The sequence below is a fragment of the Homo sapiens genome, chromosome 18 (genome assembly GCF_000001405.40).
Source record: "Homo sapiens chromosome 18, GRCh38.p14 Primary Assembly".
Classification (NCBI taxonomy): domain Eukaryota; kingdom Metazoa; phylum Chordata; class Mammalia; order Primates; family Hominidae; genus Homo; species Homo sapiens.
In genome coordinates this window covers 72,134,780-72,206,868 of record NC_000018.10, presented here as the reverse complement: position 1 = coordinate 72,206,868, position 72,089 = coordinate 72,134,780, and the positions used below count along the sequence as shown (strand labels likewise).

The 72,089-nt window shown below is 35.3% G+C and overlaps 1 long non-coding RNA gene across 1 annotated transcript; it reads left to right on the top strand.

Annotated features, from left to right (window-relative positions):
• Nucleotides 1-34,003: 34,003 nt before the first annotated feature.
• On the top strand, nucleotides 34,004-59,200 carry LOC105372189 (uncharacterized). Its single transcript, XR_001753545.1, has 3 exons — nucleotides 34,004-34,159; nucleotides 58,085-58,232; nucleotides 58,990-59,200. It is a non-coding gene; the product is annotated as an uncharacterized LOC105372189 (long non-coding RNA).
• The last annotated feature ends 12,889 nt before the right edge of the window (nucleotides 59,201-72,089 follow it).

Below are 72,089 nucleotides of genomic sequence, written 5' to 3'. Positions count from 1 at the left end.
TAAAATTGTGATCAATATGACAGTGAGCCCACTGAAGCCTATTAGTTTCTAAGGTAAAGCATCTGGGTAAACATTTTAGTTGTGTCGTTGAAGGAAGAAAATAATTTTGTATTACTTCCTTCCCCTTGTCCACTCCCCAGTAAATTCAGAGGCATAAAATTTTGTGCAATTTTACTCTTTTAGTTGACTCACAGGTGGCTGCGTCTGAGAAACAGACCGAAATAAATACATCCATAAAGATCAGAAAAACACTTTGATCAGTCTTAAAGCACCAGTTCATATGATTATCTCACCAATTAGCAATTGCACTGAGCGTTAAGCAAAAGAGAGCACGATGAGTTCCCTATGAGAATGGTGTTTTCCCAGGAGAAGGACCAGGATACTGTGACAAAAGCTGCGGAACCTTAAGGTGCTTGAGCTCCTGAAAACAACTCCAGAACCAAACTTATTGGCAGTAACGGAGGATTTTATTGTTGTGGTGCAAAGAAATGTACACAGATGTGATGGGGTTAAAATATAGTACTCTGGCATGTTGGCTATTTAAGTTAAAGGCACCTGGAAAGCAGCAGGTGCAAAATGATCACTTTTATCTTGTGCTGTTTTTAAGAGAAAGAGGATGAAATTCCCACACAAAAGATGCCCTCCAGTACTACATAAATCCAACATCATTATTTTCAAAGATGAGAAATTGAAACTGAGAGAATACTATATAGACTTTGTTTGAATAACTCTTATTTGTAAAGCCTCCCTGCATAATTTAGTTGCTTCTTTGCAACTTGCTACTCCTTGTCCAATTCACTATATGAGTAACTGACTCTAACTACTTCTGTGGGTCGTTTCTTTATGAGGGCTCCCATGCCACATAAAACTTATGCTTTTCTCCTATTAGTCTATTTTTTGTCGTTTAATCCTCAGACCCAGCTGGGACCCTAAGAGGGTAAAAGTGGAGTTTTTCTGTGCCTACCCATGCCAGGAAATGCATTGTCCCAATGTTTTGGAGTTTGACCATATTTGACCCATTTTTGACCATGACTATTATTGACCACAAAATACCAAAACGTATACCACACAGTTACATAATCTATTTCTAAATGCCACCCCTAACGCCACACTAGTTCTGCCTACATCTGGGCATTTTACGTATGTGTATGTTTCTGTATTTGTGTGTGTGTGTGTTGAGCCATGTCTTTGGAGCAAAATAAGTCCACTTGCGCCTTTAAACTTTATATTTTGTCTGGGGTTAGAAAGTTTGTGTCAGTTAATCTTCCTGACTGCTAACTTTTGATATTAAAGACTCTGCTGAGTAATCTAGCTTTTTTTTTTTTTAACCTGTATTTCAGACAGTAGATGGTTGGAAAGAATCCATAGTGAAATAGGTGATAAAATAGAAATAATGTTTTTGAATTAGTCTGTATAAATTTTAGAAGGATTGCCATGGGCCTCTTTGAAGCATAATGAAGTACAGGCTGGAGTGTTGTGATCTTTTTTCATCTTGAGTCTCCTAAGGGAGAAGACGTCAAAGACCCTTGCGATTGATTTCACCCAAACTGATTTCATGTAAACCTTAGAAATCTTTGGTCTATTTCCTCCAAGAAGTATCTGAAGCCATGAGTTGGTAGAAAGCAAAAGTGGGGACAATTTTCAGTAACATTCATCTCAGTAGATCCTGGCTTGAAAGTTGCCTAGTTTACACAAAACTTTGAACAAGTCAGAGTACCTTAAAACTGGGAGAAAAAGGTGAACTCTCTCACATTCTGCTTTATAATCATTTTATATTTCTTCATTCAGTCAGTAATTTATTTGTTATATGAATTTTTAAAAATGGCAAGAATAAGCCCCTCTGTAGAATCCTGTGACATGATGAGTGAGGCATTATTCGGCTTCTGTAGCCTCCTGCACTTGATTATAGGCTGAAAGTGACCACATAGAGGGTGTGCTGGAGGTTAATTTGTCAATAACATTTCTTAATAGTGGTAATAAATCAATTACCTTGGCATAGTGATATTTAAAATAAAGATTTAACTGTAAAGATACTTAGCAATATTTCATGTGAAAGAGAATTTAAACAGAAAGAGAATTAAACGCCTTGACATAGCAAGGCGTACTGGATACATGTACAAGAATCTTGAGGATTGGGCTAATTATTCCTGATATGATGAGGAAACACATATCATATGTAAAATGATGTGCCTACTGTGTATGTCTATTAAATTTTAAGGAGTTCTTTATAGAGTGCTAACTTATTCCAAAGCTTATAGACTTACCTTTTCAATTTCTGCATTGCCTCTCAAGAGAAATAGCTGGATTCCAAATTATTTTAAAAAAAAGGGATTCAAGATTACTTTTTAACAAGTATAAATATTTATAAATTATATATTTTATTATTTATATATAAATATATATTTATATATGTATATTTATATATAAAAATTATATATAAATATAGCATATTATAAATTATAAAAATTTAACAAGTATAAATATTTTCTGAAAAAGGAGGAAAAATAACTTCAGTTTTGGCTGTTTGTATAAACACAATTATTAAAATTTTGTTTGCTTTAAGCCTAGCCATGTTCAGTCTTCTTGGAAGAAATAGAGTTTAGAATTATAGAGAATAAGGCATTTTCTTGTGCCCTCCTAGGTTTTTAGCATTCCTGAAATAATTCTTCATTGTTAAAAATAATTCATGGAGTTTTTTGTAGCCTTAAAAGTATAAGTAAAGACTTTGATAATATTTGAAAAAGGTTCATAAAAACTTTAATAAAAAATTATCTGACAGTTATTTCTAAATTTGTTGGCTCTCAGCTGGTTGAAAAGCACATGACAATGAAAATGAAGACACTTGCTCTCAATGATCAGGAATGTACTGTATCTGTAGGATAATAATTGATCTCAGAGCCTCTAAAAACAGTTCTAAAATGAGAGAAGCCTTCTTACATTTACTATATTCTTGGAAAATGGTTCTGCCACTTCTGTTTTCTCCTAACTAATGTGAAATTACATTACTTTCTTTATTTTTCATACCAGTTTCTATGTTTTTTTGTTCAAACATCTTTCTTATTTCTTTCTTCCTATGACTCTTTTTTCTTTTTCTTAAACCAAAGCAAGCATAAAGAGAGGGATAAAGAAGCCAGGTGATTGAGGGGCAGGTAAAAGGGTTGTTTAATACAATGTATGAAAAAGTATACAAATTAAATATGATAACATTTTCTTTCCCTTTATCTTATTGAATATTATAGTTTTGCTGTCAAGACCTCTGCAAATCATTACAAGCTGATGTCAGTATGCTTAGAGTGGTCAGAAGAAAATTGAGTTTTAGTATCTGTAGTGGGTATGCATAAAGTACAGTATTTGTGCATTTGTGTGTTTGATGTAGGTCAGCTATTACCTGAATCTTTTAGCATGTTATCTTAATCTGACCATCTGGTTTCCAAACTTATCTATGACTGTAAGTGGTGACAGTAAACTGGAGAGTACAAGATTTCTACCAAATATTCTGAAAGCTGAACTTCATTGATTAGGACGTGTCAAGACAGATTTTATACTCAGGGATTCTATGGTATTTTAATTGTTTGTTCAAATGTACTTTACTTTTGAATGCTGCAAATTCAGCATGTTTAACAGTGCCCAATTAAGAGAAAGCCTAAGAAAGCCCTAAGGAAAATCAAAAAATTACATAGAAAAAATTATTTTTTAACAAGTTTCAAAGTTGATCGTATTTTAAGTTTTGATGGAATCTTTACAAAGGACAAAATTTAGTAATAAATATGTCAGTAAAATCTATTTAACAAATTATTAGAGAAAATTTTGAAACATGAGTTCAGAGGGAACATTTGATATCTGTCATCATTCTGCAAAACCAAACTGCAAAACTAAAACTGGTTCAATTAGGAACAGGCTGTCAGTGGTACGAGAATGTGAAAAATGTGTGTGTATTTTATAAAATTTGAGAAAAAAAATGTATTCTGTTTATGTAAGGAAAAAAGGCCTCAGAGTCTCTTCTTCCATGAAGATAAACATAGCTTAAGGTCAATCAAATTCTTGAAAATTTAAAGGTTATTTAACATCTCTTCCCTGTCTGCTTTGTACAGTAGATTCCAGATAGAGCAGTAATACATGAGAGGGTAGGACGTGGTTGTTTTAACAGGGGAAAAAAACTCCAAAAACAAAAACCAAGTTTTCCTCTGTTTGATATTATATTAAAAGCATATCTTACTGTGGTTGAGAAAAATGTAGACAGAGATGTTTGGGGGGTTAACTCTTATGACTTAAAGCATTTATATAAATGCAGAATATAACAGTCTAAATTTTGGCCTGAATACCAATTTATTGGCTCTGTAAATTTGTATTTGTTCAATTTTTTAAAATACTTGATTACAACTTTAATTTGCTTCTTCTGGTTTATACATAATAAGACTTCTGACTTCATACTAAATGACATTTTCTTCTACCTTACCTTGTTTCTACTGTATGTATGTATATATACACGCACATATCTCTCTCTCTCACACACACACACACACACACACACACACACACACACACACACATATATACACGCACACATATTTCAAACCAATGTTAAAGTATGCTTTCAAGACTCACACATTCAATATTCCCCAATAAACCTTGGATGTATTCTCAAGATTTCTCCCTACCTGAAAACAGAAACTATATTCAATTTGTACACTGAATCTCAAATGTACTGTCTGTCAAAATGTGTGGCTTTTTTAATTGTTGTTCAAGTATTTCAAAGTCCAGCCATTTTTTTTAAATAAGGTTATATTTATAGAAACATTCCAAAGATAGTTCACAGAGTTTCTAGAGACCCTATATTCAGATTTCACTAATGTTAACGTTTTGCATAACCAGGGTGTACTTATCAAAATTAAGAAATCAATATTACTGTAATATTACTATGAAACAAAGGGCTTTGTTCTGATTTCACAAGTTTTTAACTGATGTCATTTCTCTTCCCGCATCCAATCCTGGAATTCATATTGCATCTATTTGCCTTCTTCTATATGCCTACGTGTCTTCTTAGTCTTCTCTAATTGTGGCAGTTTCTCAGTTTTTCCTTGCTTCCATGACATTGGCAGTCTTGAGAAGTTGGGGTCTGTGAGTTTTGTAACATATTTCTCAATATGAGTGCATCTAGTGTTGTCTCATGATTACCCTGGAGTTAGGGGTTTTGGTGATAAATACCTTAGAGATGAAGTACTCTTCTTACCATGTCAGATCAGGAGGTGCATGATATCACCAAGACTTTTACAGCCAATGTTCACCTTAATCACCTGGCTAAGTGCTGTCGGGTTTCTGTACAGTAAAGTCACTTTTTGCCAGCATTTTGAATAGTATATGCCTGTGTGGATGTTTGGTCGTATATGTGTGTTTGGTTTTTGCATTTTTTGTTTTTGGTATTTAGTCTGCTTGGTTTCCTTTAGGCTGCTTGGATATGTGTTTTGGGGTCTGTTATAATTTAAAAAATTCTCAACTATTATTTCTTCAGATATGTTTTCTGTCTCATTCCCTCTCCTCACTCTTCCTTCTGTGATGTTTTGCACAGGTTACACAGCACTTTTACCCTACACTTCTTAAATTCCTCTAATTTCTCTACCCACCTTCTTTCCTTTCAGTTTCAGTTTGGGTGATTTCTACTGACTTACTTTCAAATTCACTGAGTCTTTTATGTTGTCAAACTTACTAAATAATCCCTCAGAGGAACACTTCATTTCCATTACTCTATACTTTCTAGCATTTCCATTTGATGCTTTCTTAAAGTTTCTTTATCTCTGCTGAAATCACCTATCTAATCAGTGATGATGTCTTGCTTGTCCATTAGAATTTCTAATGTTTAATTATAAATATTTAAAATTTCCTACCTGATAGTTTCAACATCTGTGTCACATCTGAGTCTGATTCTGATCATTGCGTTGTCTCTTTAGATTGTTTTTGCCTTTTGGTAGGCATTTTTTTTTTTTTTTTTTTTTTTTGGTAGTTATTGAAAGCCAGAAAAGTAGCGCAGGAGAGCAGGTAGTGAAGTGAATATATTTTCTTATTGGGTATCACTTTAGTGTAGGGGTTTGTGTTAATATAGTCAGAAGTTGTGCTGGGAATGAAGTTATCATTAGATTGGCCACAGGCATTGAATGTCATATTTTTCCAATGATGCATTGTTTTTAAGTGGTACTGTCTGTCCTGGTTTTTCCGGAGAGTTTCTTTCTTTCAATTTCTTCTCCCCACTTGGCTCTTCCTCCCACCCCTGTCAGCCTGTGCACTACTGTCTAGAGAGAATGTGTCTCTTCAAAATCTTCTGACTGTGGTGATGTGGGCTGGGGACAGAGGTCATCCTCTGATTTTCTGATTAAGGCTCAGTCTTAGGCAGCCATTGCATACCTGGGTCTCGGATGTGTGTGTGTGTGTGTGTATGTGTGTGTGTCTACCTGGGTTCTCAAGTGTGTGTATTGGTTCTCAGGTGTGTCAGCTTCCCAAATGCTCGTCTTCGTACTCCAGCTTCAGTGTTGGGCCTAGCACGTATTCCTGCCCATCTTCCGGGTGTGAAGTTTTGATCTTCCTATCCCCTTCCAGCAGCCCCAGTGAGTTTCTGCTCATGCCTAAAGGCAGCAGTTTTTAATGTTACAAATTTTCTCTTTTTTTGTGAATGGAAAAGAGCACATCGATCTTGGGAGAAGTTTCAGCAGGGGCTGCTTTTCTCCCCCTCTCACCCTGCCCAACACTCAGAGAAGTTTTCCACAGTGTCCTCCCCTCAAGCACTTTTGTCGAGAACCTTCTTAGTGAGCTGCTGTTTGTACTCATGGTGGAAAGGGCTGCATGATCACGAGAACACTTTGGTACCCACGAATCCCAGGAGGTTCACACTCTCACACTACCCCACATTCGGCTTACAGCAATTTGTCCATTTGCTCTGCTATAACAAAATACCTGAGGCTAAACAATTTTTAAAGACCAGAAATTTATTTCTCAAGGTTCTGAAGGCTGGGAAGTCCCAGACCAAGGCATGGCATGCCTGTGGTCTGGTGAGAACCTGCTCCATCAATGCTGTCTTCTTCCGGTGGAAGGCAGAGGGGCCAAAGGAACAAGTGCTTTAACCTCACATGGCAGAAGATGCGAAGGACAAAAGGGACAAAAGGTGCTAAAGTGAGTTCCCTTCAGTGCTTGTATATGGTACAAACCCTTTCATAAAGCAGAGGCTAATGACCTAATCACGTCCCCAAAGACTCCACCTGTTAATACCACTACAGCAAATATTAAGTTTCAACACATGACTTTGGGGAGCATTCAGACCATAGCATATAGTGTACTAGTTTACCTCAGCAGAAAAAAAACAAAAGGACAAAAAACAAAACAAAACTCACAGACCGGGTCATTATAGCAGCAGACATTTATTTTCTTACAGTTCTGCAGGCCAAAAGTCTGACAGCAAGGTGTCTTTGGAATTGTTTTTATCCGAGGATCTCCAGGAAATGTGTGTTCCATACTCTTCTCTGAGATTCTGGTGGTTTGCTGGAAATCTTTGGAAGTCTTTAGCTTGTGACAGCATACCCCTCAATCTTCACATGGTATTCTCCTGTGTGTGCGCTCAAATTAGTTTTATTTTTATAAGAACACAATTCATACAGATTAGGGGTCCACCTTACTCCATTATGACCTCATCTTAAATAATCATATATATGGCCAGGCTCGGTGGCTCACGCCTGTAATCCCAACACTTTGGGAGGCCGAGGTGGGCAGATCACGAGGTCAGGAGATTGAGACCATCCTGCCTAACACAGTGAAACCTCGTCTCTACTAAAAAATACAAAAAATTAGCTGGGCGTGGTGGTGGGCGCCTGTAGTCCCAGCTACTCAGGAGGCTGAGGCAGGAGAATGGCGTGAACTCGGGAGGCGAAGCTTGCAGTGAGCCGAGATCACGCCACTGCACTCCAGCCTGGGTGACAGAGCGAGACTCCATCTCAAAAAAAAAAAAATTACTCTTTTTCCAAATAAGTTTATATTCTGAGTTGCTGGGACTTGTGGCTTCAATATATGGATTTCTTGGGTACAAAATTCAATCTATAACATACAAGGTCTGTCAAGATTTGTCCCAAGTAACCAAATTTATACTTAACTTTTCTCTGTAACTACCTATCTTTCTCCAAAAATTACCCTAGTAATTTGTCTTGAGACATTAGCACTCCAATAGGCTCAGAGAAGTTATAAGTTTATAGTTTGGCCAGCATTTTTCTTGCCATAAGTGTGAATACAATGCTCTTTCTAGCTCTGCATCTCTGACATGAAATGAGAACTAAATCATGTTATTTCCATTTCTAAAAATGGGCTTTGAGATCTAAGAATGTTTATAAAAATTTTACTTTACTCTTGATAATTTCTTATTTGTACTAAGTTATTCATGCCGTGAGTTAACATTATGTACCTAATTTTAATGCTTACAATTTATGATGTTTGAAGAAGGAAACTTTACATAGCGTATCTTGAAAATTTCCTGGATCAATTAACATTTAATAGATGCTCAATAAATATGCAATGGATAATATAAATGCTATCGGACATAGAAACAAACAACCACCATAAAAAATCAGATATATTCTGCGTAAATATGCATATACCTAGATTATATATTGCCATGATTATTTTTGAGGTATGGTTGACTTTTTTTGTCTGCACTGATACCGATTAACATAACAAAATAGCAAAACAGAGAGATAGGCTAGTTTGTAGAAATTTTGTAGTTGTCATAACCAGCAAAGCCACGGAATGTTTATTCCTTTGTAAAGGAAACATTTTAAGCCTTTGGGATAAGTCTGCCTCATTTTGTAAACACAGGACCTGTGGACTCTCTAAACAGATGATTGGCTGATATTTTATATAAAAATGTGTGTGTATGTATACCTGATTTTTAGTGCTCTCATTACTGTAATGCCACAAAGATTTCAGAGAAGCACCTGACACAGTTCAAAATATTTCCAAAGATTTACTTCTCTGGGCAGGCATCATGATTTACTACTGCTGTCAGCTGGAGAAAGCTTCTATGCCCACCAACACAGTGCAATTTGATATCATGCCCAGAAATGCCAGCACTGGCAAATGTCTCTCTTCAAGCACTAGAACATTATTGTGTAAGTTCCCCATAGAGCTATTTTCTAAATGGTCTGAGAAAGTATAGTGGGAATGGCTGAAAAGAGTAAATGTTTCTCTTACCCTTGTGGTTGGCAAGAAGAAATACTGGCTTATTAAAAGATGAGTCTAAGAGAGTCAAAAGGAAATCATCTTCTGTCGCCATTTGCATTTTTCTAGATACTCTCAGCAGGATTTACTTTCCACGTGTGTCTGTTTGAACTATGTAAGCCCCTCATTTCTTCATTATCAACACACTTGGACTTCTTGCAAGAGCAGGAATTATTATTTTTTAAAGATTAAATCCATTTATTTTATAAGCTTTGTGCATGGAAAGCTTGATATCTTATGTAAAGGAGATCTTAGGTGTTTTTGGTCACTGTCAATTAGAATACTCTTTTAATGCTGAAGTCAAAGAGCTTGTAAAATGACTTAAAATATGTATACTTAAATGTGGATTATATAATATATAAAAATATATGAGATGAGAAAAAATTGAATACAGGTGTTCTTTGCCATTACGAATGGCTCCGCTTTGCCATGCTCATATTCTATATCATGTGTTATGGTTGCTGTTTCATGAAGAGATGTGCAAATGGTTAGGTAGAAGTCACAGCCAAATATCAGGAGGAAATGAGCTCATTGAATTAAAGGCCTTGCAATGTTCAAATTGCCTTCATCCCCGCTTTTCTGCATCTCTCCTTAAGATATCCCAGAAAAAAGGTACATTCATATAATAAAATCCAGGCTAGTCCAGTTCAATTTTAAATTTAAATATTACTTTTCATCAAAGTGTTTTCTGCTTTCCATCACAGGAAGAATAATTAGGAAAACCAGAGGACACTATTGTCAAATTTGAAAATATTTACAGAATTAATGGACATTCTGTCATGTTTAGTTCTACACACTTGGACAGATGTGGTTAAAATAAAATGCCCAAGCTTAGATTCTTACAGCAAAACAAGACCTGAATTGTCTTCCAGTTCATATTCCTCAATGTGCAAATGGGGAAAACGAAGTCCAGAGAAATAAAGTGCGTTCCTTATGACATACTTGGCATTAGAGGCAACTTTGGGAATACTGTGTGATCTCTAGTATAAAGGCATTTGACTCGAGTCTCCGCTCTTCACAATCTTCTGGACCATGTTTTAGATCCATTCTCTTTTCAGCTTCATCTATTCTACGTTTTCTAGTCTCTTTCACATTACCCTCCCCCTTTTCCTTATTCAGGGCCAAGTTTTAGATTGGCACAGCTGGAAGTTTAGTTAAATTCAGAGGAGGTGGAAAACACAAGTAAATGCATTTGAGAATAATTCATGCCAGTCTTCTCACAGTTGGAAAAAACAGGTATAAATATGAAAATGAGAAGGGCTCATTTTCTGTAGCATTGTGTTGGATTTTAGTTGGAGGTATTAGTCCACACTCACGGTGTTTAAACTAGATTTGGATTGTATCTAGTCTATATATATACAATTACCTAGATGCATTTTTCTGCTTATATGTATATGTATTTGTATATTTATATTTATGTTTCTTAACAAAGGCAGCGTAGGGCAGCTAGAAACAACAAAACCCTAGAAGTAATGGGTATAATTACCATCCAAATCTTGGTTTATAAGTATCATTCCCTACAAAAAGAACCAGATCTATTTGAAGAAATGGCTTATCCTTAGGCTTGGGTTGGAAAAACACAAAATACATCTAGAACACCTGGTACTAGAAAGTAAAGCAGTTATGAGAAATTGATGATAAATAAAAATCTCTCACTCCTAATAATCTAAGTAAAATGATTTAGATAGGCATCCTCCATGTCCCTTGAATTCAGATTTCTGTCAATAAAGATGATCCTTCGGTATTGAAAATCAGGCCTTACAGAATCAAGGTAAATAGCACATATTAAAAATGTATGTATTTTCCACATTATCTCACAGCTCCAGGATTCCTAGTTAAATCAAAATCCAACTCTGAGTATTCTAGAGGTTATATCAGCAAATGTATACTAAAATGTGGTATTTTGTTATCAATATTTTTAATTAGCAACACGGGGAGATTACAGGTGTTAACTGAACTCTACAGAGGTCCACAAGTGCTGACTGAATGAAAAATACTCTAGATGGTTATTATTAGAGAAAAACAAAGTCTACAAAAATTAGCACATATAGATCCAGAGTTTCTCCATCTCTGTGCCGACAATCTTCTAGCCAGAAGTATTATTTCTTTTTTTGATAAGGTTTTAATTTTTAACTACTTTTAAATATGTAGAAAAGTTGCAGAAATAGCACACATAGCTACTTTATAACTTGCATGTAACTTGCTGATGAGTTACCCCTTTTCTCTCAATACATTAGTGTGTATAAGAACAAGGACATTCTGTTTCTATTCAGAGGTCAACTTTAACTTCAGTAAAGGAATATTACTCCCCTATTACCATTTAATACACAGAACCAAACTTATTTCACCAATTTACTTAAAAATATCATTTTTAGGTCCAAGATACATTGCAGGGTTACGGTGATAATTCATGACTTATGCACTTAAGCCATAAAACCACAAACATAATAATGCAGTCCTCTCAGTGCATGGTATTGGGAGGCATACAATATGGATTTATCCCAGGGAGTTAGAAAAATGTCATTTAAGATGGTGTCTGACATTTTTTCACTGTAAAGAATATATTAACAATAATGTTGAAAGTATTACATAATAATGATGTGCCTGTAGTATGTATTTTGTGTGGAGATATTTTTAAAATATGAAATTGTTCTGAATCTAATCAAACTCAGTCATCACTTTTAGCATCATTGATGATTCTTGTCTCAATCTATGATTACAAGGGTCATTGTTAAATGGTGATTTTCTGATTTATCTCCCTATCTTCATATTTTATTAGGCAATTAGTAGAAGCCACATGGTGCTTTCTGGAATTTCCCTAGTGGAGCCCGTGAATTCACTGGGTGCACTTTGTATTTTTCACATTATGTAGGGTGAATTTTTGCTAATTATTCTGTCAGTGCAAAACTAGGTTGTCCTTATCTGTAGCCTAAAATAATTGTTATTCACAGACAGTTTTCTTGTATCCTTTTAACTTCTGTTTTCCAATCCAAATGCCAAAGCTGCATGTCTTACATCAGCACCTAAATTCTAAGCACCAAATTATATTCTAGTTATCTACTGTTGCATTACAAACTACTTTGAATGTTAGTGACTTAAAACAAACAAAGCTGATTCTATTTCACTAATATGTAGTCCAGGAATGTCGCCAGGGACCAGGTGAGCAATTCTTCTGCCCCATGTTTTGTCACCACAAAGTGGTGCATACTTGATGGTATGCAGCTTGAGGCTCCAAGATGGCTTCGTTCACAAGCCTAGTGCCTGTTTAGAAATGTCAGTTGGCTGGGCTCAGATGGGCCACTCTCCCTTCCCACATGGTTGGTCACCAAGGTTCCTGGGCTGCTTCTGTGACAGCTCAGGGTTCTGCGAGTGAGTATTCTAAAGAACAGAAACAGGAAGTTGCTAATATGTTAGCAACGTGGCCGAGAAAGTGGAATCGTGGCACTTCTGCTATGCCTCTTCCACGTGTATCAGTTAATTAATTTTTGAAGATGAGGAAATGTAATTGGAAACATAATGCTGCAACAACTGAATATATGTATAAAAATAAACCTCAAACATAACTTCATATAATATAAAAAATTACTGTGGATAATAGACCTATACAGAAATCCCAAACTATTACATTTCTAGGAAGCATAGAAAAATATGTATTTATGATTTGGGGGTAGGAAAAGACTTCTTTACATGCCATGAAAAAATATCATAAAAAACGATAACTTAGAATTGATCCAAATTTATAATCTTTATTCTTCAATATACATAAATAGGAAAATTAACAGCCAAACTAGAGATTCTAAGTAAATTTCACCAAACATATCTTAACGATAATGCATCTAGGATATATGAATAACTGCTACAAATTAACAACAAAAATGTAAACAATCTGCCACCAAAAAACAAAAATATTTAAAGAGACACATCACAAATGAGAATGTATATATTAAAAGAAGGTTAAACCCCATTCGTTATGAGGGAAATAAAGATTAAAATCATTGTGAGATACCACTTCATATCAACTAGAATAGCAAGAATTAAAAACACTTTCAAGAAGAGCAGATTAAGTCCAATGTAAGCAGAAAACAAGAATTAGAGCAGAGATCAGTAAAACTGAAAATAGGACATCAGTAGAGAAAATCAGCATAACTAAAAGCTAATTTTCCTAAAAATATATAAAATTTATAAACATCTAGCCATGCTAGCTAAGACAAGAGAGAAGATACAAATTCCTAATATCAGAAATGAAAGAAGTGTCTCTCTATGCATCCCATGGACATGAAGAGGATAATAAATAAATATTGGGAACAACTTTACTTTCACAATTTTTTTTAAGTTTCTTTTTTTTAATTATTATTATACTTTAAGTTTTGGGATACATGTGCACAATGTGCAGGTTAGTTACATATGTATACCTGTGCTATGCTGGTGTGCTGCACCCATTAACTCGTCATTTAGCATTAGGTACATCTCCTAATGCTATCCCTCCCCCCCACCCCCACCCCACAACAGTCCCTAGAGTGTGATGTTCCCCTTCCTGTGTCCATGTGTTCTCATTGTTCAATTCCCATCTATGAGTGAGAACATGCGGTGTTTGGTTTTTTGTCCTTGGCGATAGTTTACTGAGAATGATGATTTCCAATTTCATCCATGTCCCTACAAAGGACATGAACTCATCATTTTTTATGGCTGCATAGTATTCCATGGTGTATATGTGCCACATTTTCTTAATCCAGTCTGTCATTGATGGACATTTGGGTTGGTTCCAAGTCTTTGCTATTGTGAATAGTGCCACAATAAACATACGTGTGCATGTGTCTTTATAGCAGCATGATTTATAGTCCTTTGGGTATATACCCAGTAATGGGATGGCTGGGTCAAATTGTATTTCTAGTTCTAGATCCCTGAGGAATCGCCACACTGAGTTCCACAATGGTTGAACTAGTTTACAGTCCCACCAGCAGTGTAAAAGTGTTCCTATTTCTCCACATCCTCTCCAGCACCTGTTGTTTCCTGACTTTTTAATGATTGCCATGCTAACTGGTGTGAAATGGTATCTCATTGTGGTTTTGATTTGCATTTCTCTGATGGCCAGTGATGATGAGCATTTTTTCATGTGTCTTTTGGCTGCATAAATGTCTTCTTTTGAGAAGTGTCCACTTTTTGATGGGGTTGTTTAATGAAATAAAAGAGGATAAAAACAAATGGAAGAACATTCCATGCTCATGGGTAGGAAGAATCAATATCGTGAAAATGGCCATACTGCCCAAGGTAATTTATAGATTCAGTGCCATCCCCATCAAGCTACCAATGACTTTCTTCACAGAATTGGAAAAAAACTACTTTAAAGTTCATATGGAACCAAAAAAGAGCCCGCATTCCCAAGTCAATCCTAAGCCAAAAGAACAAAGCTGGAGGCATCACGCTACCTGACTTCAAACTATACGACAAGGCTACAGTAACCAAAACAGCATGGTACTGGTACCAAAACAGAGGTATAGATCAATGGAACAGAACAGAGCCCTCAGAAATAATGCCATATATCTACAGCTATCTGATCTTTGACAAACCTGAGAAAAACAAGCAATGGGGAAAGGATTCCCTATTTAATAAATGGTGCTGGGAAAACTGGCTAGCCATATGTAGAAAGCTAAAACTGGATCCCTTCCTTACACCTTATACAAAAATTAATTCAAGATGGATTAAAGACTTAAATGTTAGACCTAAAACCATAAAAACCCTAGAAGAAAACCTAGGCATTACCATTCAGGACATAGGCATGGGCAAAGACTTCATGTCTAAAACACCAAAAGCAATGGCAACAAAAGCCAAAATTGACAAATGGGATCTAATTAAACTAAAGAGCTTCTGCACAGCAAAAGAAACTACCATCAGAGTGAACAGGCAACCTACAATTGGGAGAAAATTTTTGCAACCTACTCATCTGACAAAGGGCTAATATCCAGAATCTACAATGAACTCAAACAAATTTACAAGAAAAAAACATACACTCACAAATTTTATAACCTAGATGAAATGGACTCATTCCTTCAAAGACGCAATCTACCTAAACTCATATAAGAAGAAAAAGATACTATGAAGAGACCAATTTATAAAAGAATTTGAATCAATTGTTAATAACCTTCCAAAACATAAAACACAATGCCCAGATCAGTTCACCAGTGAATTTTCCCAAATGTTTAAAGAAGAAATTATACCTTTTTTTTTTTTACAATCTTTTACAAAAGACAGAAACAGAGGAAATACTTTCTAACTCATTTTACGAGGCCAGCATTACCCCAATACCAAAATCAAAGTCATTACAAGAAAATAAAATTACAGATCAATATATATCATAAATATAAATGTAAAACTATCAATAAGATATTAGCAAGTTGAATCCAACAATGTATAAAAATAACTATACACCACAGCCAATGGGACTTATCCCAGGTATTCAAAGCTTTTTCAACATTCAGAAGTCAATTAGCTTAAGCCTTTACATCAACAGTTTGAAGAACAACCATAAGATCATGTCATTACATGCAGAAAAACATTTGACAAAATTCAATACTCATTTACATACACAAGCATTCAAAGTTTAAGCAAACTTGGAATGGCGGGAAATAATCCCTAGATAATGCAGTAAGAAGAGACAAGGAAATTAATGATATACAGATAGGAAAGGAAGAAATAAAACTGTCTTTGTTCTCAGATAAAAACATTCCCTACATAGAAAATCCAAGAGAATTGGCCAAATAGAAGCTCCTGGAACTATTAAACAATTATAGGAATGTTGTAGCAGTTATACAAAGATTAATATGTGAAAGTCAATAACTTTCCTATACACCAAAAATGAAGAAGTAAAATTTAAAATTAAAAAGGCATTAACATTGACATTCCACCTAATAAAATGAAACCCCTTTGTGTAGATCTAACAAAATATATACAAGATGTATCTGAGGGAAATTACAAAATCTGATTGAACGGAGCAAATAAATAAATAAAATAAAATACTCAATTTTCATAGACAGAAAGACTCAATAAGGTCAAGAGCTCAGTTTTTCCCAACTGTATCTATACATTAAACACAATCCCAATTAAATACCAGTAGGTTATTATTATTATTATTATCATTATTATTTTGTATATCAACAAACTGATTCTAATGTTTGTATGGAAAGATAAAAGACCCAGAATGGGCCAGGCGCGGTGGCTCACTCCTGTAATCCCAGCACTTTGGGAGGCCGAGGCAGGTGGATCACGAGGTCAGGAGAGCGAGACCATCCTGGCTAACAGGGTGAAACCCCGTCTCTACTAAAAATAGAAGCAATTAGCCGGGCGTGGTGGTGGGCGCCTGTAGTCTCAGCTACTCGGGAGGCTGAGGCAGGAGAATGGTGTGAACCTGGGAGGCGGAGCTTGCAGTGAGCCGAGATCGTGCCACTGTACTCCAGCCTGGGCAACAGAGCGAGACTCCGTCTCAAAAAAAAAAAAAGAAAAAAGACCCAGAATAGCCTATTCAATATTGAAGAAGAAAAGAAGAAAAACAAAGTCAGAGGCCTGAAACAACGTGACCTGAAGACCTACCAGAAAGCTTAAATAATCAAGACAGTATGGTGTTGGCAAAACAACAGACAAATAGATCAATGAAACAGAATAGGGAGCCCAGACATAGACCTGCGTAAGTATAGTCAACTGACTGACAAATAAGCAAAGGAAATACATAGAGCAAAAGAAGACTTTTTGCCAAATGGTGCTGGAACAACTGAATATCCACAAGGAAAAAAATGAATCTGGACACAGGACTTACACCTTTCACAAAAATTAACTCAAAATAAATCATAAACAGAAATACAGTATGCAGAACTCTAAAACTTGTGAAGATAACATAAGAAAACCTGGGTATTTTATGTATGATTTTGGCTTTTTAGATACAACACAAAGTGTATGATCTATGAAAGAAACAATTGATAAGTGGGACTTTATTAAAATTAAAAACTTCTGCCCTGTGAAAGGCAATGTCTAGTGAATTAGAAGATGAGCCACAGATTGAGAGAATATCATTGCAAAAGACACATCTAAGAAAGCACTGTCATCCAAAACATACAAAGATCACTTAAAACTAAACAAGAAGACAAGCAACACAGTTAAATGGCAAAAGACCTGGATAGACACCTCACCAATGAAGATATATAGATAGTAAGTAAGCATATGAAAATATGTTCAACATCATATGTCATTAAGGAATTGCAAATTAAAATGACAGTGGGATATGATTACTCACCTATTAGAATGGCCTAAATCCAAAACACTGACACCACCATATGCTGGCAAGGATATGGAGCAACAGGACTCTCATTGATTGTCAGACTACAAAATAGCACAACCACCTTGGAGGACACTTATGCAGTTATTTATAAAACTAAACATACCCTTATGATATGACCAGAATTCACACTCTTTTCTATATTCCTAAATAAACTGAAAACGTATGTCCAGGCAAAAATCTATATATGGATATTTATATCAGCTTTATTCATAACTGCCTAAATGTGGTAACAATCAAGATGTCCTTGAAAAGGTGAATGGAACCAAACTGTGGTACATTCATGCAATCAAATATTAGTGATAAAAAGAAATTAGCTACCAGCTACAAAAACACATAGAAGAACGTCAAGTGCATGTTCCTGGGTAAAATAAGCCAATCTGAAAATCTACTGAATGATTTTAATTATATGATATTCTGGAAAAGGTAAAACTATGGAGACAGTAGAAGGATCAGTGGTTGCAAGGAATTAATGGGGAGGGAGAGATGAACAGGTGAAGCACAAAGGATTTTAGGGCAGTGAAACTATTCTGTTTGTAACTACAGTGGTTGATACATGTCATTATACCTTTGCCAAAACCCATAGAATGTAGATCACGAAGAGCAAACTCTAAGGTACATTAAGGATTTTGGATGATAACGATGTGTCAGTGTTGTTTCATGAGTTGCCACAAATATGCCATCAAGGTTCAGGATGTGGATAGTGGGGCAGATTGTGTGTGTTTTGGGGGATGGGTGTGTATGGGAAATTGCTATTGTTTCCATTTAGTTTTGCTGTGAACCTAAACATACTTTAAAAAAGTGTTTATTAATTTAAACACAGTGTGTATGTAGTATACACACACATATACACATATATGAGGACTGAGAACATCAAATGTTGGTGAAGATGTGGAGCTATGTATAAATTGTTTCTGGGAGTATAAAATCATGCATCCACTTTTGAAACCCATCTGTCATTTTGTTATAAAATTAAACATGTGCCTTCCTTATGACCTAGAAGTTCGGCCATTGTGTATATGAGCAACAAAAACAAATGTCCACAAAACATCTGTATAGTTATGCAGCTTCATGTCATACTTGTGCAAACATGTCTTTCATAGCAGCTTTGTGTTCTTTTTTGTATAACCCTCCATTTAAGAAGGAATAACTTGCTGTAGAGTCATTCAATTAAATATCACTCAACATCCCAAAACATGAAAAATATATATGAATCATTGTAACATTATCATAGTGCAGAAGGTAGGCACAAAAGAAAATGTGCCACGTTATCCCATTTATATGAAATTGAAGAACAAATAGAACTTGGCTATGGTCATAGCAATCACAAGATTGATCATCTACAAGAAAGGCAAGACTGAGTGAAAGGAGGCCAAAGGGAATTTTTGGTGTCCTTGCATTGGCTATTTCTTTTGCCTGGAATGCTCTTCTCCTGGATTTCTACATTCCTAATTCCTTCAGTTCATTCCAGTGTTTGCCTCAACAAATCCTTCTTAAAAAGGAGAACTCGAAGAAGCTACTTTAGTGCTGTTTTTTTCATCTCTGTGGCATGCCTTGCCTTCTTTCATAAAACAAAATGTGCTTTTTTTTTAAATTTTTTTTTCTTTTTTTTTTCTTTTTTTTTTTTTTGCTTATTGTATATTCTCCTGAAATCGTAAGTCCCTTGAATCCAGGGTGCTGGTTTCTTTCCAGTGCATCCTTGGGACAGTGTTGGCACGTAACTGACACAGGAGGTCATCTCCATAATCTCATTACTGATTCTGATTCAGGGCTACTTTTCTTCCAGAGTCAGTGATCTCTCCCCTGTCCCCGCTTACTCTGTTGTTTATTCCATACTTTATCTAGGCTTTGGTGGCTTTATCCCAACAGTCTTATGGCTTCAGATGTCTCTCCTGTCAAAATTTTCCATGTCCTCCTATCTTTGAATTCCCGTAAATGACCCTGAGCTCCTGGTTTTCCTGGGACTAGCTCCGCATCTAACTCTTAGTTGATTCACAAAATATTTCTGAACTATATGTATGCTAGTGGGGGAGCTAAAAATAAACACAAAATACCTAAGTTAGTAGAATTTTTAACCAGAAAATGTTAATATGTGAGACTGAAATAGTACTTATTCATTCATAATTTAGTATCTTAAACACTATGGAGACTTTTTGCTTTACATGTTTCAATTAATATATTACTAATATATGTTAAAACATATTATCTTAAATGATTCTAAATTAAAAATGAGAAATTAATTTGCTGTTTTAACAAAGTCTAGTAATGCATTTCTCATAAATATTATTTCCTTTCCATCTGTATGGACATGGAAACCTTCTTCCACACACACACATTCGATTTTGTATTTGTTTGGAAAGAAGTACTGCTACTTTTATGTAAGTTTTGCCACAGATTCAAACTGGTTTAGATGAAATTTACTTAAAAACCAATAGGCAGTATCTATATTACAATTTCCTACTCTTTTTTTCCTTTCCTTTTTTTCAGTTCCATCCCTCTGAGTCGTTGCTCATCAATCATACTGGGAAGCTGACTTTTATTCTGCACACTTCACCACTAACTGCATTACAGAGCTGAAAAACTTACTCAAAGTTTAGAATGTGATAAACGTAATCAAATTGCTCTAGTCAAATTCTAACAGTGGTGAATAGATGACACTAATTACCTTTTGTTATTATGCTACAAATGTGGTTTACTCCATCTTTATTCATGAAGAAATATCATACAGCCCACTGAGAGGACTGCAGCAGGATGTAATATTGGTTTATTTGTTTCCTTAGTTTTACTTCTTTCTTTACCAGCATCCAAGAGATGAAATTTTAAGCTGCAATATATTTATATGCGGTAGTTTTTTACCCACTTTGGAAGATAATTGTTACCCACTGCAAAGCCTCACAATTCTGCATAAACAAGTGCTTTCAAAACTCCAGTAAAATGATATCAACTTTTTTTTTTGTGGGGGTTGGGTGCTTACTTTTGTTTCAGAGTAAGTGACATATTGTTTTTAAATGAGTTAACACAGAAAGAAATGGAGCATGTGCTAAAAATAATGCATCGAGATGAGAGAAATTGAACCACTCTTCGGAAAAAAATGTGGAACTATGCTACCTTTAAAGTTTTTTCTACATTTTTACATGTGGAAATTTCTCAGTAATTCACCTTGAAACTAGTTTATAGGAAATAATTATTCAAACTTGCTTACATGTTGTATGGTTGAAATAATTTACATACCTATTTCCAGTGGTCATAGTAGAGCCAAGTTTCAAAAACCTGTCATCAGATGATTACATATGCATTCTATACATCAAATAGGCACAATTATCTGTGAATGCTTCTGTTTCCATTTGTCAGATAACCAGAAACTGCTTTTTTTTTTTTTTAATGCTTGCAAGGTTCAGCCAACCTAAATATTTTCTCAAGAGTCCATAAGGCTTACTTAGGATACTAAAGGTTAGGTTATTAAAATAATAAGCAGAAGTATGCCTATAACATCTTAAGTACAATAGAATATTAATTGATTTTAGAACCATTAAATTCTTAACATACCAATGGAAAGTATATCTGAAGTTCAATAAAGAAGATTTAAATGAAATGAAGAGTTTGGAAGTTAATATACACATTGAATTTAAATAAATTATAGTGTTTTAGGATCCTCCCAGAAATAATCAGTATAGGAATACAAGATGTAAACCATGATTATAACTTATAAAATGACCTGCAGTATAGGAAAAGCATATACCTAACATGCTCAGGAAAATTCACTTTTATGCCTGATGTCCTGGTTTAAATATTGATAACACTTCCTTTCAGTTTTAAAAAATGGTCTGGTTAGGATGCTAAGTTGGGCTGACACACTGCTTATGGACAGTTATAACGGAATTACATTCCATTCTCAGAGCAAGTGAAGTCTTAGAAAGGATTTAAACAGATAATTCCTTGACATAATTCATATTGCTGTGTGGAGAATAGATTGGAGAGAGCAAGGGACAGAATGAGTACAAGAGTGGCTATGGCATAGCTGGCAAGGAGGAAGGTGGTAAGGAATGAAATTGAACAACAGAAACAATCCAGATCTTATAATTCTTTAAAGCCACTGTAGGCCGGGTGCGGTGGCTCACGCCTGTAATCCCAGCACTTTCGGAGGCTGAGGAGGGCAGATTACGAGGTCAAGAGATTGAGACCATCCTAGCCAACATGGTGAAACCCCATCTCTACTAAAAATACAAAAATTAGCTGGGCCTGGTGATGGGCACCTGTAGTCCCAGCTACTCGGGAGGCTGAGGCAGGAGAATCACTTGAACCCAGGAGGCGGAGGTTGCAGTGAGCTGAGATTGCGCCATGGCACTCCAGTCTGGGCGACAGTGTGAGACTCTGTCTGAAAAAAAAAAAAAAAAAAAGTCATGATAAGACGTTTTGGTTATTTCTCCCTCTTACCTTGAGATGAAAATTTTGTAAGGCATTAAGTAGTTTAATTCAAATATGAGATTTATATTTCTTCAAATAATTTATTATTTTGCATATTATAGTGGTATGGGGTGGATGGAGGAAGAGCAGTTGGAACCAATTGTGATGCTGCAACCAAGAACAATGAGGGCATAGACTGAGAGGTGACCATGGAAACACATGGAGGGTTTGGCAAGAGTGTTGGAGGCGGAGAAGGTGGAATATTAATGGATTCAGTGCAGCATGTGAAGGACTCATGGATTTACTGCATCCCTCACAAGGGATGACGCCTGGGTTGCCTGACTGAGCAGTAAGATGGGTGTTATTTATGGAATGGGCTAGGCATGTGTAGGATTTAGAAAGAAAACATCTAGTTCTGTTTGTAAATATTAAGTTTGGGATGTCTTGAAGTATCCAAATCCCAATAGCCAATTGGATGTACAAGCCTGGCGATCAGAAAATTCTAATATAAGGATATAAATGTTGGCATTATTAGAATATGATATTCAAAGTCATGTTGCTATTTACCCTAGCTTATAAGTAACAAATTTTTGAGAAAAAAATACACTGTGGTACACTCTGTGATGGCAAATGGATTTGGTAACCCCAGGACTTTTGCTTTGTCAAGGTGGATTACTCAAAGGGTCTCGATTTCCTGGCCCATTTGCTCCTCCCTCAGAATTGTTTTAGTGGATGCTGCTCCATTATCTGCCAGCAACTCTGTTGCTGAGGTAGGACTGAGGCCAGCCTCCTAGTGACAGGAAAATTCTTTCTCAAAACCAAACTAGTTTTTATTTTATTGTCAAAATCCAATTACTTAATCAATGTATGTTTCACAGACAGTTAAATACAAATAACTTCATTGGTATGTATTGTGTATCCTTTCGATCTACAGATTTAGGTCTTCTGTAATCAGACAGACTTTCCTATATTTAAAAATATATTTCCGTTAAACGCACTGTACTCTCTCCTTTAAGAAGATCAGAATTCCACATGCTGGCTCTTTACCATTAATAGTCACACACCCAGCTCCTGTATCTAATCAACTTAACCTCTTGTTCTTCTCCTTTGCATTGTGGAATCTTTTTTTTCTCAATTCAAATTTCCATGTCGCTGTCCTGGTTTTTACCAGTGTATTTTTTTCTTTTCATCTTTATTACTTTCAGTCTAATTTTTGGCATTTCTTTGTAATTATGTATGTGAGCACTTATATTTTAAAAATCCATTCCAGTTTCCTTTCTCCCATGGAATCACTTTCTTCTTAAAATCTGTGCCTCCATTATTTTCCTTGACAAAAAGATGGATATTTTGACTATTTTCAATTTGATGGAATAAGTATTATTCAAAAAGTATTCATTTATTTATTTATTTTTAGAGACGGAGTTTAGCTCTGTTTCCCAAGCTGGAGTGCAGTGGCACAATCTCGGCTCACTGCAACTTCTGCTTCCCAGGTTCAAAAGATTCTCCTGCCTCATCCTCTTCATTTATTTCTTTTATGGGCTATTTTAAATGACATTTTAAAAGCATTTTATGTCCAATTTTCCCATGATTAACATATTTTTAAAACATTTAATATTCATCCACACTTTGCTTCACAATATTTTGATAGACTTTCCTTAGTTATTTTGTCTATATTCTTGTGCACTATATCAAACTTTTTTGGTAGGTAGATTATATTATCTAATGTGTTGTTGATATGATTCAGGCAGATGGGGGCATCAAAAAACTTAGTCACTGTGTATCTTTCCTAAATATTTTCAAAACCATGAAGAACTACAGTGGGCTGACTTGTAGATATCTCTCACACATTTAAGAAGTGCTCCCTCTGTTTAGATGTTTCCTGTAACTAGGATTAAATTTAAATTTTTCCAGACAAGGGAAAAACAGGTGTCATTATAGTATGTACATGGTAACTTTAACTTATCCACTTACAGAAAAGAGTCTATTACTTAAATATACAACATTTTCTCTTAGCATTCTTTGAGCCTTCTGTCCAACTTGTATTTCCAAATTAAGAAGGTTTATTTTTACCAAATATTACCATTTTCTAACAAATTTCTCAACTCTCTCAAGAAGAAATGTTATGTGTTAATATTTTTAATGCTTTTGTTTTTAAATTTTATCTATTTTTTCTAATCTTTCCCAATTTTGTAGTATGATATTGAAGCCATTTATTTTTATTAATACTTATTTTGGTGTATACCTATTAGCTGGGTTTATTTTGGCAAGTTTTATGCAAACTACAATTTGTAGTTTTGCATTTTTTGCAGTCACTTTTCATGGAAGACTTTTTCTAATATTTTCAGGTATTCATAGCTTAAAAATCATATCTAGCTAGAAAATTTTAAATAAAGCTAATTTTATAATGAAAAATAGTTTAATATATTGAGAACATAAATATTTTATCACAAAAAGTAATGGAGGTAAAAGTCAAGATAGACTTATTCTACAGATGTATAAAATATGAAAGAAACAGACATTTTCTACAATACAAATACATTGTATTATATAGAATTTTTCTATAATGCACACACAAATATTATATAAAACAACAGATAATGGACTGATGTTCTGGTACAAAATAAAAAAATCAGCTGAAGTGTTTCAGATTCAAGTTATATGTGGTTAGAAATGTAAAACTGCTTATTAACATTGTATAGAAAGGTTCCAACTTAGCATGCTGTTATAGTAATGTGATAAGTGCCCAAATATATTAACATTATATGTAGAATCTTTATAAAATACCCAGATATAGAGAAAGATTAACCATATATCATTATAAACACCGAGCTAAATTCTTAATGTTTTAGGAAAACAAATATTTATTAAAATGTTGTAAGAATTGATAACTACAACAATAAGAAAACTTAAATCAAGCCAAACAAAAACACAAATACATTTAAAAAAATTTTTCCTTCCAGTATAGTTGGAGTTTGGTAACAATGTATTAAGACATTGCGTTAAATCTAAGTGTTGCAGCCTCCTTACTCCTTAGTTGAGTGAAGTCTGAGTTCTTGTCCCACAACCAAGAAGAACAAGGCATGCAGACACCAGAGAGTGAGTAAGGCAAAGTAGGATTTACTAAGTGACAGAAAAGCTCTCAGCAGTGAGAGGGGACCCAAACAGAGTTGCCAAACATGGGGCTGAATTCTGGGTCTTTTATGTGGCGGAAACAAGGAAGTCTTCTGTGGGTTCTGCCTTAATTGGAGGGTAAAATTCCCCCCAGTGTTGTTGTAACTGTGCATGCCTGGGGTTGTCCATAGTGACTCCATCTTGGTTACTCATGAGTGCCTAAGCAAAAACCATGGGGGGTAGCTAAAACCACAATGCTAATGGCATTATAATGAGTTCAGGGTAATTTTAGGACACCCTTCATCCTTGTCTGCACCTGTGTGGGTGGCTGGAAAGTCCCTTTTAAGCAGAGATCTTGGTATAAAAGGAAGTTCTTAGTCATATTTCCTCCTGCTAGCTACAAAACAAGTTATATCTGGTTAGAAATGTAAAACTGCTTATTAACGTTGTATAGAAAGGGGTTCCAACTTAGCATTATGGGGCATGCTACATAACGGGCAATGCAGGTGCGGTCTTGCAAGTGTTGTCTCTTCCCAGACCCTCCCTCTCCATCTGCCTAACCAGCCTCTACCTGCCTCCTGTCTCATAAGCCTTGGTAATTAGTGACAGAAAATGACCAATGACAAAAGTTACTGCAAGCTTGAGTAGCAAAATTTGAAATTTCTGAGTTTCCTGAGATTATTTTTCAAAGACAGAACATTCTTGCTGTTGTGAGTGCACTCTTGAGTGTGCTGTTCCTCTAGGAAGCTTACTAAAATCTGCAAACTACCTAGAAACATTCTACAATGAAATGTTGGAGGTCCTGAAATCTACACAGAGTTATTTTTTTTAGGACAGCTCCATAGGAGGCTGTCCTTAGCAGCAACAGTGACTGAAATCTTGGGCTAGCTTGCATCTGTCCATCAGGTTCCTACAACCCACAGAAGTAAGTTGTACCTATACTCAGAGCAAGTGTTCAGGTGCAGCAGTGAATTCTTACTAGGTAGTTCTTCAACAGATTCTTGTCTAGATTCCTAAAAACACCCAAGAGAGTTGAGAATTCATTGTTCTTCTGCATTGGCTGCCTTTTGCCTTTGCCAGTTTGCTGCAAAGAAGAGACGAGTGTTCCTTACTATTTTCACTGTGTCCTGGTAGTCTGGAAAGCTTGTAGATGGCTGAGTTTCAGAAAGTCTGTGTCTTGAAAAATATCACCCTAAAATGATTATGGAACAGCATTAAAAAACTGTGCCTCACAAAATAAATTTCTCATAAAAATCTGTTTTATGACTTAATCCTAATATGCAGCAAAATGTTATAGAGATTATAGAATAATTTCTAAGAAATTTTTGGCTGCAATTTTCATTAATAATGTATTCTCAGGAGTGTTGTAGATGGAACAAAATCAAATATTTAAAAGGTGAAGAAGTATAATACCATCCACCATATGTAAAGGTTAATATTTATTTAATATTGTGAAGAAAAATGTGAATTATGTAGAAGAGTTATTTTATATGAACAGTGAGATTTTATATGCATCCTTGACTTTGTCAGGAGAGTATCTTTTAACCCAGTTCTGTAGGTGGAAGAACACAAGATGCTTTTAGCTCACAGAGAGAAGGGGACTGGCATGTACCATGTATTAATCCTGTAACTCCCAAGACAGTCTACCTGCACTTCCTCTTGCCTTTATTCACAAAACCACTCTGTTAGCGTGTAGACAGAAAAATGGAGAAAGTGGTAACATTACGCATTCCTGTTGTAATCAGCAGTGAAATTGTTCTTATTTTCTGTAATAAATTTACAAGAGTACACAACAAGTACAGCAAGATGATAAAAAAAGATACATTTCTGATGCTTCTTTTCCTTTTGAGAAAGGAACAGGTTGGCAATTTAAAAAATAGCCAACATTTTTCTGAGACATAATAGAATTAATGGTCAAATATCTGCTCCAGGGCTGCCCCACCTCTTGTTATTGTTGAATAAGAATACATCTGTGAGTGAACATGACTCTAGAGCTTAGAGTCAGCTAAAATCCCCTGGGAAAGATGGGATTAAAAGAAATGAGGACACTGTAGGCTTTCTCCCTCTGTATGGCATGAACTTTTTTTTATATAATTTAGAATTCTGATATATAGTACAGTGAGAGTGTACCATAGGATGAGCTAGGGCTATCTTCCTGACCACGAGGTGAACAGGTATCTCTCTGGTATGTTCAAGATCAAGACTAATATATTCTGTCTCTCCCAATATTACTGTCTTTGCCATTCTCTCTCCTTTATCATGGATTGGAAAGTAATATATTTGACAGAAGGTGGCTGGGGACACCACTCTCTCTGGAAAGGGCCAGTTCTGGGCCATCTTTTGCTTTAATAGTAAGGTGAAAGCCAAGTAACAGTTATTATGTGATTTCAAAGCATCCAAAGGTGATACGAGCTGTAGCATTCATAAGAGAATAACTGATTAAATATTTTAAATCAACAATGGAAAGGAAAATAAACAGTATATTTGTTATGCCAGCAACATAAAATTAAACAGCTCTGCTGCATGTTAATTTTTACATATTATGTGAACTCACTTTTCGAGAGAGTGTCATGACATTTATGTCTTTCTAGAGCATGACGTGACATTTAAGTCCTGAAAGAAATTTAAAAATTGTAATATTAACAAAAATTACATGGTAACACAAAATAGGGTCTAAGGAATTAAATTTTATAAAAGGATATCTTTATTTCTATAAAAAAACATATTTTTTCCCTTTAGCTCCTTCCCTTTTGAAAAAAACAACCATTTTCCCCATGAATTCTAGATTTTACTCAAGTTTTAAAATTACATTTTAACTCATAGATATTTTAATGTAACTGAGAAATGTCTACATTTATCTTGCCTTTTTTTTACAAATATAATTAATTGTCAATAATTGATTTAGTTGGTAAAAGAGCAATTTTCAAGGTGATTTCTGGAAATGAGCTGGTAGGTTAGGATTGGGAAGCTTAGGAATAAAATGTAACATATTGTATGTGTGTGCGTGATATGGGTTGGATGTTTGTCCCCTCCAAATCTCATGGCGAAATGTGATCCCCAGTGTTGAAAGGGATCTGGAGGGAGGCGTTTGGCTCATGAAGGGTCTGGTGCCCTCCCCACGGTGATGAGTTAGTTCTTGCTCTGAGTTCACTTGAGAGTTGGTTGTTAAATACAGCCTGGTACCTCCTTCCCTCTCTCACTTGTTCCCTCTCTCGCCACGTGACACACCAGCTCCCCTTCCCTTCTACCATGACTAAAAGCTTCCTGAGGCCCCACCAGAAGCTGAGTAGATGCTGGTACCGTGCTTGTACAACTTGGAGAACCTTGAGCCAAATAAAATTATTTTATTTATAAATCACCCAGCCTCTGGCTATTCCTTTATAGCAATGCAGAATAGACTAACCCAGTGGTTTGCATGAGTGTGAGTGTGTGTGTGTGTGTGTGTGTGTGTGTGTGTGTGTTTCATTTCTTTTATTCTTTGCTCCTGTGACCCACTTTTAGGCTTCTTCACTTAAGCACAGCACAAGGATATTGCTATCTTCTTCCTCTTCCTTTTTGGGCATGTCAATATGAACAGAAACATTTATTGACCTACTACAGTGTACTGTGTTTGAAGTTTTTAAGGTTTTATTTCTTGTAATTTTTACAACTTTGTGATGAGTTTCTTATAATTTCCAAGCTTATGTTGCAGAAGTTAACATTATAGTTTACTGATCTGTGTGAGAAAGGTAATTTAAGCAAGATTCTCCTAATCTAATCCTTAAGGAGCTAGAAAAGAATGCATATTCTGTTTAGCATTATATGAGAAATTTAAATTTCAGTACCAGTTCAGAATTATATTACTTCATAAACATATAAGTCATGTTAGACTTTCAAAATCTATTTTCACAGATTTATGTATATATCTACTAATTGACACTTAAAAAAGACAAAAATAAATTCTATCTGATTTAAATCATTTTCTTGAGCCATTGAGATATGCTTCATGACAATACATATCAATATTCATGGTATGACACAATACATATCAAATTCATGGTATGACATATAATTTACTAAAAAAAAATGAGAAAGATTCCGGTATTTCCTAAGAAAAATTAATGTATTGAAAACATTTTAGCACTAGTAGTCATTCACTGTATTTTTAAATAAACTAGTTTTAAATGTATTTATAGTAACTTTTTTGTAAAAGATAAAAATTTTAGTATTTATTTTTAGAATAATTTACCCTTTAAAGTATGACATAAAAACTTAATTTATATCATCTATTCAAGTAATGTTGAGGTATACCATAAACACTAAAAATAGGTTAACAGAGGAAAGTGTAAGTTAATATTTTTATAATGAGGCTGTTCTTCCTCTCCAAGATAAGGAGTAACCTGGGATCCACCGACACCCCCAGGTAGAACTAGAAAAGCCACACAACAGATCAGACTCATCTCTATAAAAACATCATATAGCTGCTGAGGCCACAAGCATGATAGGCCTTTGTTGAGGGTGAAGTAGAGCCAATTGTCCCATAGAACTGATGTTTATAGTGTCTTTTGAATAAGCATAGAAATTAACCCTTCTAGTTTTAAAAGTTACATTTGTCTTATCTGAGTTACTTTCTCAGGTAAGTTACCAACCAGAAGCCCTCCCAGATAATAGCAAGGAAACTCACCAGATCACTGCCTTTGGACAATGAGATGTCAGAACCCTCACCCATCATGGCTGCCAAAGTGATCATCTGCTTCCTGTTGACCAACTCCTTCTCCTAACCCCTTCCTAATTTCTGTTTTCCTGCATGTAGTTATTTTCTGCTACATAAACCTCTAATTTTAGTCCATCGGGGAGATGGATTTCAGGATAATCTCCCATCTACTTGGCTACAGCACCTGATTAAAGTCTTCTTCCTTGGCAATAATGGTTGTCTCAGTGATTGGCTTTCTGTGTGGGAAGCAGAAAGGCCTAGACCAAACCCCTGATGTTTTGGTAACAAGGGATGGACCTCAGAGAAGTGCACTAACTTCTCCCCGTGCTTTGGGTCAGGAATCACTGACCTTAGGAGTCTGAGGCTGACTGCACTGGCTTTGCAGAGAGCCACTGTTTGAGTGACAGCCACTTTGTAGCATGTTTGGCAAAGATGAGATGGGACTTAGCACAAAGGCAGTAGTTCTCATGGAAACTCTGAAGAATTATGAGGGTCCCTGCTTGAGAGTCCTCATGTGCACATGCAGATCTGTGGGCACGTGTGTGTCTATATGCTAAAGCCTCTAAAACTCAGTATCTGAAATGCAGAGTTTACAAAGGTTTTGAAAGAAGCACAAGTGTATGGAACCTTACCAGTCTTGCCATAGAGCCTCAAGTTATTGCCCAGTAGACTGGATTAAATAAAGGTGGTGATGAATTAAATGTGACCATTGATGGAGAGGGAGGTATCAGTAAACATACCTGGATATTTACTTGAAAAAAATGTGCGTGGAAACTGGAAGCATCATTTGGGGTGTATCATCAGGATTTCAGAGTTGGACCTCACAAATCGGGTAAGCGTATAAAACATCTGAATGTTCATATCAGTGAGGTGGTGGAAGTATGACTCATGAAAGTTAGAGGAAGAGGCTTCAAATGAATTAGTATTCTATTAGCATATTCTTAGAATTTAATTGTGGGAATGTATTCCTAGGAGATTACCTAGGGAAAAAGATGGGACAGTAATGAACCCCTAAGGAATCTGATATTTTAATGTAAAGAACAAAAGGATACCCTGACCTATAATTTCCTGAACAGATGATAGAGTGGTGAGAGGCAATTTTTAATTGTTTACAGCTCTAGAGAAGCTTTGTGGCTGTGGAGGTGAGTTAAGGTGACTTTAATGTATCGAATTTATTTCAATTTACTTAATTTTTCAAACTTCATTTTTTATATTAATTACATGCAGATGTAGTATGGTTGGAAGCAATTAAATGACTGGGAAAAGCAAATTAGAAATTTGGAAATAAGTGCAAAACTACATAGGTGTGAGAAAGTAAACTTACAACTCTGATCAGTTTGACAATGAATATTTTCTAAGTTTTAAATTAAAGGGGGTTTATCAACTCTTCAGCTTTACAGTGTAAGGGAACAAAATCTCTGTAATTGTAAAAATCTGGAATTGATTTTTTCAGGCTGTTGCATGTTCCATATCCTCCTTTGTGTTACTAAACTCTTCTGTTACTGGTAACAGCGAAGTACCAGTTTAAAAAAATCAACCAACCAACAGCAATAGCAGCAGCAATAAAAACATTCCTTCCCAATAAGGCATATGGAAATAATTTATTAATGCTTAAGAATTTGGGGAAAATTTATTGACTCAGGGAGAGGCTGACTCAAAGGTCTTGTTCCCATGCACAGAGTAGTGGAGGGGCAGCTGCCACGCTCAAGTCATGAAGGTTTGAGCCCCACCCCAAGGCTGAGAGTGGAAAGCCAAGGGCCATTGTGTTCATGGTCCTGTGTGGATTCATACAGCTGTAGCTGACTTCTAATGGACTTCTCATTATGAGAAAGTTAATAAACTAAAGTCATCTTAGTTAAGCAACTAATTTTCTGAATTCTGCCTTAATTCACAACTGCTTTACTTCCTGCCTCTGTGATCTTGAGCAAATTGTGTAACCACTGGGTGATTCAGAGACTCATCTGAGGATAGGATATGCTCCACGTAGTTTCTACAGTGATAAACAGGGATAATGTGCTTGAAATCCCTAGCACTGTGGCAGCCAAAAGTGAGGTTTCAAATATTGAAATGAGTTATTAAAATTTGAGGAGGGGGTGACAATCATAAAAAGTTTACCATATTACACTTTTAAAAAGATGCTGTACAAAGATACTATAAATTTACAGACCAGAGTGGGGAAAGTTATTTGCAACCAACATGACAAACTATGGGTTAGAATTCAAAATGCATAGAGCACCTACTAATCAAAAATCAAATTTCAAATATAATAGATAAATGAGCCAAAAATATAAATAGGTTGATTCTATTTTCTTGAAAATTATCTTGGGCAAATTTTAATGTCAAACATTAAAATTACTTACAGTAAAAGCAAAAATTACTAGTTGGCAAGAAAAATAAATGTTTTTTCAAATATTAAAAATGTCCATGAATCTGGACTTTGGTGAGTAATGCTCACTCCACGTAAAGCTATCTATGTCCTGGAACCTATGAATATGTTATTTACAGGATAAATGGGACTTTGCAGTTGATGAAATGAATAATTTTGAGGTAGTGTGATTATCCTGGATTATTTGTGTGGGTCTGTTGTTATCATAAGTTTCCTTATGCAAAGAAGGCAGAAGAAGCAGAGTTGGAAAGAGAAGATGTTAGGATGAAAACGGAAGTGAGAACAGAGAGTTATGCTATGCATCTGGTTTTGAAGTTGTAGGACGAGACCGTGAGCCAAAGAATGTGGGCAACCTCTAGATGCTAGAAAAAGGCAAGGCAATGAATTTTTCCCTAGAGCTTCCAGAGGGAATCAGCCCTGCCAACATCCTGACATTAGTCCAATAAAACTGATTTCACATTTCTGACCTCCAGAATTATAAGATAACAAATTCATTTTGTTCTAGCCACTAAAGTTGTGCTAATTTTTTACAGCAGAAATAAGAAATGCAGCCTCCATCTTGAATATCTGTAGCACATGCTTCATTGTCTACAGCTGTATAGTATCATCTGCAAGAAGTAGCTTGTGGTCTCATCCATCCAGTTTTTTTTTAAGTCTTACGAACCCAAATGCAGTTTAAAGTCCTTAAGATAGACAATGTATTCCATATTTCTTGGTGTAAAATAAGGATGGTGATTAGATATATTTCATATATATACTTTTATTTTCCCCTGTAAACATGTTCTTCAGCAGCATTTACCTCCAAGAATCTTTTTCTCAGACAATGAGTGGGCATCCCCTGGAACCCATATAAAATTCAGTGATTAGCTTAAAATTTCACAAATAATTTTCTTGAATTTTAATAAATAATAGTAGTAAAGTTTGAAACATAGGCTTTGTTCTGGAAAAGAAAAGGGACTCTCAAACTCCATCAACTGCTAATTAACATATCCAGCTTGGCACGAGAGGGTAGAAGAAGTTGTGCAGGAGGATGAAAGGGAGGACATTGAGGTCCCTGAACAGAGATAGCACTTGTCACTACACACACGACAAGAGGTCCCCATGGGCACAGATTCTATAGACTAGAAGGTCAGGGACTTGTTGGAGGATGCTGACTGGGCTGCCGTGGGGTACAGGGTGGCAAGGCGACTGTTCTCAATGCCTAGCTCTAGTGCCTACACATGACCCCCAACATCCAGACAGGACATTTCAGAATACAGACTGCACAAGCACCAGCCCTCGCAGCAGAGCTGTGATGCAGCCCCTTGAGAAGAGCAGGGACTTGGAGGACACATGGCTGCCATACTTTTCTCCTAGGACCATCAGCAGGGGGTCCTGATGACATTTTCAGAGGAGCAGGGGGAGGGAGAAAATCTGAAAAATATCTGATAAAAAAAACACAACTAGAAAAGTGATATGCAATGTAAATTCCTGCTGGACATCTTTGGTTGTCTTATGATATAGAAAAAATATGTTCCAAAATGAGTCCACTGTTTTAAAATTGTCTCATCTTCTCCACACCATCTCTGCAACGGGCATTTCCCTCTTGTCTAACATTTCCTAAGTGTCATTTTTATCCACTCTGTCACCCAACAATGAGATAATAATTATCGTAAACCACTTGCTCAGTCTATCAGATCATCTCAACATCCCTTCTCGACTGTCTCTTTTCCACCTTCCCAGAAGCCAAGACCCTGCCTTGAGCTCTCGCCATCTCTTGAGTAAATTATTCCAAGTGAACCTTGTTAAGGCAGTATTTTATATGTGATGATAAAATCCTCTGTTTATGATACAGGTAGATTGTAAAGTAGCTCTGAACCAAAGTTGAGCCACATTCGGTCACTCAAGAGTATATTCATCATTTCTCTGAATGACAACTTTAGAAATCTTCTTCCTATCTCTATCAAGTTCACCGTCCCTATGTCGAAGAACACAGTGAAAAGTATAAAGAGAAAAGGTGAGAAATAATGGCAAAATGTGAACGTACTTTTCAGTGAGTAATGAAGACTAAAAAATATTTAATTGCCTGAATTCAAATTTATTTTGATAAAAAATAACCATATGTTGGAGAGTTATATAACTACATTTGTTGTGCGAATATGCTTGGCTCCACCTAATAGACTTTTCCCATAGAATGAAATATAAGGTACAAGTATGATAAGCATATCCTTTTTATGGACAAAGAAGTTAATAGAATAAACCTCAACAGAAATAAAATTAAGTTTTCAAAGAAGATGGCTTTTATTATAAACAAATATATACTTTTATTATAAATATAGTCCTACTTTTAAAAGTACCTATCTGTCTACTTCATAAACTCTTTCCTACCTCAGACACAAATATTTTAAAATTCCTCAAACTATAAATGTAACAATGTATCTTTAATTCTGATTTATTAAAGAAAAAAGCTCTTCTTATTTCTTACGTAAACAGAGAAGATAGATTTTTGATGATTTTGAATCTGGAACACAGCTCCTCACATGTGGCTCTTTTATAATGACATCTGGCTTCAAGCAGGTAGAAAAAAACCACTCTGGAGTAAAGTATATTTTAATTAATTGCAAACAGTTCTCAAGGCCATCTTCAAACACTTGCACTTCATTGCAAGACAGAGAAAAGATAATTAATAAAAGACTTCATTGCAAGACAGAGAAAAGATAATAAAAGAGTCTCTCTAGAAAATAAATTAGTCACAAATAATTCTTTGTTAAAATTTTTGGCACTGATGACATCCAATGTGACAGGAGTTGGCTGCCTCCACCTGCTGTTAGTCTCTGTTCCCAGGACACTGTTCTGAGATTGTCGTGTTCCTCCCATCCAAGCAAGAATGCAATAATCAACAACTCCATCGAGTAAATGGAAGTGTGAATAGCACTGGATATGCATGAGTAACTGGGCAAAACAACTCTTTGCACCTGCTCCTTTTTTGTATTTCATAATTGACATCAAAGGCTTATAAAGGCAGTGCTTTTTCCCAGTGATTGCTACATTGGTTTTCACTTGCTCCTTCTATTTCATTAGAAGTGGAAAAATGTGTTCACATTTAATGACTAGCTACCTGACTCATTAGCGTAGTCACCTGTGATGGTAAAATCCTGTTGGGTTTATTAATAAATTATTGCTTATCAGGAGGGATAACATTTACCGTCACACTAAGTATAATTTGCCTTGAGCTCCAAGAACAATATAAAGGATAATGGTTTAGTGTGTCCTAAGTTGGTTGTGAATCTATTTTCTATAGAAAAGAGTTGATGCTTCTAAAAATGGTCTTAAGGCCCTTTTCTCACTGATACTACATTCAATCCACACACACACACACACACACACACACACACACACACATATACATAGCTCTCTCAACATGTGTCAAATGTAATAGCACTGAAGAAAAAGCAGAAAATTGAACAAACCCATATGAACAAATTCAGTACAGAAAGAGTTTGAAGGATTTCAAATAATGTAAAAGCCTACAGAATCCCTACCATAAAGATCCCCAATGTACATAAATTAATTGTAAGAAGGGAAAAAAACATGGCATCTAGAGATGTGTATTTTAAGAAAATGCTTCAATGAAAAAGTAATCTTGTTTGGCAGTTTTTACTACTTAAGGCATTGAATTTGATTGATATTGTAGAAATTCACGAGAAAATTAGGTGTTCTAAAAACAGTCGTGTTTCAATTTTCAATGTCTACTTTGAACTAATTGCCTGGCCAGGTAATGAAGGTAGAATAGCAGCAGGGGCACCAGCATGATGATGTTAAGCTGTAAGATCATCAATGGAAACATGTATCACTGTGCATCTAACAGTATATTGACACTGTAGTATGTTTCCTGAGACTTCATCCTGTCTGCTCATGAGAAATGTAAGTTGAATAAAAAAGTGAGGAAAGTAATGCAATACTTGGTCTGCTATAACCAGTATGGTTTAAAACTTATCATAGTCGGGGTATTCACAGGAAAGCTGAAGGACAGTAAGACGGAGCTAAATGCTTGAATACATACTTTTAACTCTGGAACTGGAGTATGAATGAATCATGTCTTGTTTAAAAGGTGTGATTATGGGACTTGGAGGTTAAGGAAACCTGGAACGTTCAACGTGTAAGAGGTAGTCAAATAACAGAGGCCCTTTATTGATGAGCTGTTCACATTGTCCTTGTCACTCAAGACTATTTATGGATTGATTAGAATTTTCTTCGATTAATAAAAATCTCAACCTTTTTCATTGAAAATGTACATATTATTCCTTTTCCTTTGATGTTTTTCTTCACCTATTCTTAGTGGTTGGGTAAAATATCACCTAATTGGAGAAGTGTCCCTGGCCGTCCTTCCCAATAGAGCATTCTGCAATGATTCTCCATCACTGCTGGCTTTCCTTTGCTCTGCATTTGCTTTTTCCCGTTTTTCTTGATGGTCTACAATGTACATGCCACGAAGGCACAGACCTTATTTTCCATAGTCAGCACTCAGTGCTCGGCATTCAGCAGAGTGACTGGCACTTGACTTGTGTTCAATAAATTATTGATTTAAAAAAGCAAAGTAAATACTCTTTAATAAAGAATGGATAGCAAAATATTAGCTTCCTAATAAATGCACAAAAAGACATGAATTTTAAGGAAAATGGATCAAAGATATATAGAAAATATAAGTAGATCGAGATCTGTTAAAAATAAAAATAACTCTTTCAAACAGCTTCTCCTCTGAAATTCGCCATAATCAGATGGTTTTATGAGTAAATTCTTGCAAATTAAATGAAATCGATAACTCCCATGGTGTTTGCGTAGTTCAACAGCACACAGGAAAAAGATAGCTTCTCAATATATTTATAAAGCAGTGCTGTGCTGGCAAGGAGAGCACATAGAGAATATTTTACTTATAAATATTGATACAAAGTTGTAAATAAAACATTAACACATAGAATCAAGTAAAACATCACATGAATAATACACCCAAACAAATAGGACTTATTCTTTTAAGATAAAGAATGATAGAAATGGTTTAGAACTACAAAATTAACTAAATATATCTTATAATGTCAACTGGTCAAAATAAGAAATATATAAAAATTTTTACTGGTGCCAAAAAGGTCTTTCTGACAAAGTAATCCACTAACATGTGAACTGAGGAATACTTTCTTAGCAAGCTGGGAGTGCAGGCCAAAGTGCAGAAGGCTTAATGTTGAGCCGTGAGAAGCATGCAGATACAGGAGCAGGAGGAAGATGGAGGTTTCCTGGTCTTTGTAAAACCTTTAATGGTGTTATGAAATTTCTCACCAATTCAAGTAGACATATGAATGACAAAAAATAAATATAACACATACAGGAGTACCTTGGAAATGTTATGGGTTTGAACACAATGAAGCGAATATTGCAGTAAAGAGAGTCACAGGAAGTTGTTGGTTCCTCGGTGCATATAAAAGTCATGTTTACACTACCCTGTAGTCTATTGTGTGCAATAGAATTTGGTTTGAAAACCAATGTATGTACCTTAATTAAAAATACATTACAGTGGCCTGGTGTGGTGGCTCACGCCTGTAATCTCAGCACTTTGGGAGGCTGAGGTGGGCAGATCATCTGATGTCAGGAGTTCAAGATCAGCCTGGCTAACATGATGAAACAGTGTCTCTACTGAAAATACAAAAATTAGCCGGGCATGGTGGTGCATGCTTATGGTCCCAACTACTCGGGAGGTTGAGGCAGGAGAATTGCTTGAACCCAGGAGGTGGAGGTTGTAGTGAGCCAAGATCATGCCCCTGTTCTAGCCTGGGCAGCAGAGCAAACTCTGTCCAAAAAAAAAACAAAAAAACAAAAAACAAAAAAAACCCCACAAACTTTACTGTGAGTTACGTTTTTTTTGGTTTTTCTGTTCATACAAAAGTATTGTTTACACTATACTTCTGTCTTTGAAGTGTGCAATGACATTATTTCTAAAAGCAATTTGCATGCCTTAATTAAAAATTGTTTATTGCTAAGTAATGCTGATAATCATCTGAGCCTCCAGAGAGTTGTAATCCTTTTGCTAGCTGAGGGTCTTGCCTCAATGTTGGTGGTTGCTGACCAATCAGGGTGGTAGTTGCTGAAAGCTCGGGTGGCTGTGGCAATATCTTATCATAAGATAACTAGGAAGTTTGCTGCATTGTTTGGCTCTTCCTTTCACGAAAGATTCCTCTGTAGCATGTGATGCTGTTTAATAGCATTTTACCCACAAAAGACTTCTTTCAAAATTGTAGTCAATCCTCTGAAACCCTGCTACTGCTTTATCAACTAAGTTTATGTAATAATCATTTTTTAGTTATAATTTCAACAATGTTTACAGTGTCTTCACCAGGGGTAGATTTATTCTCAAGTAATCACTTTCTTTGCTTATCCATAAGAAGCAACATTTCATCTATTAAATCTTTATCATAAGACTCAGTAGTTCCATCACATCTTTAGTCTCAACTTCTAATTCCAGTTTTCTTGCTACTTCCACCACACCTGAAGTTACTTCCTCCACTGAAATATTAGACCTCTCAAAGTCATACACGAGGGTTGGAATCAGCTTCTTCCAAACTCCTGTTTATGTTGATATGGCATCTAGAATGGTAAACTCTTTTTTTTAAGGATATATTTTTCCTTTTTTAAAAAAGTTCTACTTTAGATTCATGGTGTAGATTTTCATTTTTTAAAAAAATCCAACTTTTAGTCTAGATTTAATGGGTAGATGTGCAGGTTTGTTACATGGGTGTATTGTGTGATGCAGTTTAGGGTAAAATTGATCCCATCACCCAGGTAATGGGCATATTACTCAATCAATAGTTTTTCAAACCTTGGCTCCCTTCCTCTCCCGCACCTCAATAAATTCCTAGTGTTTATTGTCACCATCTTTATGTCCATGTGTACCCAATATTTAGCTCCCATTTATAAGTGAGAACACACAGTATTTGGTTTTCTGTTTATGCATTAATTTGCTTGGGATATGGGTCTGTCACTGCATCCATGTTGCTGCAAAGGACATGATGTCATTCTTTTTTATGGCTGCATAGTGTTCCATAGTGTATATGACCAATCCTAGGTTGAGTTCATGTCTTTGCTATTGTGAATAGTACTGCAGTGAACATATGTATGCATGTGTCTTTTTGGTATAATGATTTGTTTTTCCTTGGGTATATACTCAGCAATGGGATTGCTGGGCAGAATCGTAGTTCTTTTTTAAACTCTTTGAGAAACCTCCAAACTGCTTTCCACAGTGGCTGAACTAATTTACATTCCCATCAACAGTGTATAATCATTCCCTTTTCTCTGCAGCCTTGCCAACATCTGCTATGTTTTGACTTTTTAATAAAAGCCATTCTAACTAGTATGAGATGGTATCTCACCGTGGTTTTGATTTGCATTTTTCTGATGATCAGTGATGTTGAGCATTGTTTTCATATGTTTCTTGGCCACTTGTCTGGGTTTTATAGAAGGTTTTCAATTTGTTTTGCCAAGACCCATCAGAGGGATCACTATCAATCGCAGCTATAGCCTTACAAAATGTATTTCATAAATAATAAGACTTGGAAGATGAAATTTCTCATTGATCCATGGGCTACAGGATGGTTGTTGTTTTTGCAGGAATTAAGGCAACAGTAATCTTCTTGTATATTTCCATTAGGGCTCTTGGATGACATGATGCATTGCCAATGAGTAGTAATATTTTGTAAATAATCTTTTTTTTTCCTCTAAATAGTAGGTCTTAACAATGGCCTTAAAAATATTCAGAAAACCATGCTATAAACAGATGTGGTATCATCCAGCTTTTGTTGTTCCATTTATAGAGCATAGGCAGAGAAGATTTGGGAAATTCTTAAAGGCCTTATGATTTTTAGAATGGTAAATGAGTATTGGCTTCCATTTAAAGTCACCAGCTGCATTAGCCCCTAACAAGAGTCAGCCTGGCCTTTGAAGCGTTGAAGCCAGCCATTCACTTCTCCGTTCTATCTATGAAAGTCCTAGTGGTGTCTTTTCCAAGAGAAAGCTGTTTTGTCCACATTGAAAACCTGTTGTTTTATGGAGCCACGCTCATCAATGCTCTTAGCTAGATTTTCTGGATAACTTGCTGCTGCTTCTATATCAACGCTTGTAGCTTCATTTTGCACTTACCCATCCTTTCCTTAAACTGCATGAACCAACCTCTGCTAGCTGCAAACTTTTCTTCTGCAGTTTGCTGACCTTTCTCAGCCTTCATAGACTTCAAAAGAGCCTTGATCTGGATTAGGCATTGGTTTGAAGGAATGTTATGTCTGGTTTGATTTTTCTAACCAAGCCATTAAAACTTTCAATATCAGCAATAAGATGGTTTTTTCTTTGTGTGTTAACTGAAGTAGCACTTTTCATTTTCTTCATGAAGTTTTCCTTTGCATTCACAACTTGGTTAGCTGTTTGGTGCAAGAGGTCTAGCTTACAGCCTATTTTGGCTTTGAAAATGCCTTCCTCCCAAATCATTTCTAGCATTTGATTTAAAGTGAGAGTCCTGCTTCCTTTCATTCGAATACGTAGAGGCCATTGTAGAGTTACTAATTGGCTTAACTAGAATATTGTTGTGTCTTAAGGAATAGGGAGGCTTGAGGTGAGGTAGACAGACCAGAAAATGGTCGGTCTGTGGAGCAGTCAGAACACAACAACAGTTATCATTGAAGTTTGCCATGTTATGTGGGCATGGTTCATTAGGTCCCAAAATAATTACAATAGTAACATCAGTGATCATTGATCACAGATCAGCATAACAGATAAAATAATAGTAAAAATATTAAAATCTTGTGATAATTAGGAAAATGTGATACCGAGATGTGGAGAGAGCACCTGCTGTTGGAAAAATGCTGCCCATAGACATGCTGTATCCAGGGTTGCTATAAACCTTCAATTAGTAAAAAATGCACTTATCTGCAAAGTGCAATAAAATGAAGCAGAACACAATGAGGCATGGCTGTATTTTAAAATGATGGCAAATCAATAAAATATAAACATGGAAACATGCGGTAATTAGTATTTTTACAAAATATAATGCTCTAAATCTATAACCTTCTCATGTATAATAAACATAGGTCAATAATAAAAATCCCATTCACAATAATAACTACAGTGTAAATAAAAATAAAGTTAGCAAAACAAATGGGCAACATACATAATCATAGGAAAATGTTCACAGGGTGAAAAAATGCATAAATAATAATATTTTCATTTCAATGATGAAATATTTTAAGCATTTTTCCTAAATTTAAATAAATTACCATGAAAATTATATAATTAAAAATAGTTGAAAACATCATAAATTTTGAAGACTAATCATTGCCAGGCAATTAGGAAAGATAAAACGAACTAGAAGACATATTGCTCTACCAGTATTGAAACATTAAAAAGAAAGCCAATTATAATCCTGAAGGACAAAATCTCAAATGCCATAGTCCCAAATGTTGAAATCCTGAGAGATGAAAATCCCCAAAATATAATTCTGGAAAAAATTATTTTAAAAATTATTCAAAAACATTTACATTTTTAAAGATTTATTTAACAAACATATAAAGACATGGCAGAACACTTCATAATCCCCTTTACACAATAAAACAGGCAATAATAACCATACGTATCTCTGCAAGCATAAACACTTAGGTATATTAATGAGTCACACTGGTATAACAGTTATGAGCAGATAACTGTTATTTTGAACTCTATTCATAAAGAAATAGGTCAAAAAGAAAAATGTGTAAATATCACTGTGGTTGACAATTGTGTGCACCCAGCTTTATAACTTTGTCATATCTGAAGTACCATGGTGGACAACCTGTTTTTTGACAAGATTGATCAAAAACTGCAATGGGTCTCCACTGCATATGCAATCATCCAAAGAGTTGAGATCTCAAAAAGTTTATCTGTCACAAATGCGGATGTACAAAGACATTTCTTCATTTATTGAGTAAGTTTCAATGCCTTAATACATATATATACAATGCTCACACACAAAGTCCACATTATGCAAAAAAATGCATAAAACAAATTAGAACTCTCTAAAAGTCTTTACACAATTTGTGCATCCAGTATAGAAATAAGGCAAAGATGAAATGCATAGCATAGTGAGTTATAAAATATAATGTAGCCAATTTAAAATAGTGGGACAAAAAAACTAAGAAAAGAAAAATAAAAAAGATAAAAACTAAAAAAAGGCTAAAAAGAAAATTCAACATGTGAAAAAGTATATTATAGGAATAGATTATAAGCAATTGTGTGAAGGTTGTCCATGACAGCTGGCCGACTTTCACGATCATTAATGATTTTTGAAGCCTTGCATCATGATGAATAGCTGCTATTTTTCTTTTGAGGCATGGCTCTCCATGGAGAATATGTTCACATGCATTTTCTATGTGATGCTACTCTTTATGGAATTCCAGGATACACTGACATGGGCATTCCCTATTAAATTTCACCGTATTATTTGCCATGCTTCTATGTTGTTTTTGGTGAATAGAAATCCTTCTGCATGCTCTTATCTACAGGACACAAATTTGGTAGAAACAATATTGGTGCTCAAACAGCAACATCATTGCATAAGTGTCTTCTTAACCTACCTTGCACATAATTATTTTCTAATTAGCCAGTAGCTTCACTGGTTTCTTCAGGCAAATGTAGCTTTAATTCATTAAAAAACTTGGAATTTCATCAACTGAAAGAAATGCCAATGCAGACAACTAATTCATTTTAAAACTGAAATTTTCATTGTGTCGGTGTTGAGTGTCCAGTCCACTCATCTGAGTTTTCCACTAAATGCAAATAAAGATAAGTAATAGTTTCTCCTAACATGATGCAACTATCCTATGTACAACCAAAAATGCACTAACCAAAAAGGACAATTGTATGCTGTTTATCAATGCAATGCAAACATATGGTTTGTACTAAACTTATTTTAAAATTGAAAAAGTTAATCATACACAAGTTACATGTTCTTCTTTATGTTAATGAACTACCTGGTCGAATGCTCAGAAAATTATCTATTATTTATTGGATATATAATTTCAGGGATTTGTTTCATTTTGATTTTTGTGTTCTAATTATACTAATTGAACATTTTTACCCCAATAGTTTGTTTTTAATAAGACATCATTTTTTCCCCTTTTGTTTAAAAAAGGTGACTAATTTTCATTAAGAGATATAATCGACTCAAAATTCTTCTTTCTCGGTTTTGATTTTGAGTCACTTGAGTGTAGTATTTTTAAAATATATATTTTTGAACATTTGGCATAGATGTCCATTAATCAGATGTTGATTGTCTTGTATTTTTCTAAACATGAATATATAATATTCAATATAATCTATATAAATATATAAATTTTCACCCTGGAAGGAGTGCTCTTTTTTTAGTTTTAGCATTGAATTCTGTATGGGTAGTATTATGATATTCAGCAGCAAAAGTATAAATATAAAATTATATGAGCAAGATAATTTTGAATTTCAGCTTTTATGACTTCCCTAAATGTCAAAGAGAATTTGGGTTTAATATTAAAAATATCAATTAAGTGTGTTTTGTGTCAGCTACTTGGCATAAGAGATCTCATAAACTCTTCACAAAAACAATTTGGAGTAAGCATTAGCATTCTTATTCTGTGCACTTCATAGTATAGAGCTGTTAAGGCATCTGAGCAGTGTAATAAACCATGGACTCTAGATTCATTTGACTCTATTCACAAGGATTGCTAATGCTGCATAATGCCGCTAATATACAGAAGTGGATGTGATGGCTTATCACTTCACGTTAGGAGATATGTAAGAAAAAAATATAGGTGTAGTCTCTTACCTCTCAAATAAAAGCTGAATTGACACTTAAGAATTTATAATGGAGTAATTTAAAGCATTTTTGGGGTGATTTAAGTGTCTTCTCAGTCTCTTACAACCTTGGTATTTGAACTAAAAGGTAAGATGCTAAGGAGTACTAAATATAATCAACACCATACTCTAAAAATGCCTGAATTAAATATAATCAACACCATACTCTAAAAATGCCTGAATTAAATATAATCAACACCATACTCTAAAAATGCCTGAATTAAATATAATCAACACCATACTCTAAAAATGCCTGAATTAAATATAATCAACACCATACTCTAAAAATGCCTGAATTAAATATAATCAACACCATACTCTAAAAATGCCTGAATTAAATATAATCAACACCATACTCTAAAAATGCCTGAATTAAATATAATCAACACCATACTCTAAAAATGCCTGAATTAAATATAATCAACACCATACTCTAAAAATGCCTGAATTAAATATAATCAACACCATACTCTAAAAATGCCTGAATTTGTGGAACAGAATGATATGGATTGGGATGTAGCTCAACTCCTTAATATTTTTCAATCTTGTGAAACTTACTAATCAAAATTCCCTTAAAAACAAGACGCAAGAATAAAATCACCAGAACTCCTACCACTCCAGATATTCTCATGTGGTAGATGACATGGTTGTTCCTAATTCTTTGCTTTCTCGTCATTTAATTTTGGCGTATACCAGGAAAGCAGAGCTTGTATATGCAGTTTTCTCTAACCAATGTATTATGAAGAGACATAACATAAACAAAGTAGTAGATTTAAATATGTTTATGTTACTTTGCTTTCCCTCTTGCACTTCTACTATCTGCTATGAGAAGAACAAGCCCTGGAGAGTCACTGTGTCAAGTACCACGAAGACACAGAGGGAGCAGACCTGGCCCCAACCCACAGTTGGTAAGCAGGCAGAGCTGAGCTCAGACATGATTAGGCAAACTCCAGACAATGGAGACCTGTGAGTAAAACACAAAAGTATTGTCATAAACCACTAAGACTCCAAGGTTGCCACACAGCAATAACTAATACATGGACTCTTGACCTTTTGTTGAACATCCACAATACAAATCCACAATAAAATAGGCAAGTTTATAACTTAAATCATTATGTGCAATTTTCTTCATTATTCCTATATGTGAATATGTATATATACACACACACATATATATACATATATATACACATATATATGGATAGTGCTTTAAGTTATTCTTTCCTTAAATATCTTTATTGTCTAGTTTATCATCTGTTCTTTTTTTCTAGAAGATTTAATGTAAACGTTCAAGTAGTATTCCTGTGAGTGTTAGGGGGTCATTTCTGCAGGTTTTTCACAAACTAGAGCACTTTGAGATAAACACTATTGCAACACATGTTTTTGTAATTCTACATTAAGAATGCAATTTGCATATTATATGATAAGGCACATGTGTTTTATACAATGTAAAAGGAAATCAGCAGAACTTGTAACTAAGAGCCTCTCTACAACATGACCTGAACAAAGTAGGTGAATTTGCTACTGGTTGATAATATTAACTCGTCACTCCACCTTTTAGTGTGTCAGATTTTCCTGTTGCAAAACTGGTTAACATGAGGACTTAGGTAACTCTCAGACTTCACCTGATGAGTGTACAGTCTTTTCTGCAGTTATGATTTTCCAGTAACTCTGAATTGATTTCTGTCATTGGTATAAAAACATGCCAGAAATGTGCACCACTCTAGACAACTTTACAACTGAAAGTTATGTTGGAATATTTGTAAGTCTGCAGTGTCTGTGTCGGGTTTTCAGTTGATGAGTGATCAGCACACATGTGGGAGGAAACTATCTAAGCTGAGTAAACATCACCCAAAGGATTAGAGGGGAAAGTACTCTAAGCTCACACCGGTTTGGCAGAGCACGTGTTCCCAAAATCGAAAATGAAATTCTCATAATTCACAAATCTCTTAATTCTGGGGCATCAGTTGCAATTCTGTGTCAGAGAGATACATAGTATGGCAAATTTCTACATTAAGAAGCAGCAAATGTGGGCTTCAAAAGTGAAATTATTACAATTGCATTTGTGTCACAAGGCAGTTCTAGCTGCTGCTGTATCCACACAAGTATTTACTTTCCTGAGCCCTGGCTGTGCAGCTGCTGCATCAGGGCTGTGTTCCTCATTTCTTCCCCAGGTATCATTGCAGCACACCCTCATCCATCAGGGCTCTCTGGACATGCCTCTTTTAAAAATCTGAAATAGTCTTACTAAATAGTCAGGCAACATGAAACAAGCAGGAGAAAATGAAGAAAAAAGGATGCCACAGAAACAGAGCACCCATCAAACCCAAGTTCCTTTGGCTAGATTTTAGCTCAAATACTGCAATTTAGGAAACAGTGATGTCTTTGTGTATGCTATATTATTGCTGATATATTTTAGCTGCTTTAATTATCAGGCCTTTCATTATCATTAAGAAGGGTGAAACTGTTGATGAAATTTATATATTATGGGTCCACTCACTAGCATTTCCTGAACAGGATATATGAGTATGAATAATATCAAGAAGTAAATATTTCACAAAATATGTCTTTCCAAAAGTATCTCTACTTTATATTATACAGAAAATATCCCAATATATCATATTTAATTAACTAAATGAATCTCATTTTATGGAAGAAAACTTTACCTTTGTGTTGACTGTAATTTGATACTAATGTACTGCAACAGTATACCTCTCTATAAAGAAAATCTTATTTTAACTTTTTACACATAATTTCTTTGAAAAGTACATTAATTGAAACACATGCCAAATTTTGAGTTTTCAAAATGTGTTGAATGAATTCCTAACAGTTGGTGAATTCTTAACATTTCATTCTTCAAAATATTTATGCCAATTTAGATTCCTACTATTTGCCCATTCTTTTAATTCTGATTATTAGTTATTTTTTCCACATATACTTTTTACTTTCTTCATGCACAAAATGTCTCATTAATTTTTACATTTATTTAGCAGTCTTTCCTTTCTAATGAAATTCAATATTTTGCTTTTTTCTTTTACTTTTGGTTGACATGTAACACCTGTACATATTTATGAGATAGTATTATTTTGATACATGTATAAAATTATAAAATGTTTAATTTTCAAATCAGAGAAATTAGTATATGCATCACTTCAAACATTGATCATTTCATTGTGTTTGGAACATTCAAAATCCTCTCTTCTAGCTATTTGAAAACATATAATAAAGTATGTTAACTATCAACACCCTACAGTGCTATGCAACACGAGAACTCATTCTTTCCATCTAGCTTTAACTTCGCATCCATTAACCAACTGCTCCCCATCCTCCCCTTCCTGCTATGCTTCCCAGCTTCTAATAACCCACAATTGTACTCCCTACTTCTATGTGCTAATTTTTTTTTTTTCAGCTCCCATGTATGAGCGAGAACATGCCGTATTTGTGTTCCTATGCCTGACTTATTTTACTTAATGTCCTCTGGGCTCATCCAAGTTGCTGTGAATGACATAGCACAATGTGGATTTCATTCTTTTATGGCTAATTATAGTCCATTGTGTATATGTACTACATTTTCTATATCCATTCATCTGTTGATATACACACAGGTTGATTTAATATCATGGCTATTGTGAATAATGATGTAGTAAATGGGGGGTGTAGATGGCTCCTCAATGTCCTGATTTCCTTTTCTTTGGATAAACAGTAGCAGGATTGCTAGATCATATAGTAGTTCTACTTTCTTTTTTGTTTTGAAACGGAGTCTTGCTCTGTCGCCCAGGCTGGAGTGCAGTGGCTCAATCTCTGCTCACTGCAAGCTCCGCCTCCCGGGTTCACGCCATTGTCCTGCCTCAGCCTCCGGAGTAGCTGGGACTACAGGTACCCGCCACCACGCCCAGCTAATTTTTCTGTTTTTAGTAGAGGTGGGGTTTCACCATGTTAGCCAGGAAGGTCTCGATCTCCTGACCTCGTGATCTGCTCGCCTCGGCCTCCCAAAGTGCTGTTTTCAGTTTTTTGAGAAATCTTTATACTGTTTTTCATAATGGCTGTACTAATTTACATTCCCACCAACGGTGTATAAGAGTTTCCTTTTCTTCACATCCTCACCAGTGTTGGTTATTTTTTTTGTCTTATTGATAATAGCCATTCTAACTGGGGGAAGATGCTATCTCATTATGGTTTTGATTTGCATTTCCTTGATGATTAGTGATGCTCAGCTTTTAAAATATACTTTTTTGGCCGTTTGTATGTGTTTTTTGGAGTAATCCGTTCAGATGCTTTGCCTACTTTTTAGTTGGAACATTTCTTATTTGTGAATGATCATGTCTTCTGCTCATGTTCACATTTTTCTGGGGAGATTTTTATCTTTTCTGATTAACCTTTAAGAGATCTTAAAAAATATATTCAAGATGAAGTTTATCTGTGCTTCTAATCTTCCTTTTATTATTTCTAATGATGTATTTTATTTTTAGTATTCTAATGGGTATTTTTGAGCCACAGTAATGTGTGCATTTAAAGATTTCATGCAGTGAAATCTTACATGTTGTGTGGGGCTATTATTTGTTTTGTTTTGCGTTTGGTGTAACTTTTGCAAAGTCCAACTGTATGGAGACTATATTATCATTCTCATTTTACTATTGACTTCTATGTTTATATGGCAGATTGTATCTGTTTATAAAATACTCCATATGCCTTGATATTTAGCAACACAAGATTTCTTATTCTTTTCATTCTTCGGGGTTCAAATTACCTGTCATTTCTCCTCTGTCTCAATATTCTTATGTCAATGATAAAGACACTAATTGGCTTCTCCTGGAATATACGCCCACACATATGACAAGCTATAGTTGCCAAGGGGGTTGATTTCAATGATTCAACAATATGGGGACTTGGGGCCATCCCTGTACCAAGAAAGGAAAGTTCTTTTATTTGCACAAATAACATATAGTACAGTGAACCAGCAAAGAATGGTGGCCTAGTAAACAAAAGTGACAACAAAAAATAACTTCAAAAATACCTGGCAGAATAAAAGTTCATGTTAACTACATCTAGCCACATTTCTCATTCCTGTTGCTACTACCATAGTTCAGTCCTTTATGATTTTGTACTTGAATTGCTTGGGCAAATTTCATAATGATATTAGTGCCTTTTGACCTTTCTCATCTGATTTATTTTAACACACTCGGGCCAGTATGACATTCCTAAGAACACAAATCTAATAATGTTGTTTACATGGCTGAAATGATTTAAGGTACTTCCGTTGTTTTTAGGAAAACGTGAATTTCATTACTTGAAATAGAAGGCTGGTTTTTAATTCAGTTCAATTTATCTCTTCTCTCTCCTGTATTATATCTCAATATCAAACTATACCAAAATTCCTAGAATTATCAGAGTAGGACCAGATGCCTCCCACTAACTAGTACATGAACATGACCCTCCATAGAAAAATACTTTAAATACAATTTATTTTTACTGCTACATTGTCCTGAATTAATCGTAATAATGGCATTTATCACAATCTACAATGTCGGCTTGTTTATATTCCTCTACAGAATTTAAGTTACTTGAGGGCAATGACTATATTACTCATCTTTGTGATGAGTGTCAAGTGGCTATTGTAGAGTAAGGATTCAAAACATGCTGGTTCAGGGAGCACATGTGTGAACTCCACGTGAAGATGCCTATGATTGTGGAGAACACATGTTCATGGTATCGAGTCTCCATGAGGGCACCTCCTTGAAGTCCCACTTCAGTCTCTCCTGCCCATTTTTTCCTCACCACTGAAAAGAACCAGTTGCCTGATACATGAAATTAGAAGAAGAAAATGAACAGGCTAACATATTCTTTTATCAACACTCCTTTCCCTCTCAGTTCATGATCCAGATGCCTATCTAGAATGCACACTCCCACCTTCTCTCCACCACAGAGCAGGAATTTATCTGCCTCTTCGAAGGAGATATCAGCTGACCTCCCAGGCGGGTTTCAAGGGAATAGCCTTGGAATCAAACATCCTGTTCTCGAATTTTACTAAATAGGCTGTTTTTTTTTCCCACTCCTCTGATTCATTTGCTTGTTTTTCAATCCTTTATGAACTCAATATGGAAAAACAGGCATTATTTTGTTAGAACCCTGAACCCAAACATTTATGTCCAAATTTTCTCTGATTTTGACAAGAACTTACAAAAATTCAAAAATAACTTTCAGATATACGGTAATCTTGCGTGGGACACATTTGCTGGAATCTTTTTATTCCATACCTTTCTTAGTCTTTTATTTTATACATTCTTGAAAGCATTTCTGTTTGTGGATCTAGATTTTGGCAGTCTTACTACCCGCATTCTTTTTCTCTATACCTTATATTCCAATTCGACTGGAGAGTGACCTGGCTAAAAGACAGTCATCTCGCTGTTTAGAAGGGCACTTGTACTCTAGTCAAGTCATATATAAGAAAAAAGAATGATGACTTATGTACAAGGAGTCACTATTTGGTGTTTTGCTGGGCAAATGTTAACTGATTGGTATGAGGATGAATAATGAGTTTCTTACTAGAGAGGGATGAGATCGATGTCTATAAGAATTATAAACAGCCAAACATATTAATGATTCAAGCTCATATTCAACTTTCTGTTTTGAAGGGTACCATTTCCATAACTTATTGTTATGTGTTTACTTAAACCTAAAAATATATTTACATTTTTCAGATAAATTTTCTGTTAGAGTCCAAGTTCAATATGGAAGAAAAAAATTGACAAGAGTCCAAGTGATCAAATCCCTCAATTATGGAACAGTTCTTTAGTCAGACAATTGATGAAAATAAACAGGAAAACTTGCTTTTAGGAGACATTTGGTGAAAGTGCCATAGTCGGTGTTGAGAGGGGCTCAGAGTAAAAGTAGATGTGGGAGTTGAAACTTAGGAACTAATAGCAAAGCTCTCATCTCATTGTACATCGGGAAGGCACTCATACAGACCTTAAGTGGGATGATAAATAAAATCACCAGCATATTTTTTTAAAAAACGTCCGAAGATGGAATGTGTCATTCAGAAACATTACTGACCAGAATCAGCAGAAGCAAAGAAAAACAGCTGTGGGAGGATGAATGCTTACAATGTCTGCTTAAGCACTGTGGTACTCAGATGTCTAAGGTGGCCTGCATGACCCACACATCCTTGTGTGACACCCTTGTGTAACACCTCTTCCCTTCGAATGTGGCAAAAAAATATATACAAAGACCAACCAAATGGGAAAAACAAAGGCCGTTTATCCTGTGCTTGCATAGCAAGAGAGTCAGCCAACATTACTTGGATGTTGGCAGGGATTCAAAGGCAGGCAGAGAAGTGCGAGAGCTTTATAGTGAAAAAGAGGACAGCTTCAAGCTTGCCCTGATTGGAGGCGACTGGCATGAAGAAGCTGCAGGCCAGCTACCTGGAAGTGGGACACCCTATGGGATTGGTTACGGGTGTATATTTGTCTTTCTCTGGTTGATCCTAAGTTAGGAAATGGGACAAAAATTAGAGAAACTGAGTTTTTAAAGTTCTGGTCATTTTGAACCAATTGTTACAAAAGTTATTGTTTAGCTTTCTGAATTGTCACTAAAGACAGCAAACTGGCTTCCCACAAGTCTCATTTATAACAGGCTGGCTTCCTGTTTTGTTTTCCGTTGACAAATAAAATTGTATGTATTTGTGGTGTCCAACATGTTTTGACACATGTATACATTGTGAAATGGCTAAGACAGCTCATTAACTTATGCATTACCTCAAAGACATTTCTTCTCCCTGCGGTGAGAAAGGGGGCTGTTTTCCTGGTTGCTGCATATTGGGAGTCAGATTCTCTACTTTTGTATATGAACTAGTCATTGTTTGTATATTCAGTCCTTCAATTGGCTTTACTTAGAGACTTTCTTCTTAGAAACAGAATAAAGCAAAGTTGGTGGAAGGTAGCAGATGTGATTAGGTTACCTAAGATTGTGATTTCCATCTTGTTCACTGACTCTTTCTCTTGCTGGATTTGATGAACCACATTGTCAAGTTGGAGAGATCCACATGGCAAGAAATTGTGGGTGGGCTCTGGCCTGGAGGCAGTGGGGAGATAAGGTCCTCAGTCCATCAGTCCTTCAGAAATGAGTCTTACCAAAACTGGTGGAAGAGATCTTTTAGTTGAGCCTTCATAAGAGACCCTTACCCTGGAGGATAATCTGATCATAGCCTTTTGAGAGACTCACAAGCAGACAACCTCGTTAAGCTATGCCTAGATTCTAGAAAAACTATAAAATAGATGCGTACTGTTTTAAGCTGCTAATTTTAGGGTAATTGGTTACATAGTAACAGGTAACCAATGTGATACATAGAAGCATCACACTTTTGGAGTTTGAGATTCAGGTGCCAACTCAAAATTGCCCCTATTATGAAGTATTAAAGGTAAGTGCGTGTGTGTGTGTGTGTGTGTGTGTGTGTGTGTGTCTGTATGTATGTGTCTGGAGTAATAATGGACTTTGTATATCTCAGCCTGATAACAATAAACATTAAATTAAAAAAAAACTAGTTCCTTTTCTTCTCACCATATCCTCATGTGGCGACTTTCCAATTCAAAGGTATGTCAGTCCATGAAGAGAAAATGTGCAAATCATAACAGCAATGAGTCTTTCTAGTCATCCTAGTCAGATATTTCTTTGAGTAAATCAATAAAGAAGTTCTTGCTTTTGACTTCTTTTCAATTGTTTTACCAAAAGATGTGAATGAATTAATTGTTTTTAAAGACTCCCTGTTTATGCAACAGTTGCTTTTGTCTTTGTTTGTAACAAGCTGTCACTCTCTTACCAACCCTAGTGGGCATATTTTTTAATTAACTTATATTTATCCTCTGGGCTCAGTAATCTGTAGGATCTGACAAAGGTAAGTCTCTAAGGGCTTCAAAGCAAAGGGCCATGATACAGAAACTGTGGTTTATTCAAGCTGATCTGAACGCTGGTGACCCCGTGTGTTTTCCTCCACTCTGTTCCTTAATAGCTGATAAGTGTCCAGAACTTTACGGTGGGAGAGGAGGAACAAATAGGAAAACATGCTAAATATTACCTGCTAAATTTTACAGCTCAAATCTTGAGAAACCACATAATTTTTCTGAGATTTTCAAGACATAGACTGTTTTTGTCCTATCAGGCAGAAATCATATTTTAAAAGAGAATATAGCATAAAAGCCTAACAAATGCAAAAGTAATTTCACTCTGAGAAGATTTAAGGATACAATGCAGTTTCCTTTCGACTATGACGAGTTCGGGAATTAGAGTGAGAACCTGAAGAAGGTTGTGTGCTGATGAAAGTTGTTTATAGAATTCTAAACAGATGCCCTTAATTGACAAAGCATTGTGATGGGCATTGTTCAGGAGTTAATTCCATCTGACAGTGGAGCTGGCATGTTTATGTTAATGTTTGCATGAGTAACAATATGATCCTGAGATGTGATCTTAGAAAGAGAAATACATAATCAGGAACCAGCATCTAAAAGAGAAGTATCAGTTAATGAAGAAGAATGATCCCCAAGAGATGGGATACCAACAAGGTGAGCCTTGCGCTGGCCACAGATTACAGCGTGAAGAAAGTGTCCGGCCTCCCTGAGCGGCAGGGAGGGGAACCCAGGCACAGCCTGGCATTTTCCCTGATTTTAGCAGATGGAACGGGGAGTTCAGGGAGGCCAAGGTGAGTTCACAGGGCAAAGTATAGAGTGCTTTCAGTAAATCAGCTGTGTCTGTATTGGGTTTTCAGTTGAGTACCGATCAGCACATGTTTGGGAGGAAACTTTCTGAGCTGGGTAAAGCATCACCCAAAGGATTGGAGGGAAAAGTACTCTAGGCTCACACCAGGTTTGGCAGAGCATGTGTTTGCAAAATCCAAAATGAAATTCTCATAATTCACAAACCTCTTAATTCACTGGCAGCAGTTGCAATTCTATGTTAATCTGCATCCACACAAGAGATAGACACCACTAAAAGATTAAAACAGGGGACGTGTAACACATAAAATTATTATTTATTCTGGTAAAAGAATGACTATAAGGCATATGAAGATTCTACATGATACCATATGGGCTGAGGGAGAGAACACACAAAAAAGAGAATTTTGGAAGTGGGTTCATTTCCTGAGAATGGAGTTCAGGCCTCTTTGCAGAAATTATAGTTGCAGCCCATTGGCTGCTAGAGAAATGTGCAGGTTTGGTAAGGCCAGAGCCAGCCTGAATTCCCTAGGCAAGAAGCAAGTAACCTCCAGAGCACAGGAAGGGTGCAGGTGACTTGCCATGGGTGGCTGGTGAAAGGGGCTCAAATAATCTACACTCTGGCAGTCAGGCTCAAAAGCCTACCAAGGGAGATGACAGAATTGCCCGTAACTTAACTTATGTTTCAGGAATGAGAGAGGTGGCATCAGTACAAAATATACATATGTGTATGGACACAGATAAAGATAAACATATAGAACACACATAGGATAATAAGAAACTTTTATTTAAAAAAAATTATGCTAGTAAATCTGACAACTTAAAGCAACATTCTCACCCAGGAGTGACTTTCCTCCCCACCCTCTCTTCGCCACTACTGTCCAAAATGGCAGTAGTGCTGGCCAAGGTTGAGAAGCCTTGATAATAGATGAAGTTGATAAATTTCTTGAATAATACAAGCTGCCAAAATTACTCAAAAAATCTGAATTCTTACAATTTATGATATGTGAATTATATCTCAACATAGTTGGCAAAAAAAATCCTATGAAATCTTTAAACCTGTACCTGAACTAAGCAAGTCTAGGAAGTTTTTCAGTTACAAGATCAACACACAAATTCAATGCATTTCACTGTATTCACAACAAACATACAATGAAATTAAAGACAAAATCATATATAATAGCACAAAATATAAAATACAGATGAATCTGGAGAAAGATGCACAGGCCTAAATACTGAAATACATGGTATTGATGAGGAGCACTGAACAAAGTCTAAATAAAAGAAAGATGTAATGGGTTTATTTATTGCAAGACTCTATTTTGTTAGGATATAAATTCTCTCCAGAATGAAGTATAGGTTTATTGTAACCTCAATAAACACTTTGCAGGATTGTTTTGGGATAAATTGACAAAGTGATTCTACATATTACATTGGAATGCAAAGGTTCTAGCAGCCAAATCAGCTTTGAAAATGAACAAAGTTTAAGGCATTGCAGTACCTGATTCAAGGTTTCTTAAGTCAGCTACACATCAAGACAGTGTGGTGGTGGTGTGGAAATATTCTAATATTTTAGTGTTGTCACTCTACCTTGTAGTCTGGTAGTTAAGATTCTGTACTTTCTCCCTCATAGCTTGTATTCAATTCCCAGTCAAACTTATTAGTGGGTCAAAATAGAAAATATAGAATTGGACTCACTTACACATGTTTGATTGATTTTTAATAGAAGTGCGAAGGCAATTTAGTCAATAAAAATAAACTTTCAACATGTGATGGAACAATTGTGTGTCCACATGCAGAAAAAAATGAAGTGTAATTTATACCCGCACACTATATACAAAATAAGCTAAACCTAGATCACAGACCTTAATGTAAATTTACACATTTCAGTTAGATGGATGAATAAGTTCAAGAGATCCATTATACAACATGGGACTATAGTTAATAATATATGCTATTCTTAAAAATGCTAAGATAGTGGATGTAAAGTGTGCTCACCACAAAAATGATAACTATGTGAGGTGATGCATACGTTAATTAGCTAGACTTAACATTTCACAATGTATATATATCTTAAAGCATCATGTTGTGCAAAGTAAATACATACAATTTTATTGATTTAAATACATAAATAAATACGATCATAAAACTTGTAGAAAAAGAAAAGAATAAATTTCCAGTGATCTTGGATTAAGCAAACATTTCTTAAATATGACAACAAAAGTATGATCAGCTAAAAAAAGAGAACTTTTACTGCATTTAAATTAAGAACTTCTGCTCTTTGGAAGATGCTGCTAAGAAAATGAATAGGGTTTTAAACAGTTTTATTAAGACATAATTTACACACCATAAAATTCACCAAATTAAATAGTACAATTCATTGGTTCTTATATTCACAGAGTTGTACAACCATGATCACAGTAAGATGCTGTTAGAGAAATTATAAAAGACTGACGTTCAGAATACATGAAAATCTTTCAAAAGTTAAGAATAAGAAAACAAATAAGAAAACAATAAAAAGTGGGCAGAAGTTTAAATAGACTCTATGAGAGAAGACATATTGGTGTCAAAAAGTACATGGGCTTGGTTAAGATAAGAATTCTTAAGTAGATAATGAGAGGCATTGACTATGTAATAAAAAACTGTGCTTAATAAAAATTAAAACCTTTTTATTTTCAAAGGATACTTTTAAACAATGAAAAGTCCATCCACAAACAGAAATGTATTTCTGACAAAGTATATGAATCTAAACTACATAAAGAACACTCACAAATCAATAACTTGAATACAAACAACGGAGTTAAAGATGGCAAAGTATTTAACAGACTTCTCAAACAAAAAGATATGTATATGGTGAATAAGTTTATCAGTTAATACCCATCTCATTACTCATTAGGAGCATATAAATTAAAATCACTTGGAAAACAGGCAGTTGGTTAATAACTACATGCATATATAGTAAATGTGTGTGTGTGTGTGTGTGTGTGTGTGTGTGTGTGTGTGTGTGTATCTCCTTATGCCCCAGTCATTCCAGTCCTGGGTGTTTACCCAGGAGAAATTAATGCATACGTCCTTGTGAAACATGTATGTGAATATTCAAAGCAGCTTTATTTGCAATAGTCAAAAACTTAATGCAACCCAAATGTCCATCAGTAGGGGAATGAGTAAACAATTATTTGTATATGAAAATATTGAAATACTTCTCAATAATAAAAAGTAACAAACTATGGATAAATACAACAGCAAGTATGAAGCTCAAAGTAATGATACTGAGCGTTGATGCTATACCCAAAAAGTAGATATTCTGTATGATTAAATTATGTAAGATACTAGAAAATGCAAAGTTATCCATAATACCAGGAAGCAGATAGTGATTTCCTAGTGTTAAAATAAATACTTTTTGTTTGTCTGTTTTGAGATGGAGTCTTACTCTGTCGCCCAGGCTGGAGTGCAGTGGCGCGATATCAGCTCACTGCAAGCTCCGCCTCCAGGGTTCAACCGTTCTCCTGCCTCAGCCTCCTGAGTAGTAGCTGGAACTATAGGCACCCACCACCATGCCTGGCTAATTTTTTTTGTATTTTTTTAGTAGAGACGTTTTTCACCGTGTTAGCCAGGATGGTCTGGATCTCCTGACCTCGTGATCCCCCTGCTTCGGCCTCCCAAAGTGCTGGGATAACAGGCACGAGCCACCGCGCCTGGCCAAAGAAATACTTTTAACAAATTAAATTTAGCAGAGCTTACTTGAGCAAAGAATGATAAATTGGGTAATTGGGTATCCCTTAGAACCAAGAGAGGTTCAGCTATCTCCACCCAGCAATGTGGACAAGCCATATTTACAGACAGAAGAAAAAAGCGATACCTAGAAACAACTTGACAGCTCTGCATTTGCCTTATATGGACATGGTCTGATCAGTTGGCAGCCTGTGATTGGCTGAGACTCAGATATTTGTTACAAGAATATACTCTTAAATTGGACTGCAGTTTGCTATTTAGGAGCTCAAAGTACAGAGGCAGCATTAGGCCAAATTTAACACGAAGGAAGGCCGGTCTGGGAGAATGACAAAAAATGATTACAAGGAGGCAAATGAAACTCTTGGGAGTGATCAACATGTTCATCACCTTGGTTTTGGTGAGTGTTCCACAGCAGTATTCATGTGTCAACACTTACCAAACTGTACGGTGGAACATATGCCAATTGTATCTCAATAAAGCGTTTTATGTAAAGACCAATAGGAAGCCAGAGTTGTTATTTATAATAAAGAAACTTAAGGAATTTTAAGTTTGATACAATACTATGGATGTATTTTACATAGTATTGTTTCCATTTATATGATATTCAAAAACAGGCAATACTTACATATGGTGAAACAAATCCCAACAATGTTTACCAGTAATGGAATGATCGAGAGGCTGTTGATCAGAAAACGTATGGAACTGTATTTTGGGAAGCTTGAAATATTTTCATCATTTGACTTGTGGTGCCATGGTATATAAGTAAGTAAAATGTATTGAATTTTACAATTAAGATCTGTGCCTTATACTGTAAGTAATGTATCTCAATGAAAAAGAAAAAAATCATTACCTTTATTTCCTTGTTCTTTATTACAACTTGATCTCATATCTTTTTGACCAAAGACTTACTGTATAAGAATACATATTTTAATATAGTGCTGATATTAGATATTTTCAAATGTTAAACGTTTTGCATATTTCACAGAACTTGAAAATATATTGAATATTTTCAAAATAGTATAATGTTAATTACACCTGGCTAAAGAAAGGTAAATTAAGAGAGTAAATATTTTTCTCAATATAGTTCTTGGTCTAATATTTTGAAAATTCTAATTCTTTGTAAGTTTTTTGGAGCATGTATTTTATTTTATTTCCAAAATCTTCAAGTACAGTATATAATTTATATATGACTAGATTATTCTTGGGTAATACCTAGTTGATTTGGAAATTCTGCAGAACATTTGGTGAAGCTGATTATGGACATAAACTTTCAGTGAAATAAAGAACATATCGAAAAATAGTATCTATAGTAAAATGTGATATATTAAGCAGCGTGCACAGAAAGCAAAACCAAAACTTTTTCTTTATTTCAGTGAGGCTTTGTTCAGCACCATACTTTGTACATTTTCCCCCTTTTATTTAAGGTCAGAGAGTTCACGTGCATTGTTACTTTTATTTTTTAGCATTTGACTTCTATTTTTTTCTTACTCTTTCTCTTCTTTTTGCTGCATTTGGCCAGATTTCCTATTGAAGAGTTTAAATAGAGTTGCAGAGGAATAGCAGGAAAAATGGCTGAGATCTCATCACTTGTCAGATAAATCCCAGGGTGCCTCTGCTATATAACCAAGATACTGATTGATTTCTTTACTCCTAGAAGTCTGTGACATTACTGCACCACTTAACGCTCCAAAATGAAAAGTCTTTGCCTTGAAGGTGAACTGCTGTTTCAGGTACATTTAGTAGTACCTATGAGTGAATATTTCTTTGAAATTTGAAATATCATGCAACAAATAGCCACCCAAAGGGAAATATTGTATAACAAGCTTATGTGTAAAATATAATGTGTATATATCAATTATTTAATACTCTAAATAATCAGTTTACCTTTTTCTTATTTCTCCTTCTTCATTCGATATATTTTTATGACATCAGATTAGCTATTGCTTGCACTAAACAAAAGGGAACAGCATTATATTCCATTCAATATTACTATTCTCTTTGAAATTAATTTATTCCTGGCATATTTTAATAAACTAGATCTACTAAATGTTCCTAATTTACTGTGATTTACTTCTATAATGACTGGGCGTGGTGGCTCACGCCTGTAATCCCAGCACTTTGGGAGGCCGAGGCGGGTGGATCAATTGAGGTCAGGAGTTTGAGGCTAGCCTGGCAACATGGTGAAACCCCATCTCTACTAAAAATACAAAATTAGCTGGTCGTAGTGGTGGGCACCTTTAATCCCAGCTACTCAGGAGGCTGAGTTGGGAGAATAGCTTGAACCCAGGAGGCGGAGTTTGCGGTGACCCAAGGTCGCGCCACTGCACTCCAGCCTGGGTGACAGCCAGCCTCTGTTTCAAAATAAATACATAAATAAAAGTAATATTTCGTACTCTTCACTGTTTCAAAATAAATAAATATATGTAGTTTAAAAGAAAATTGAAAGAAATTATCTAACCTTGTAATAAGTTTGTACTTAAACACACAGTGAAAGCAATTTATTCAACGGACTTTAAACAGAACATGTTTGATGTAATTCCCTGTGGAATTCTAAGTCTCTCTCTCTCTCTCTCTCTCCCTCTCTCTCTCTCTCTCTCTCTATATATATATATATATGCATATATGTATGTATATACGTACACACACACGCACACACACACAAATTGATGCTTTATCAAAATGTAATTTATCAAAATTATCAAAATGTAATTGATACATGATTTATCAAAATATAATTGGTACATGAAAAACTGCACATACTTAATGCATGCAATTTGATGAGTTTGAACACATGCATACATACCTTACCATTGCCGCAATCAAGATAATAAACAGAACCATCACCTCTGAAGGTTTTCTGGTTTCCCTTTGTTTGTTGTTTGTTTTCAGTAAGAACACTTAAAATGATAGCTACCTTCTTAATTTTTTAATTTTTTTAAGCACACAAAAATCTTATTTTTAACAATAGGCCTTATGTTGTATAGAAGATCTCTGGAACTTACTTATGTAATGTAACTGTAACTTCATAGTCGTTGAAGAAAAAATCCCTGTATTCTTTATAAACATCCTCTGGTGACCATCATTCTATTGTCTGCTTCTGCAGAGCGGAGTATTTTGGAATCCTCATATAGCAGGAACCATGCAGTTTGTGTCCTTCTGGGGCTCATTCATTTAACTTAGCAAAATGTTTTTCAGGCTTATTAATGTTGTCAAAATGGTAGGATTTCATTCTTTTTAAAGGCTAAATACTATTTCATTATATGTATATACAACACTGGTTTTTAATACACTCATATGTTTATGGATATTTAGTGGCTCCCTATCTTGGCTTTTGTAAATAAAGCCACAATAAACAGTGGCAGTGTAGATACTCTTCAAGATTCTGATTTCAGTTCTTTTAAGTATATACCATAAAGTGGGATTGCTGGATCATATGTTAATTCCATTTCTACAGTATTGAGGAACATTTGGTAGTGTTTTCCATAGTAGCTGCACTACTTTACATTCCCACCAACAGTATACAAAGTTAAATATCTCCACAACCTTAACAGCACTTGTTATATTTCTTTTAAAATAATTGGCATCATAAAAGAATCTAAGGTGTGAGGTGACAGACATCTCATCATCATTTTGATTTGCATTTCCCTGAGGGTTCACAATGTTGAGCATCTTTTGATATACCTGCTGGAATTCCTAACATATATAAGGAACTCCTAAACTTAATTTAAACAAAATGACCCGATTTAAAAATGGGCAAAGAACTCAGATACAAATATTAAACTTTCAAATATACTCAATAGGTTTATTGTTACTCTGAAATCATTATTATATATATTTTAAAAAGTAAATAACTACAGTGATAATAGTAACATCAAGATTTTCTGTATAAAAATAAAAGATATATGAAATCAAGGAACCTGAAACAAAAAACCTGTAATCTTAAATTAGAAATTTTGAATTGAATTTGTGAACTCATAGAATATCAGTTTTCTAATCCTGTTCACTAAATGCATTTAAAAGCAAATATAAGCAATAGCAATGGGCATCACTAGTGATCAGATTATTAATTCCAGTTTATATTCTACGTAATAAAAGCCAAGGCTCTTTGGAGTAATGTCTGTTTCCAGTTCTCCTCTCGGATATTTAGAAAAAGCACTTGGAACATATTTTTATTTACTATGAAATATGTTTTTATTTAAAAATCTTTGAATTTCAGTTTCAAATTTTTTTACAGATCATCTAGAACAACACTTAATGATAAGTGAGTGCTCTCACCAAAATCAATTACATGGTAATATCTTCTGCTGAAATATTTCTGGTGTTTGAAAACATACTTTCTCATGGGGAGGCATATCATCCTGGAACATCTTACAGAGCAAAATATTAAGAAAGGGAACATAGATTAATAGGTCATCTTAAAAGCACACAAGAGCCCACCTAAAGGGTTTCCCATCGTCCTATGATGGCAAATTTGAACCTCAGAAAAATGAAGGGAAATGGGTTCACTCAGATATATGTTTATCTGAAGATTATAATGACTTCATAGTGATCAAGTCATGGTATATTATCAACCTCATTACTTATTTTGAAAGTCATTAAGTTGCCAGCTCATTACTTGAGAATTGATAAATAAAATATTAAAGAATCTATCATGTCTTTATGTATATATCGTCTTCTCAATAGCTAGGTATTTGGTTAGGGAAAGATTTCTAGATAGACTATTTCCAAAAAATTTTAAAGGATTAAGAATATTGAAAATTCACCATTTTCCCAATGAATAATGAAACATAAATCTGTATGATGATCCTCAAAGATTAGGTACAAAACATTTAGATATAATTATATGGGGAATTTTCTATTGAGGGAATCAGACTGACATGATCTGAATCCAATAATCATCATAGCATTGGAATCAAATAACAATAGTAAGACATTATTGCACACCTAACTGATGGAATGGAAAATAGTCCACACCAGCTTGAGCTATTCTGTACTGAATTAAACCATTCTGAATCTAAATCAGCCACTAGGATTATGAAAGATAGAAGACTTAAAAGTATAGAAAAAGAACTAAATGGATGACCTGAGATAGCAATCAGCCAGGTAAAAATGTGAGACAATGTAATGGAAAAATGTCCCCAACTTATCTAGCAAATCAACTGTGTGTGTCTGTGTGTTTGTGTGTGTATGTTTGCAGAAAAAAAATAATTTTGAATGAAAGAGGTTTAAGAATTGACTATTCTTTGTATAACCTGCTTGAATCCTAATTTGAATTGAAAAACACATTTTGAGACAACCAACAACAATATAACTGTATTGTATTCAACCAGCACATTTGAATATGTACCATTTTACTTTATTAAGTAATTTTATTGAATTCTTTTTTGGAAATCATTAATGTGTGATTAAACTATGAACACTATTAATTTCAGCAATTCTTTATTAAGTACTTTATTGTAAGGCATACAATTACACAAAATGCACGTATACTATTTTTTTCTCAGCACTCTATTACATAAAATATTGAGAACATTACAATTTTTTAGTAAGCTGGGAATTGAAGATATGACTTAGGTAAGTGCATTTTTATATGTTTATACACTGCCATTCAATGAAGCTACTGAAATGATGCTGTATATTCATATTCATGGATATAAAATATCTATGAGTAAGATAACACTGTAAAAATAAGCATTGTATATTTTTGTAAATATTAACTAATACGTGGATCCACACATATTGTATATGTCTAAAATATTTGTTCCTTCACTCACATTTAGTCACTTATTTAATAAATTTCATAGAGCGTTACAATATATTATACAAGCAGTTTAAGATATAGGGAAATCAAAACACAAACATTTTTAAACATTCTTAACAGAAAATACTTTTTAAGTTAGGTTTTCTCTTTTTTTTTAAGCAAAAAAAAAATGTGGAGCAATGTTTCAGGATTCTGTGGTACTATTTTTTGGAAAGATTTTTTGAAGAAGTATCATTTAAGCTGTGATGAAGCCAGTTGGAGAAAAAAAGGATGAAGAAATTTCTTAGAGAGGGAATGATATGTAAAAAACCTTGACTTGGTTTGGGGTAATGTGAAAGAATACAAGGAACAAAGACTTGGATGCAAGTTGTCTCTTCAGGCGGCACTTCAAGTCCTAGAAACAAGAGTATAGAGAAATAAGATAGTGGGGCAGAAAAGCCAATCAAAGAGTGTATTACTACCCTGATATCCACTGTGGGCAACTGGAATTCAATCCCATTCGAAAGTCTCTGAGGAACTGTGGAAAAATTGTCTCAAAATTGTTCCTCTAGAGAAAGGAGGTGAGTATGTATTCATCATTTTCTGCCATCCTTGGTTGAGGGGTACCTCCAGCTGCCTTTACTGCCGTGAACTTTCATGTTGCAAATATGCAGCTGAGCAACATTCTGCATCTTCAACAAAATTATAACAGTTAAAAAGCTACAATGCATGCTTGAAGAGAGGACAGAAGTGGAGGGCCTTATCAAGCATAGTTGTGCCAGAATCAGTGGGGTTAAAGGAACGTGGTGTTTGCTGCTGTAAACTCTCCTCTGTACCTCCCACCCTGCACTGTTCGTGTCCGTTTATGCTTTCTAAGTCTACTCTCTCTCTAGCTCTTTGAATCAGTGCTAGTCTCAACAACTGAAAGAAAAAAGGGGGAGAATGGTTGTTGGGACAAACTATAGTCTGCATTGTTGCAATTGGCCCAGAAATTATAACCAATGACCAACATCTAACTCCTTCCTCCACCACCATGGCTGACCTGCTGCTGTTCTGGGATGCTTTCCTGTGTGAGTGAACTAGACCTTTCTCCCAAAGATGGCTGAGATTTGTTTATGTAATCGTTGGTCAGCAAATATTGTGATCATCACCAAGCATGGAGACACCAAGACATGTTCTAATATGCTCCTCATACCAGATCCTCTCCCTTGCCTCATTTTGAAGCAGAAGCCCTAGTTCCTCATAATGTTCAATACTGATTTCTGTACCACCGTGGTACCTTTTTCCTTTGCCTGTTAGTCTGCCAATATGAGTTCCTAGAATCGTCTATGTGGGAATCATAACTTTAGGTACAGCCAAACACTCATTGTGTCCCTTTGTAGAAGCATTCATACCCAGAATATACAACTCACCAAAGTCTAGGGTGAAGGGATGAAAACACATTTGCAATAAGTTGATAGGAGCAGTGGTGAAAGGGGTCAATACTTTCCTCCATCTTTGTTTTCTGTTCTGTATAGTTTAGCTAAAATATTAATAAAAATCTTGGGATTATAGCAGCATACTTACCCTTTGGTTCAGCACATACACCACATGCTGGAGGATAGCATGCCAGGACTTCATGATGCTTTCACTCTGGCACATTCAGTACATTGATCTTATATGTACCATGTTTGATGCATTCCAATGCTGTAGTCTCAGCACACAGCCATGTGCCAATTGTGGAATATGTTAACCTAAAATGAGTTTATTTTTCAGTGGAACTATTTGCAGGATCCAAAATATTGGCTACCATTTACTGTAAGTTCCCCCTTTCCATGTGGAAAAAAAAAGTGTGCTGTGATCAATCCAGCATTAAGTGGTAAGATGGTCTCCCTCAGGGACGGTGCCCTTTCAGGTCTCAGGGTGATCACTACTGCTATTGGGATATAGCATTCACATTGGTTAGATGGCTCTTCCTGAAAGGACGTCTGTGCTGCTACTCCCTTGAATAACATTCACTGTAGCTACCATGGCCACGTCATGCATGGGCCCTTGACACAGCATTGGAAGCCAAAGAAAGCTCTGAATGACATCCACCATGGACTCACCTAGAAAATCTGGTAACTGAATGCCTCCTAGGAGACTGGGCATTGATGTGACCTTTCCATTCCCTGTACACTCCCGTATGTTTATCCACACACCTCTTTCTCTGACATCAGTGTCCCTCGTTTTTCAAATCTTACTCTTTTAAAGTCACAACAAAATAGTTCTTCATAGGTCACAATACCAGTTATATTCTTATCTCAGATCATGTCTCTTGATAACAGTGTCGGTAATCATGTTCACAGCTTGGAACATTTCTCAGGAAGAGTTATTTCCCTTTTATTATTTAGAGCCACTCATGAGTTAAGCCGTAGTGCAGAATCAGTTCATGATTTTGCTAACACAAAAAAATGACATCCATGCATCTGTGAATCATACCTGATACAAACTTTCCTCTCTCAGTACACTGTAGGAACTACCATAATGCCACAGATGCCAGCAGGGTTAGAAATATCAATACAAAACTGATAGATGTCATTCTGTATGCTTCCTTTTCATGTAGCTTTCTTGTAACTTCTGGAATTGCCCAGGTTTCACATCAAATATACCTTTCCCCTCATACAGTGTTTAAGTTCCATCTCCTCAAAGCATCTGAGTTGTTGTCTATAACCACATTCAGCAAATGATGGATGAGTGTAGACACTTGGTGACCCATTGTTAGCTGCACAGTTATTAGTAATGCCAAGAAGCATGACCTCAACTGTTTTTCATCACAAGTAGTTCTATGCCACAGAAGACATGGTCTTGCTCAGAAACACTTGAGGATCTTCACTGTGACTTTCTTACTGGGTCTTGCCTGAGAGCCCCTACAGTATCCAACTTTATTGTGCATTAGTTATAGAATGACAATCAAGTTTTTAAAAAAAGAATATATTATTACAGAAAACATGAGAATTAAAATAACTCATCAAGGTCACCAATGAGTACAGCTAGGATAACTGTTTCAGCTTGTCCAAGATATTCCTGGTTTTAGGACTGAAAGTTCTATGTCATGGAAACCCTGAGTCCCAGGCAAACAGAGGTGTTTGGATATCCTAGGTAAAACTGTCCATTCCAAGAAAATGAAAATTGATTAAGAACTCTCTTTTTGAGACAGTCATACTGTGTCACCCAGGCTGGAGTGCAGTGGTATGATCTCGGCTCATTGCAACCTCCACCTTCCTGGTTCAAGTGATTCTCTTGTCTCAGTCTCTGGAGTAGCTGTGACTACAGGCACGTACCACCATGCTGGGCTAATTTTTGTCAAGTGTGAGCCACCGTACCCGGCCAATTTAGAACTTCTGATGGGAAAGAAGGCATTTTTCCAGATCAGTAACTACATATCAATTGTCAAATACCAAAACGTAGAGATACTTGACATGACATGCTGTCTGCAATAAGAGCTACCACTTAGTTAAATACGTGGTAGTCCTGTCTTATTTTACAATAACCGTCTGGGTTTCTTAGCAGTTATGCAGGCGACTTGAGCAGGGATAGTAGGAGGATTAGAAAGCTTGCAATCTCTAAGTAATCAATGTTCCACTAATCTCTGCATTTCCACTCGATGTAATACTGATTCTACTGTAGTGTCTTCTCCCTGGAAATTGGGAAAAATTGCATGGGGGAAGGTTGAATTTTGCTCTTCTTACCAAAATGTCATCTACTTTTTGTGAATCAATTGGAGTGTTTAGTCAGCGTCTAGGCATATCTGCCCTAATTATGCTTGAGAATGTGGCAAATAAACATAAATTAGGTCTGAAGACTCATTGAACTTACTTGAAGATGTACTTAGGCCAATAACTTCTTGATCCCTTGGCCTTGAGAAACGTTTACTACAACTGGGGAGCATCACTGATGTTTAAAGTCACCAAGTAACAGTATCAGATCCAATATCAATCCAAATACTCTTTTGATTGCTGGGTATTTCCCTACGCCCATCTAATTTAATAAATGCTGTCTTGAAAAGTAAAAATGATACTATTTCAATATAAGATGAACATTTGAAACAGTGGTAGGAGCTATAAAAATAGCATAAATCAGAATGAAGAAAGCTCAAATATTATATGACCTGAGAAAATAAGGATATAAAAATGAGCTGAAAATGCACAGAAAAAAATAAGGTATTTTTAAAGAATTAGTATTTTATGTGAACCTAAAATGAACAAACCATAAATACTGCAGTAAGAGAAAATGAGGTTGAAAGGAAAAAGGTCAAATAAAATGTTTTGAAGTAAAGAAAAATATGTAAAGGACTCAAAAGAAAATATATATATATGTAAGATATGATGATCAATGTAAAATAAGAAAACAAAAAAATATAAAAAGTAGTAAATGATTATATTAAAATTTCTAAAACTAAGGAAGACATAAATGTATTTTTGAAAAGACATACCATAAAACTCTAAAAAAAACCCCATAAATGGCCAATGTTAAGACAAAAAAGAAAAATATAGTTGATATTGAAGTGCAAAAAATGTGACCATTGAAGACAAAACAAAGTCGCTTCATTTATTTGTTTGTTTATTTATTTTTGAGACGGAGCCTCACTCTGTTGCCCAGGCTGGAGTGCAGTGGCACGATCTTGGCTCACTGCAACCTCCACCTCCCAGGTTCAAGCGATTCTTCTGCCTCAACCTCCTGAGTAGTTGGGACTATGGGCATGCACCACCAAGCCCAGCTAATTTTTTCGTATTTTTGTTGGAGACAAGGTGTTACCATGTTGGCCAGGCTGGTCTTGATCTCCTGACCTCAGGTAACATGCCCGCCTTGGCTTCCCAAAGTGCTTAGATTATAGGCGTGAGTCACCACACCCAGCCCAAAGTCACTTTAAAGAAAAGAACACGAGTATATTCTATTGTTTTGTTTTGTTTTTGACGGCTGTTTTTTAGGTCTTTAGATGATTGAGTAATTTAATATTATGAACAAAAAGAAAATATTAATTTGAACTAATTACGAATAAATGACTCCAAAAATTAACAAAATAAACATATTATTTCCTAACGTTTAAAAAAATTTTGAGAAAGGGGCAAAAATCCTGCAAATATACACACACCAAAGAACTGGTAAGGGGGAAATAACCCCCCCGCCACAAAAAAAAAGCAGAGGGGATCATTAGATACTTCGTTGAACAAGGGTATGCAAATTCATGTGAATACATAGGTGAAATAACACTGTGGTATGAATATATTACATTTCAAAATGAATCCCAATAGAATGAGAAAGCTTTAAAAAATAATTTCCATAAAGCAAATTTCATAATAGTCTGCAAATCAAAGCAAACCAAATAAAAGCATCACATCCACATAGTTTACAGGAAGTTTTATGAATTATGTAAAGATCCGTGTAATTTCCAGGAAGTTTTATGAATTATGTAAAGATACACATAATTTTATGAGAAGCATTTATGAATTAGGTTTTAATTCTACTTATACTCTTTCATAACATAGTGGGTACAAAGAAATGTTTCCAAATACTTGTTTGAAGCTAGCATGCCATTGACGTGAAAAATCAGAAAAGATTGTATAGAAGAGACAATTTTACTAATGAATATTTGTAAATATATATATAATAAACATTTTTTGACTTTGTAACTCACGATTACTGCATTTATACTGATTAATTTAAGCTTTCAATACTTTTAGTTGTATTTATGTTTTTCCTAATATTTAAACTTTTGTATGATTATAAAGTTTATTTGATATAAATATTTATATCTGAAAATTTTCTCGAGAAGTATTTTAGCTGTGTCTTACATGTTCAGATGAATTATTTTCTCATTGTTATTAATATTTTCTAGAAATTCCACAAGATATCATATATTTCCTATTGATCAGATTTCATAAAATCTGTAGGCATATCAAACAAATTTACAAATGTTCATTAATCATGCCCAGCTCAATAAATTATGGTACATTAGTCAGGTAGAATCCTCCAGTGGCATGTAGAAATTATGATGTCTTTTATATACAGTCTGGGACTAATCTTCCAAGCTGTATTTCAAAGTAAAAAATAAAAACAATAACAAAAAACAACCACAAAATCCAAGATGTTGAATGGAACATTATATCATCTCTTTGTAGAAAAGCAAGGGAACATGAATTTATGTAAATATTTAATTGCATTATATAATGGACAAAGTACAAAATATTTTACTAAGAAGCAACAAAAGAATTAGGGGGCAGGGAACAAGTATGCTATCTTGACTTCTTTATCGATTTATTAGTATTTATATAAAAGTATTACATTTATGGTAAAATAAAAATCTATAAAACTAAGATACAGCTGAATGAATGATAGCACTTATTTTTTAAATAATGGTGACAAAGAAAAATACAAATTTAACTATAGACAAAGTATTTTTTAAAATTTAAGGACATAACAAATAGCAAATGAATAGGCAAAATAAAATACCACATCTAGAAGAATTATGACCACTGAAACGATGAAACAGAACATAGACATCTCCCAGACATGTTCCTCATGTGCCTTCTAACATGACCCCCACCTCCAACCTTCACTTCCATCATCATGTTACTTTGGCATTTAGTATTCTATATACAGTGTCTGTTATTGTGCTTAGTGTTTCTCCTTAAATGTTATGTTTGAGAATTTCATTTGTGTTGATGTATGTATTCATACTTGATAGAATGTCATTGCTATATTTTAGTCTATTGCAAGAGTATAAAACACTGTCCATCCTGGCATTGGTGAACATCAGGATTGTTTCTGCATATGAATAATGCTGGTGTCAACATCCTAGTACATGTCTTCTCATGCATGTATATTTCTGTTGAATGTGTTCCCAGGAATTCATTCTAGTTCAACAGATAGGTGCTTTGTAAGATAATATGAAACCATTTTGAAACTCATGTACCAATATATGCTCACACCAATAGAATATAAAAGATTGTGTGGCACCTCATTTTTACTAATGTGGCATTATCAGTCTTCTTAATGTTAGCTATTCTGGTTGGATCTATAGTTGTCTTTCATGTTTTTTGAAAATTTGCATTTCTCTGATGACTAATAATTTTTTTATTCTCATCACAGGCTTATTCACTATACTCATATAAAAATAAATATATATGAATATAAATATATATATAATATGCATTCTTATATCACATGCTCTTCAAACCCTTCATCCATGTTCTATTTTTTGTCTATATTATTCAGATTGATTTATTGGAATTATGTATACAATCTGGATACAATCCTTTTGACAGTCATATGGAACAGGGAATATCTTTTCCTATTGTAAGCCGTGTAATTTCAATCCTTTTATTGTGTCTTTAGATGAAGACAGGTTTGGCATTTTAAAGTAGTCCATTTTCCTTCTCCTGCCTAATTGCCCTGGCCAGAACTTCCAACACTGTGTTGAATACGAGTGGTGAGAGAAGGCATCCCTGTCTTGTGCCAGTTTTCAAAGGGAATGCTTCCAGTTTTTGCCCATTCAGTATGATATTGACTGTGGGTTTGTCATAGATAGCTCTTATTATTTTGAGATACGTCCCATCAATACCTAATTTATTGAGAGTTTTTAGCATGAAGGGTTGTTGAATTTTGTCAGACGCCTTTTCTGCATCTATTGAGATAATCATGTGGTTTTTGTCTTTGGTTCTGTTTATATGCTGGATTACATTTATTGATTTGTGTATATTGAACTAGCCTTGCATCCCAGGGATGAAGCCCACTTGATCATGGTGAATAAGCTTTTTGATGTGCTGCTGGATTTGGTTTGCCAGTATTTTATTGAGGATTTTTGCATCAATGTTCATCAAGGATATTGGTCTAAAATTCTCTTTTTTGGTTGTGTCTCTGCCCGGCTTTGGTATCAGGATGATGCTGACCTCATAAAATGAGTTAGGGAGGATCCCCTCTTTTTCTATTGATTGGAATAATTTCAGAAGGAATGGTACCAGTTCCTCCTTGTGCCTCTGGTAGAATTCCGCTGTGAATCCATCTGGTCCTGGACTCTCTTTGGTTGGTAAGCTATTGATTATTGCCACAATTTCAGAGCCTGTTATTGATCTATTCAGTATTCAGTTAGGAAAAGAGGAAGTCAAATTGTCCCTGTTTGCAGATGACATGACTGTATATCTAGAAAACCCCATTGTCTCAGCCCCAAATCTCCTTAAGCTGATAAGCAACTTCAGCAAAGTCTCAGGATACAAAAACAATGTACAAAAATCACAAGCATTCTTATACACAAATAACAAACAGAGAGCCAAATCATGAGTGAACTCCCATTCACAGTTGCTGCAAAGATAATAAAATACCTAGGAATCCAACTTACAAGGGACGTGAAGGACCTCTTCAAGGAGAACTACAAACCACTGCTCAGTGAAATAAAAGAGGATACAAACAAATGGAAGAACATTCCATGCTCATGGGTAGGAAGAATCAATATCGTGAAAATGGCCATACTGCCCGAGGTAATTTATAGATTCAATGCCATCCCCATCAAGCTACCAATGACTTTCTTCACAGAATTGGAAAAAACTACTTTAAACTTCTTATGGCACCAAAAAAGAGCCTGCATCACCAAGTCAATCCTAAGCCAAAAGAACAAAGCTGGAGGCATCACGCTACCTGACTTCAAACTACACTACAAGGCTACAGTAACCAAAACAGAATGGTATTGGTACCAAAACAGAGATATAGATCAATGGAACAGAACAGAGCCCTCAGAAATAACGCCGCATATCTACAACTGTCTGATCTTTGACAAACCTGAGAAAAACAAGCAATGGGGAAAGGATTCCGTATTTAATAAATGGTGCTGGGAAAACTGGCTAGCCATATGGAGAAAGCTGAAA